The sequence below is a fragment of the Hylobates moloch genome, unplaced genomic scaffold, assembly GCF_009828535.3.
Source record: "Hylobates moloch isolate HMO894 unplaced genomic scaffold, HMol_V3 SCAFFOLD_4, whole genome shotgun sequence".
Lineage (NCBI taxonomy): Eukaryota > Metazoa > Chordata > Mammalia > Primates > Hylobatidae > Hylobates > Hylobates moloch.
This window is the reverse complement of record NW_026652279.1, coordinates 170,169,412-170,241,500: the sequence shown is the minus strand read 5'-3', so window position 1 is coordinate 170,241,500 and position 72,089 is coordinate 170,169,412. Positions and strand designations below refer to the sequence as shown.

General features: G+C 41.4%; 1 protein-coding gene and 1 long non-coding RNA gene across 2 annotated transcripts; both read right to left on the bottom strand.

The window, feature by feature from the left end:
* Positions 1-41,875: 41,875 nt before the first annotated feature.
* LOC131383201 (uncharacterized) lies at positions 41,876-56,613 on the bottom strand. Its single transcript, XR_009213022.1, has 4 exons — positions 56,310-56,613; positions 51,029-51,203; positions 50,746-50,841; positions 41,876-42,382 (listed from the first exon to the last, which is right to left on the bottom strand). It is a non-coding gene; the product is annotated as an uncharacterized LOC131383201 (long non-coding RNA).
* A 3,436-nt stretch (positions 56,614-60,049) lies between these two features.
* On the bottom strand, positions 60,050-70,931 carry LOC131383248 (uncharacterized). The gene is made up of 2 exons (XM_058437505.1): positions 70,715-70,931; positions 60,050-60,935 (listed from the first exon to the last, which is right to left on the bottom strand). The coding sequence occupies exons 1-2, from the start codon at positions 70,833-70,835 to the stop codon at positions 60,646-60,648; spliced, it is 411 nt and encodes a 136-aa protein (XP_058293488.1). The 5' UTR covers positions 70,836-70,931; the 3' UTR covers positions 60,050-60,645.
* Between the last annotated feature and the right edge of the window lie 1,158 nt (positions 70,932-72,089).

The following is a 72,089-nucleotide window of genomic DNA, read 5'->3' as shown; positions in this document are numbered from 1 at the left end:
AGAATAAAACAGAAGGCTAGTCTCTCAAAAACAATGACAATCAAACATGGAAACCATCGAGGGTGGACACCTATGGTCCCAGACCTCAGAAAAGGCCATCGAAGTCCACTTGTTCGAGGTAGATGGCAGCCATGCAGGTTAGATCTAAGCTCGGGTCACAAGATGGGGATGAATTCTGCCTGGCCCTGAGAGCATCTCCAGAGTGAGTCTAGTTCTGAGGGAAAGTTGAGGAAAAGTGGCTGAGAGAGTACCGTGCCAAAGTGTCTTCAGAAGGTTGTCCGTAGTGACAACATGAGGCAGGTGGTGAGGCAAGGAGAAGTTCCACTGGGAGCCCCTGGAATGTGGATCCTGCTTGGATGAAAGGAAATGAGAGTCCAGAAGCTCATCTGCACTCCACAGTCCTGAGTCATTCTGAGAATTCCTAACATCCTGAAGCACACGCTGCCCCAGGTCCCGCATGGACATCCTACATACAGTCAATATGTGGAGAGCTTGTCTTGTTCAAACATGAGAAATATTCGAAAATAATTTAAAAGGAATAAGCAAAATATACAAAGATTGTACAATTCTACAAATGGGAAGAAAGAACAGAGAAATTAATTTCCAGACAAAAACCTGAATTAGAAAAACACTAGCACAAAGAGAGGTTATGATCCAACCTATCTTCACAAATTACCAACAAAATGAAACCATCATCTCTATAAACAAAACACACAACAGAGACACATTAGTTTATGAGTGATATATTGGGACCTTGGAAGAAGGTGCTATGTGAGCTGGTGTAGCTCAGGAAGAAATGTGAAAAATGTAAATGCACAGGAAAAATGAGAGCTACATGGGAAGCAGCACTAAGGAGAAATACTATAAAAATACAGCTCTGCACATAATGGACTGTGCCGAGAAAAACATGCAAAACATAAAGAAAAGGAGCAAAGAGTTGATGGGATTACAGTGAAAAACAGTAGTTATGGAACAAGGCAAGTAAAATCTAGAAAGTGTGATGGATTTACCTAAGTAGGGTGTATTAGTCAGGGTTCTCTAGAAGGCCAGAACTAATAGGATATATAGATACACACACTATAGATATATACACATATATATGTATATATATACTACATATATAGTATAGGATATATATCTATAGTGTGTGTATCTATATATATACACTAATAGGATATACATATATATATATAGCACAGAGTTTATTAAGTATTAACTCACCTGATCACAAGGTCTCACAATAGGCCGTCTACAAGCTGAGGAGCAAGGAAGCCCAGTCTGAGTCCCCAAACTAAAGAACTTGGGATTGCTATGTTCGAGGGCAGGAAGCATCCAGAATGGGAGAGAGATGTAGCCTGGGAGGCTAGGCCAACCTAGCCTTTTCACGTTTTTCTGCCTGCTTAATATCCTGGCCAGGCTGGCAGCTGATTAGATGGTGCCCACCCAAATTAAGGATATAGGTCTGCCTTTTCCAGCCCACTGACTCAAATGTTCATCTCTTTTGGCAACACCCTCACAGACACACCCAGGATCAATACTTTGCATCCTTCAGTCCATTCAAACTGACACTCAGTATTAACCATCACATAGGATATCAAGATAACAAAAGAGTAAAATATTCAATAAACATTATTTTAAAAAACTTCAAAAAACAAATACTTACATTTCCAGTTTGAGAGGGTATCTTATGTCCCGAGGAAAATCCATGTAGAAAAGACAACCATAAGATATGGCTAGTAATTGAACAATGAGCACTCATGGACACGGGAAGGGGAACATCACACTCCAGGGACTGTTGTGGGGTTGGGGGAGGGGGGAGGGACAGCATTAGGAGATATACCTAATGCTAAATGACGAGTTAATGGGTGCAGGAAATCAACGTGGCACATGGATACATATGTAACAAACCTGCACATTGTGCACATGTACCCTAAAACCTAAAGTATTAAAAAAAAAATACATTACCTCAAAAAAAAAAAAAAAAGATATGGCTAGTAAACTTTCTGAACCTTAAAGGACCCTGAGGTTAGAAGATGTATTTGTTTGCCATTGCTACTGTAGAAAAATAGACAAACTTAGTAACTGAAAATACTGCAAATTTATGATCTCACAGTTCTGGAGATCGGCAGTCCAATTAGTCTTCTGGGGCTGAAATCAGGGTGCTAACACACTTGCATTCCTCCTGCAGGCTCAAGAGGGGATCCATCTCTTCACCTTGCCCAGCATCTATACTTCCTTCCTCACGGCTCCTCCCTCCACCTTTAAAGCCAGCCTCTGCAAATCTGTCTGACCTCTGCTTCTGTCCTCACAGCTCTTTTTCTGCCTCTAATGCTCCTGCCTTTTTCTTATCAAGGCCCTTAAACAGACCCAGATAATTCATAATCATCTTCCCACTCCACTATCAGTAAATTAATCCCATCTGTAGAGTCCCTTCTACCACTTTAAGGTAGCATATCCACAGTTTTCAGGGATTAGGTGAAGGACAGCTTGGAGAGAGGGTGGAATTATTCTGCCAACCACAAAAGGCAAATGAAAAGTTCGTCTAGAAGGTAGAAGGAAAGAAAAACTAAACTTCTCTAGATTTTTCCACAGTGGCAGGGAAATAATGGAAAATATTTGTATTCATTATTTGTGCTGCCTAACAAATTACTCAAAAACTTAGTGTCAATAACGCACCAAAAACGACATATTATCCATATCTTTTCTGCAGGTGAAGAATTTGGGAGCAGTTTAAGGGCAGTTCTGGCTCAGGGTGCCTAGTGAGGTTGCCATCAGGATGGCAGCTGGGACTCCAGGCATCTGAGGCTGTCTGGGCCACAGGGTCTGTGTCCAGGGTGCCTTCTCACAGGACGGAAGGCAGTGCCAGCATCAGTGAGGCTGCTTGGGCGTCTTCTACAGTCGCAGTACGGCAATTGGCTTCCTCCAGAATGAGACCCAGGAGAACAAGAGGCAGGCTTTGAAACTCATGTCATCATTTCTGTCCTGCCCTGTTTGTTGGAAGTGAGGCTCAATGGACCTCACACTGCATTTGTATGAAATGCCCACAAGAGGCAAATCTATAGATACAGAAAGTAGATTCGTGGGTAGCTTAAGGCTGGAGAGGGGACTGGCAGGGCTGAGAGATGACAGACGGTGTGGGTTTCTTTGGGGATAATGAAAATGTTCTGAGTGTGGTCATGGTGGTACATTTCTGTAAACATATAAATTTGAAAAACAGTGAATGTGCACTGTAAATTTTATGGTATATATAGTGTATATGAACTCTATCTCAGTAAGGCTGTTACCAAAAATACATACGTATTTGATGAAGTATACTATATAAAGTTACGGGTAAAGTTAGTCTGAAAACTAAAAAAACAAATTCAGATCAACAGAAAAAAATAAATAGAAGGCATGTAGTGAAATATTCTGTAGTGAAAGATTTATAATAGCAAAAAATGCATAAAATGCTAGAACAGAAAGAAAGCTTTCTATGTAAAAGTGATCTATATGTCTGACATCATCTTAACTAGCAAAAGAAAAAGACTCAGTTAGCTTGATTGGGAGAATCATTTCAGGATGTGCACATGTATCAAGTCATCATGTTGTGCACCTTAAATATATACCAGGTTAATTTGTCAATCATGCCCCAATAAAACTGGGAAAAAAAGCAAGAAATCAGCACATATATAAGAGACAAACTGAAAAGTCGTAATTCAGAAATATTTAAGTTAAAATGATGAGAATGGCATACTATGAAAATGCCAAGACGTAAAGGGTCAGAATCTTAATATCAGATAGGGTTGCATTCTGGAAAAAAAAAGCAAAAAACAAACAAACAAAAAAATGAAAAAAAAAAAGACAAAGGCATTTTACATGTTAACTGTTGCTATCCACAGTGAAGACTGAAGGCATGCATAAAATAACATATTATTAACATAGGAAAGCAAATCTAGATAAAAATGAAATCATGAGAATTATAGACAAAAACAAGTATAGAATTCTTTCAGCCTATGATAGGTTTTGGAAATAAGTAATTACATAGAATATCTCCATAGAACAATATTAGAAATTAAATTTCATTTTAGTAAGTGATACATAATTAATAAAAAGCAAAGACATAAATGCTTAAAACCATACTGAGATTCCAGTCTGGCAATGCTCATCACATTTTATAACACAATGTATTAACAAGGGTATCATGAAGCAGATGTTTTCAGGCTTTTCTTGGGGGAGAGTAGATGTGAATAACTTTTAAGGTGAGCAATCTGATCATTTATCAAAATTTAAAATGTATATAATCTTTGATTCAATAATTCCACTTCCAGAAATTTATTCTACTAATATATGTACATGTTGACAAGATGATATGAGAAACAAAATACTTAAAGTGTTGTCAGATTATAACCCAAATTTAAAATACATACCAATTGTTCTCTGCTGATACAAATGACTGACTAAATAAAGAAACAGAGAGAATAGGCAAATCTCCCATGCAGAAGAACTCCAAATGATGTATGCGGATGCTTCACTCTCAAGGAGAGGGAGCATAACTCCCCACTCGCTAAGTGTAGTATGCAAACAGTGACATGCTTCTGATCGTACAGCACCAGAAGAAAGGGGCAACTTTACGGTGGAGAAACCTGACCAAGACTCCCTTCACCAGGTGATCAAGGTCAACGCAGAAAGAAGTAATGTTGACAGTATGCACCCCGGATATAATGCGATAGAAATGACACTTTATCTTTGTGATTTGCATTCTAAAAAGCCATAAGCCCACTCTAATCATGAGCAGTTCCATAGAGAGGCCTTCTCCGAAAGACCTGACCAGTTGTCCTCAAAACTGTCCAGAGTCATCAAAAACAAGGACTGTCTGAGAAACTCCAAAAGCCAAGAGGAGACTAAGGAGACGTGGTGACTAAATGTAACGTGGGATCCTGGATGGGATCCTAGAACAGAAAAATACATGAGGTAAAATAAGAAAATTTGAAGAACTATGGGCATAGTTAATAATGATGAATCAACATTGGATCATCAATTGTAACAAGTTCACCACACGCAATATTATAGGTGTTGATAAGGGAACTTATTGTGTGGTGTATGGCAACTCTCTCTAGTATCTTTTCAATATTCATGTATTTCTAGCACTGTTCCAAAAATAAAATTTACTAAAATTAAGGGGATGGGAAAAAATGAAAATCACAACATACCAAAACCCCTGGGATGCAGCTGAAGCAATGCTTAGAAGGAAATTTTTTAGCTTTAAATGATTACATAAGAAGGGAAGGAAGATTCAAAAGCAGTTATCTAAACTTCCATCCTAAGAAGATAAAAAGAAGATCAAATCAAAACCAAAATAGGAGAAATGGTAGAATAAGGAATTAAGAGAGTATGGAAATTAATAAAATGCAGAATGAACTAACAAAAGATTTTTTCTCATTGTGTATTTTATTTTCATTTATTAAGATTAATATTTTATTTTAATAAAATACAAAATGAGAAATAGTTATTGAAAGAAAAGCTAGCTTTTTGAAAAGATAAAATTTGGCAAACCTCTAGCAAGAGAGAGAAGGAGATCTAAGAGGTCTGTTCATGTCTTTTTCATACTTACCTATAATATTTTGCCTTTGTCTCTGAATTTTAATATATTTTTCTATATTTGAGATAGCCACTTTTCTGAGGTATTTGTTGAGAATATTTTCTCTTAGTTTTCAATTGCCTTTTGATTTTGCTATGAGATTTTGTCATGTAAAATTTGAAGAGGTATATTTTTTATTTAGTAAAATGTATTAATCTTTTGTTTTATTGCCTACAAATTTTGAGTCATAGTTAGAAAGCTTTTCTCTACACCAGTGTTAGGGAGAATTTATACATTTTCTTCTACTAATTGTTTGATTTATTTAATACATTTATTTCTAATCAATTTAGAGTATATTCTTAGATACAAGACATGAATCTAATTTTACGTCTTTTCAAATGGCTATTCATTTGTCCTAGCCAAACTTATTAAAACGCCCACCATTACTTCAGTGATTTGAGATGACATCTTTGTAATATACTAAATTCCCATATGTACTTGGGTCTAATTCTAGACGTTATCGAGTTTTTTTTCCACTTATCTATTTGTCTATTCATGTTTCAGCCTCACACTGTTTTAATGATACAAGACATATTACATGTTTTAATACCTGTAAAAGCAACTCCCCCTTCTTCGATTTTTTGGGTTTTAGTGTTTTTCCAGGTATATTTGCATGCTAGTTTTTCCATATGAATTTTATAATCAAGTTGTCTAATACCATAAAGTAGCTCATTGGCATTTTTATTGGGATTGCATTGATTTTGTAAATCACCCTGGGGGAAGATACATCTTTAAAATGCTGAGTCTTCCTGACCCCAAAACTGGACTGACTTTCCATCTATTTGGTCATGTCTACTTTTCCAATTTTCACAAGTACTTTCAAATTTTCCTCATTAAAGTTTTGCACATTTTCTGTCACATTTATTTCTAAGTAGTATTTCTTATTGCTATTGTAATTGAAAATTTCTCTAACTGCTTATTGTTTTTATATATGAACTGTTGATATTTATGTGTTAGTTTTATATCTTATTACATCACTGCATTCTTTCATTGAATTAATTTTATCATTCATTCTCTGGAGAGTTACAAGTGTACTATCATATTATCTACAAGTAGAGGAACTTTTAAAAATCCATTCTCATGTCTCTAGCTGATTTTTCTTATACAATTGCATTAGCTATTACCTCTGTTAGAATATGCACAGGTTGCACAGATAGAATCTTTGCCTTTTTCCTATCTTACTGGAAATGTCTTTAGTATCTGTAATATTTCTCTATTGAATAACATGGTAAATTTAGGGATATTATATATATGTATGTGTGTATATGCATATATATGTATATGCATATACACATCTATGCATATACACACATAGATAGATAGACACATCTATCTATCTATGTGTGTGGTATGCACATCCTTGCTAAGAAAACAACTCTCAGTTACTATTCCCTTGAGTGGTTTTAATCATGAATGGATGTTGAATTTTGTTAAAGGCTTTTTTAGCATGTATGGAGACTGGAAAGAAAAATGAGTTAAAATTCTAAACAATTTTTTAAACTAAAGGTATTTCACATATTTTAGTTGAAAAAGAATCATTAAGACAATATAACAAATGGTATTTCCTCATTTAAGAAACTTTTTTTTTTCAAAAGTGATCTTCCAGAACTTGTGTTCCAATGGACACACTTTAAGAAACAATGAGCCTGTTGACTCCACTCTTCCTCCTGTATTTTATATGTGAATAGAGGTATTTCTGCAAAGGTTAACACAAATGTTTGTTTGGGTTACAGTCAGAATGAAAGCCTGTACTTCATGGCCCTTGTTCATGGCCAGCTACCTCTCAAAGTCATTTCAGGAATTTTATGATGAGATTCCCTTAACAGAGTTCTCACATAACAAGCCAAGCTCATTACTCAACTGGAGACTTAAAAAAAATGGTAAAGATATCTTCAAGATCGAACTATTTGGAGAAGTCAGTCAATCATTATGGAGATACTGGGCATGAGCAAATGCTCACATGAAAGAAAGATTTGGCAATAAAGAGTACTGAGATTTTGTCAAATTATCTTGTGTGTGTTTTCTTTATTTCTTGCGAATTACCAAGGTTTACAGAAATTAGAATATATTTGACAGATAAACTATATGGTTTGTTTTTCTTTATTTTTCTTTTCTCCATTGGTAAAGGAGTCAGTACGGAGGATGAAAAGTTCCTTTTTATGAATTGAATTCTAATAATAGAATCCCTGCAACTGAAATTGATAAAACGAGAGTGAGCACACATGAAGCAAGTGGCTCATGTTAATACTTTCACCTGGTTCTTAGCCCATGGTAGGCTCATCTTCAAGGCTAACTTTGCACAGGCTTAAATTCAACAGGTGCATTAAACCTGCAAGCACCATGATTTGCTTTTTCCTGCGAGGATTTGATTACATTGCCTTCACTCTTCAAATAGGCATAGACATTTTTATTCATGAAACCGAAACCCAGTTTTTCTCATTGTCTGGTAATACGTCTCAGCTTTTATCAATTGTCTAAGAAAACACCGATAAAAAGTGCCAGACAAGGTATGCAGTAACAGGCAATCCAGAAAGAAGGCAAGGCATCCCAAATGTGATATTTTTGTTTTCTTCCTGTGTCATTGACCTGGTATATTTATGAACATACAAATAAATGTAGTCCAAATTTGATTTTTGTCTTTTCACAATAGCACCAGGATTTTAATAATGATAATGACCAAGTATGCGCAAGACCATGTTTTACACAGGCATAAAGAAAACACATTTACCCTGTTATGGCACAGAAATTGTGCCATAACTGAGTTATTGTGGGCTTTGTTACTTTTTATTTTTTATTCTGGGCTTTGTTTTATATATTTTATGTATTTTATATTGTGGGTTTTGTTACTTTTTATTGCAGAAAAATTAAGCATTTTGTTAAGTGTCTACCTCTGTCTTCAAGGTGCAGCTCCTTACCACCTCTTCCTGGACCCATGGACAACTGCCTGTGGCCACAGAGCATTTTGCAGTTCCCTTAAGGTCCCACATTTCCCCCTGAAGCCTTGGACCTCGAGCTCCAATGCAGTCTCGCAGTCCTGACACACTTCATCTTTTCAGGCTCTTTGGGTTGACTTTGACTCCTCTGTCTGCTGGCAGATTTGTTTTAACCTTTAGGTTTAAATGCATTTTCTCAGAAAAAATAAGCCATAACGTTGCATTAATGAAGCTTATTCATTTAGGTTGTGCAGGGATCTTTTCTTCCTTTGATGTGCGTATTTAGTTCCCATTAATGGTAATAAGAGTGAATTATGTGGACATATTGACATAAGAATAGATCCCTTGGGCTCTGTGTGTAGAGTACATTTTGTTAATTGGGAAGTACTTTAAAAGAAACCAAACAAATATACCCAGCAAATCAGAAAAATAAAATAAAATTACTTTGAAAAAAGAGATGAAAAATATTCTGCTGACTTAGGGAAGGATCTGGTTTGAGATGATGCCAAACTATAGTTCCCGAGTATGATGGAGTGCTTCCCCCAGTGAGAGACATTCGGAAAGAATCCTGTCATTAGCTTTCCTTGCCATAGTCTCGCCATCTAAAGTCGTTCTCTTTGTAGCTGCGCTGCCTGTGATGGAAAGGGGAATGTCATGTACTGGCTATACAGCACCCTCCTAGGGACACAAATGTGACTAGCTATGGTCTCATGTCCACGGAGTCTCTTCAGTCAGAAGACTTCTCTTTGTGGCCTTGAATTGACTCTGGAGACTTTTCCAAGTGTCTTGACTAATTGAAGATGCCCTTCTTCAGTGGTTCCTAAAATGTATTAGATCTCAGCAGATCAAGCCTCCAGGCTTCCTCTGGACAGCTTATTATCCCGCCCTGTTCTGTCTCCTATGATGAACTTGAACTTGTGAATGATAATTTCATAATTTCATATAGCACCATCCACAGAACACAGCATCAGTTTCTGACCAGCATCTACTTGGGCTCATCCCGTTCCTTGTATGGCACATTATGTCACCTTGCACTTCATTTGCATTTCATGAACTCTTAGGTTTGACTAAAACACACGAGCAGCTTCCTTCATAAAGTGCATAAGCACCACGGAAGAACAAGCTTGCTTTCAGAATGTGCTCTTGTCCTGGAGTCTTCCTCAGGATTAGACAACCTGAACAGATGGTGTTGGCAGCTGGGGGAACCAGGTGTGGAGTTGGACCGGTGTCAGCGGAGGTCTACCGTATTGTCCTGCTGCTACACTCCCTCTCCAGAGAGGGGCAGGGGAAGAAGGAGGAATGCAGGAGTGCCAGCCGCGCCTCTGGTCTGCTGGGTTGGCACATCCTGATGTGACCTTCATGTCACCTATACCAAAGACTGGCTCGGTGAGCGTCTCTTCCAGCCACGAGGTGTCACAGGAGCTGTGCAAAGTTAAATGCTCATCAGAAGCGCGTGAAATAGTAAGCAAGCTCTCTCCTCCCCCCTCTCTGCCCCAGATTCAATTAGAGATGTAAATATATTCAAATGTTCTGCCTGATACCACCCTAGGGTGCTGCTGGGATTTTTCTGCCCTAGGCAAGATGGGGAAAAGAAGCCACAAACCCCCGCTGCCCCCTCACAGCTTACAGACCCTCCCATAATAGAGTCACTAAAACATTTTACTGCCCTAGGCAACCACCTGCTCTTTCTGTCTGTAAAATCTGTCCCTGGCACAACTTAATTCATCTCTGCCGGGTGAATCCATATCACAAGTAGACAATCTAAGGTCAGGGCGGAAAAACGGTTCAAATGAATTCTAATATAAAACAGAACATTTTTACCACCCCTCCCTCCCAAACTATACCACCTGTATGTTCTGGTTCAGCCACGGATATTTAGTTCTTTGCATTGCTATCATGTTTTCTGTGGAATTACCAATTGTAGACAACTCATTAGGAAGAAGGGAAGAGGGATGCTTAAATGGGATTTTTTTACCAGGAGCAAATTTTTGTTATTTTTACCTCCATTCTGAATTCTTTCCCGATTTTCTTCTTATTGTGCGTGTCGTGTGTCCCTTCAAAGGTTACCTGGTCAATCACTATAAAAATCGTTTTGAATTTTCAATAAGCAAATTGAAGGGTTGCATATGCAATAGTCTCTTGGTGTTCGTGTGCATCCTATGTTATATACAATGCATGTATTATACGTGTAAAGTCTGCCCCTGACACTTGCAAAGGCTAATTGAACAACACAAATGGAGCCTTCATAATATCTGTAGAAATATTATGAAGTAATAATCCAGCCAGAAAATGGTTAAATATGATATATTCTGTCTACCTACCTTGACACACATATCCAGATACTGATCTAAAAGTCCAGGTCGGAGTTGACAATTCTCAGACTCCTCCAATTTCCAAGCTAGAATGTGGAGAGGCAAGGAGTGTTGACTCTGCTTGCCTGGCCCCTCTTCCCACGCTGGGCCCTGGGTGTGTGCAGGTGTGTCCTGGCCCTTGAGTCTGGTTTCTATTCACTCCCCCACAAACCTCCACCCCTTGGCTACCTAGGACTCCGGAGTCCTCCTCAGGAAGGTAGATGGGGAACGTGTGCCTGCAGGCATCGGATGTAAACTGGAGACTGTTTCCTTGGGACGTCCAGGTTCCGGGCATGCAGCCAGGGGACTGGAAAAGGAAGCATGAGCTCTAGGGGGCAATGTCCCCTTGATCGTTAAAAGTGCAAGGCCAGAGGAGGACCGGAAATGGGGGCCTCTATAGCATACAGCCCAGGACAGGACCCTCCCTGACCTAGGCCAAGGAGTGAGCCCCACATGGCCAGCTCTCTTGTGCGAGGATCGTGTAGCTCTAGGAACAACTCTGGCTGCAAGGTTGCACTCTCGTTACACCCTTCATATTTCTCTTCTCATTTCCTCCTTACAAACCCCGCAAGGTGGGTATCATTCCGAGCAAAGAAAGCGACTTGGAGGAGATAAGCAGCGTGTCCCTGCTGGTGCGGTGAGTGAGTGGCAGAGTGAGGGTTCCCAGCAGCCCCACGTGAGAACAGCCCACTCCCTCCTGCTCTCTGCTACACCGGCAGGTCGGGTGGACTTAGTAAAAATGAAGTAAAGGCGGAAGGGGTGTGACTGAAAGCCTGCTGTTGATTCTGCTAACAGTCTACAAAGGAAGGTACAGCATGGGAGAGTCAGGACTCCCGGAGGGCATCTTCTTAGAACAGTTAAGTCACCTTGGCCAGAATGAAAATGGCGCTCAGGCTTCACTTTTAGGTGCTGTTCTGCAAGACCCCCGAGCTCTCCTCAAAGGGCTGCTGCATCAGCAAAGGGTGGGGGCTCCGCTTCACCAGACCCGTTTGCTGTTTCCAAACTCCTCTGGCCTAGACTATCAAGAGGTTTTGAAAGTAGAGGTCAGACACCTGTTTTTACAAATTATGACTGATATAGAAAATGTTTTTCATGTTTTTCATGGCCTCTGTAATGAGCTGATTTATACAAGAGGTTTCAAGTCCTATCTGGAAACTTAACACCCCGCAGCTCCATGCTTTCTGAAAAGCTGCATGTCTTGTATTGTGATATGTCAGTATAGAGTCATATTCCAAACCCTGAACGTCAGGGGTTGCAAAGAAAACATTTCCCGGTCCACAAGCCTCCTTCCCTACGTTGGTTTGGTTAGCGTTGCTATAGTAACCTCTAGCCTGTTTTATGATATGCCGGTGATTACTGAGCACATGATAGTGAAGAAAATCTCAGGTTACAAGGGCAGATGCCACTGTCAAACATCCTGTGTGACGAACATCCAATTTCCCAGCAGAGAGTGTGGTTTCTGCCACTCGGGAAGGTGGGGTGGAGAAACATCACGTCACAGACAACACCAGTTTGCAAATATTGATCGCAAACATCATCAAACAATTGTGTTGGAATTGTGCTTTTGTCTCCCCGAGGTGTGGAATCAATTCCATATTCTCCACAACTATCATCCTTAATGGTAGATGTCGGAAATAAAAAAAGTACAATCTGTGAAATTATTCTTTTGTATATAAATGGAAAAATAGACATCGTGGCTGAAAACCACTGCCTTCATTTTCCATCTGCTTCTTTGCATGGCAGTTTCTAGCATACAGCCTGAAGCAGCTAAAGTCGCATCAGTTGTCCAGCTGCTGGCATGGCTTGCAATTCCAGGGAGGTGCAGGGAGGAAAAGGCAACCGGAGAAAGGGGTGCTGAGCTTCATCAATGGTCTCCACATGGCACTTTAATGGCCACACTGATATTTAGATCAAAGCAAAAGTTACGCACTACTGCTTTGAAAATTAAATTGACTCAGAAATTAACAGCATTACACTTACGGTTGAGCCATCCAGTACAAAAATAGATCCAGTCTTTTACTCTAAAGGATCATACATATCCTGTCCTTGAAATATAATCTGTATTATTGTTGATTTGTAAGATATAAGGAGGAAAGGATCCTAATTAAATTTAACAAGAAGATGATGACCTGTTGGTCCACTGCTTACATCAATATTACGTCAAAGGTTTTTTCATCTTGCAAGGTGAACCATTTTTCTATGTATATTTTTAAACATCTAAGATCGTTGCGAAAGCAAAGAGATTGTGAATTCAGAGTTGAAGCAATAACAGAGATGCCTGCTTGTGACTCATCCAGGTCAAAAACAGATTATGAATCTTGAAACTATGCATTGATTATTTGATTTTGTGTGATAATGCAGCACATGGGGTTCCACCAATGCCACACAGACAGTTCACTGTGCTTGAGTGCATGCTGACTGGCTTTGGGTTTTGGGCCACTCAGCCTGCCAGGGCCTCCTCGTGCACATCAGTGAAATGATGGGTTTAACATCAGTGATTTTCAACCTCTATTGCACATTAGAACCACCTGGCAAGTATTTTTTTAAAACATGATGCTGGGGTCCCATCTCAGACAAATTGAATTATTAGTTTGGTGCAAAAGTTATGGTGGTTTTTGCCATTAAAAGTAATAGAACTTCTGGGAGTGAGCCCCAAGCATCTGTGCATTTTAATAAATGTGCCAGGGCTGGGTGTGGTGACTCACATCTGTAATCCCAGCACTTTGGGGGGCCAAGGCAAGAGGATGGCTTGGGGCCAGGAGTTCAAGACCAGCCTAGGCAATTTTAAAAAAAAATTACCTGGGCATGGTGGTGTGCCCCTGTAGCCTCAATTACTTTGAAGATTGAGGCAGGAGGATCCCTTGAGCCCATGAGTATGAGGCTGCAGTGAGCTATGATCACACCACTGTGCTCCAGCCTGGGCGACAGAGCACGAGCATGTCTCTAAAAAAGTTTTTAAAATAAAAATAATAAATGCTCCGGATATTTCTAATTGCACCCAGGATTGATAATTACTGCACTGGATGACCTCTTAAGATTTCCTTTAACCCTAAAATAGCGTGTTCTAGGGCAGTGGGTATCACACTTGAGCGTGCATGGGAATCACCTGGAGTACTCGTTAAACCACAGATCGCTCAGCTCCGGCCTTTCAGAGTTTCTGATTCTGTAGGCCTGGGTTGGGACCTGAATACCTGCATTCCTAACAAGTTCTTGAGGTGTACTAATGCTGCTATCCAGGGACTAGACTTTGAGAACCACTTCGCTATGGTATGTTTGTACAAAAATATACATCTTAATGTAAAACACAAATCAATTATATAATTTAATAACATGTGAGAGTTTGGTATTGCAATTTTACAACCCAGTGAATTTCCACTACAGACCCCCAAATCAAATGATTGCATGTCTGTAATTGGCTGATGGTGACACAGTCCAGTTGGTAATAAGGTGTTGTGAGTTCTCTCTGGAGGTATCTGGAGGGTAGCCCTTAAGCCTCACTGTTCTACCTTTAATTTCTGGTCAACTCTGAAACATACTCACTGAGTAGCAATGTTATTCCATCTATGCTTGGAATAGTTTGAGCCATACTGAGATAATTTAGACGCTGTAAATAAACCATTGTTAGCACTGTTTCATTGTTCTGAGTTTTTGTCCCAGGCTGAAATGATGGATTCAGGGCACTGGAATCATTTTCTCTCCTGTAGTGCTATTTAGCTGACAGCATCACCGGAAAGAGGAATTATCCACAATTGCAGAATCTGTGGATCTTTTCTACAATGCCCATGACCTGTCCACTGAGGCCCTGAGTTATTACTGCCCACGTCATAGCAAGAACTGGCAGAGACATTTGGTTTTCTTGCCATGATTCCCACTCTTGTCCCTGGTTCATCTTTTAGCCTACAGCACCAGCTTTGAGGCTAGGAGAAACATTCTAAAGGAAAATGATACAGCCTCATCTGTGCTGTTTGCTGAATCTTCCGATTCTCCCCACATCTGAGTACCTGGAAGGATCACAATTCCTGTTTCCCATCATGGAGCAGTGCTATGCGATCAGCACTAGCCAGTGAGTTATGGCCCACATGTCCTTATCGCATTGAATATTCCACTGATGTTAGGAAACTCCCTCCAGAACACACCTCCGTTCTGCACCTTCATAAGCCACTGTCCTGCTCTCTGTGTTTCCATCATGGATGGGGATGATCTGTGAGTGGAGAGCCCCAGATGGTTGGTGATGCAAGGTCAGTGGAGCCAGAATGAAACCCTGATGCTTTTAAGGCTCAGAGGCTTTGGGGGTGTTTGTTACTGCAGCATAACTGAGTAGACACTGCCTGATGCAGATTCTGTGGTGGTCTTAGACTATATACCAGCCAACTATCGACTATTTCAGTCTTACAAAAGTCTAGTGCATTATCAATGTCTCTGCTCTCATTTCTATTTTTGGTGTGAATTTCTGCCTTTTTTAACTAAGAGTTTGATATATGCTACTCTAAAAAGCTAAATACAAATTGGAGTTTTTTAATTTTAAGAGTACTTGATGCCAACAAAAACAAAACAAAAACAAACAAACAAACAAATAACAAAAAAATATGCAGTCCATGTACTGGTTTCTTAGTTTTCACCAGTAATTTTTCTACAAGAAAGTGTCACATAATAATAAATGCAGAAGAGACCTTAAGATGATTGGTGGTCTTTGATGTTAAAGGTCTGCAAAAGTTTCAGTGGATTTTCAGGTCCCAATTAACCCACTCCGTACAATTCATGCTTCCTGACATGTGGATGTGAATATTCACGTGCTATTCTCTCACCTGCAGCTCCTTTCTATAAGGCTGCATTCCCTACTGCAGCTGCTTCTCTGAGGAACTAGATTGGGAGGAAGAAGTGTTTTTGTCAATGCATCAAGTAGAAAACATGTACATTTTATAATGGGTTTATCCAAATATACTGATATAGGCAGAGTTAACATTCTCCGAGTGTCTGCTATGTGGTGGGCACTGAATGGAGAGCTTCCCATGAGCCATGGAACCCTCATAATAGGCTGTGAGGCAGGAGTCAGTATCGATCTCATTTCACAGATGAGGAAACTGGGCCTCAGTGGGGCCAGCGAGTTGCCCAAGGTTCTACGGCAGGCAAATAGGAGTAGTGGGTTTGGAATCCAGATCCACCTGAACGCAATCAGTTCCTGTTCTAAGGACCCACGTAGGAACCTGACACTTCACAGATGTGGGAAGGGGAGCTCCATCTGGAAGTCCCAACCTTCCCAAGAGTTTCTGTAGTTACCCAGAGTTATTACTAGTATCATTCTCTCCAAGCTTTGTTACCGGGAAATTTAATTCAGCAATAATGGCAGGAGAGGGATGTGACTGAGTGGGAAGGAGAAAGTTTGTTCAATTGCTTTTGTATTCAAAATGGTTTATTATATTAATAGACAATTGGTTACGGGAGTGTGCTGAATAGACCAACTACTCTATGAGGCAGACAGAGTTAGTTCCTTTAAAGCATAGACGCTGAACCAAAACCTATACCATCATACTCTGTTTCTGAATTTGAAGATGTACATGCATAGCTGATATTCAAGCCACATTCTTATTTTTTTCTTTCACCAAGAGTGTTGTGTTTTAGTGTTCCCCATAAATTTACAAATAAATGGAGAATTTTTATTAAATGATAAAATCTAATTTTTGCAAGAGGTTATATATGTGCAAAATATGGTTCTGGGCATAGGAACTTCATGTTCTTTCCAAAAGCTGGAATATTTTAGACTCACCCTACACCATTCTCAAAAATAATAGCCCATATGACTATCCTTGTTAGTGATCATCAGTGGCATATTATTTTCTCTGAAGTCATTCTATCTAATTCACTTTAGGCATCAGTAATGGGCACTTTCAACCTGTAGCCCAAATGGCAGTGGTGTTCCTCTAAGCCAAGCGGTAGCTGGAACAGAACAGAGCAGCCAGCTGAAGCGCAACAGCGATCTCAGCCCATTCCCGATCCAAGGCTAATTTTCAGGGTCATGTGTCTATTTTCATTGTCTCCTGAGATAATCTCATAAGAATAAATTTCTACACTGGAGGAAAATTCTACAGTGGAGGGTGCAGAGGCCTCCAGCCCCCATCAGCTCTTGGCCCAGCTGTACCCTGAGGATTGCTATGGAGTCGAACGCTCCATATCCGGGCTCTGCTCTCCTGAGCCCCCAATTCCTACAAAGGGGAGAATGAAGCCTGAACACTCTCTACCTCACCCCCATGCTAAATAGAGGATGCCCAGCCAATTACCAGTTGCTGTGGGACTAATTCATTAGAGAAACAGAATGAATACTATACTTGTGAAATTTGGGAGGCAGTTTTGTTAGGTCTATGAAGACTTGCTCATCAATATAGTTTATTGAGGGAAGGGATTCATTTTTCAAGCTTGTGCTCCATCTCACAGTCTTCAGTGAGAGAACAACATTCATTTGTGTGCCACCGATGGTGACAATTGGCATTCAGTGCTTTGAAAGAGAGAAAACTGATCGCTTTTCTGAGTCTCTGACTAACCAGAGGTTACGTTGAGGATATACCATATTTTTCTCAGGAAAATATGTTTCAATTGAAAATTACGTTTAGTGATGCAGAAGTGGGAATCAAATCAGTCTGAGCCTGGCGGCTCATAGATGAAGCATGGGGAGCCGAACACACTTCCAGGGGCCACATGTCAGGTTGTCATGCATGGCTATTTCTGCTAAATGCTATATTCTTTCTGACTGACTACCTTACCCAAGCAGAGTGATAGAAACTAAGCATGCCGTGCATCAAGCTCAGCAAGGGAGTTGACGTTTATGAATGATAATTTAGGTCACTTTAGACAGCTAAACAGCTTAGAGCCAGCTTCTACCCAACACAAACTTTTTGCTCTATTTTTCAAAAACGATAATAGTTTCCAAATTTCAGAAAAAGGAGTTCTCTACCTTCTACTAACAGAATATACAATGTAGATGTACCTCAATTTTACCCATTGTGCCCTCCCCTAGGTAAAGTATGTGATGACTAAGTGTATCACAATTTTCCTTTGCTTTCAAATATTTCAAAGTCAGTATTTTTTCCTATCTCGACATAACATAAAGAATAAGATATGCACCTATCAATAACGACCTCTTGCCATTTCCTCATCTCTCACTGGAAAACACATACAGCTATCTCCAGCTTATCAGAATCTGGGTGGGGTAAAGGGGCAGAGTTTAAGAATATTTTAGATGATTTTGACATTCCATCCTCCTCTACCATAGATAATGCCTAATTTCCTAAGAACTGGTTTCTACAAGAATAGCTCCCTGCTACATGAAACATCACCTGATTAAATGTTCAATGTTTCTCCCTGTCTCTCCCTTCATTTTGGTAATGAATGAGGCACTTCTGGGGACCAGGCAGTGCACCAGGTTACTCTGCATGACAGCAAACACGTTTTTGGCATCTCTGTATAGACAAACAATGGTGTTCTGACATAGAATGCACTGGTGTCTTGTGATTTCACCCAAAATTTCACCTTGTTTTCAGAACATTCGCTTCTACCAAATAGAAAAGTTTTGGTGTTTTTAATTGTCTTTATTAGCCATTGTTGTATACCGCAGGGATAATTTTTTCTTATCATCTTGATTACCTCTGTCTGGTCATCCCAGAGGCCTTCCTCAGTTACAGATAGATATGAAAAGCACCTAAGAACACTGGCTGTGTCTACAAAAGCTGGAAACAATGAAATGTGTCTTCACTCTGGTGGCCGCTTGACTCAACGTGACTCTAAACAACTGATGTGATCTATTATTGCCCCACATTTACTAGATTTCTTCCTAAATTAGACAAAAGGTTTTAGTATTCCACAGAGAACCTATTCACTGTATGACCAAGAAATTAATATCCTTAATTAATTAATACTTATTAATTAATATGCTCCCTTGTTACTCAAGAAGCACAGGCAACTTATTAGTCATTGTGAACTTTTAAAATCACGAAATAGCTATTTGACTAACTCTCTGGAAATGACATTAAATTTAGTTGTAGCCTGAATTCAATCTGTTGACAAGATGGCTATTATATTTAAAGGGCCACAGCGTAATATTAAGTAGAATTTATTTAATACGAAGACATTATTTTCCTCTCTTTCTTAGTCAAGGTTTTCCAGAGAAACCAAACCTAAAGAATGTGTGTGTGTGTGTGTGTGTGTGTGTGTGTGTGTGAGTATGTGTGTGTAGACACACATATATATGTGGGGAGAGAGAGAAAAAGAGAGGAGAGATATAAAGAGAGAGGATATTTAGAGGAGGATATATCAGAACCAGCAGGCAGGGAGAGTCCCTGTGCACAGATTGGAGGAGAATTAGCATCGTCTAGAATCCACCAAGCACCTCTGTCTATCCTTCACTTACAGAGCAACATCTGTGGCTTCACTTGTGCCTCCCAATCTTGCAAAGTCCACTTATGGCCAACTCCAGTGCAGGGCCATGCAAGGAAAGGGATACTGAGGGCCAAAGTTCCCAGCTTGACAAAGCTGATGATAAATAACCAGAGAGTGCACGCCTTGTCCACTTGTCCACATCCACCTACGTGAATATTGGGTATTTGTCCAAACAAAGATAATTTAAAAACTGTCAGACTGACATGATACAACTGTGTATCACACAGCCAAAAGCATGCCAGTCTTCTCCCCCAAGTCAGATTCAAAAAGCTTCATTTTTTAATTTAAAATTTTTTGTTGTGTTCATTTCTTTTCTTGCTGTCATACTCCTCTATTGATATTTTATAAAATAAACACTAAGATAATAGCTTAACTTCTAATATCACATCTCATGTTAGATAGTATGGGAATGGGAAAGTGAAAGAAGAAAACTGGTATATTGTTCTAAATATAGATACACACAAATATATTTATATAAAATTAAGGAGAAAATGCTCGCAAGGATGACAATTCTCTTTCTGCATCTAGACACAGAGTCATAGCTTGTATTTATACATTGGTTTTCCCAATACTCAGTTCATATTCCTTTAATCTCAGCAAGAACTTCAGCTCATCATGGTTCCTTGCCTGGTGGGGTAACCTGGACATTCATTTCTAAAGGGCTTGGGACATTAACAGCCCTATGTGTATGAGATGGTTGTAGCTTTCCATTAACTTTCATGACAGGACACAGGAGAATTAAGAGATATCCAGGACACCCTCTTCCCTGCCCTTATTGTGGAGTAAAAGCTCGATTTCTCCTTAATAATCAGAACTGATTGCCCCAGTCAGTAGAGTCACCCCATTCTTTGCCTATTGACCCACTGGTATGAGAAGCAGAGGTGTTCACTCTCACCTTCCCATTTAATAGAACCATTAAATGTGGGCTTGGATGAAAGCATTCCTCCCTTGGGAACAAAAACCTATCAATCAACAGAGTCCAAAATTTCAAGAACAAGAAAATAAAATTGTATCACTAGGGTATTAGTGAGAAGAAGGGAATTAGGGAATGAATTCCACCTGGATTCTCAGGTCTAAAGCTGGGTTAAACGAGAAGCATCACTACATCTTCACTGCCATCTCAGAGAGCATCATAGCCCGTAAGACATGAGCCCAGTACCATAATGTGTTGCCTCCATGGTTGCACTGTAACTATCCGTTCTGTGTATCTGTCTTATCAGGTCAGCTGCTTCAAGGTGATGAGGTACATGCTAAGATGAATACATCCATGAGCAAGAGATAATTGCCGCACTTCATTTATAGCAAAAGGTATTTCCTAATCAGAAGCAATGATGGATGTTATACCACAATAGTGAATGATGCATTTGATAAACTCACAGACAGTGACTTTGGCAAAGCATTTCAGGTAATGAGAACAAAGTGACTTCCTTTCATGAGGGAAGCTTCTTATTTTAATCAGCTTTCCAGAAGGTGGGTGGTGCCATATTGGAGACTTAGGTTTGGAGTGCTGGCAGGGTGGGCACTCAGCAGTGGTTGGAATCAGATTAACATTCTTGTGTGAAAGCTCATGTACTGAGCACGAGCATAGCCTCAACCCCTGCCATAAGTTCTTTAGTGGTAGCTTGTGAGATTTTGGTGCACCCATCACTCAAGCAGTATACACTGCACCCTATTTGTAGTCTTTTATCCCTCGTCCCCCTCTCCTTCTTCCCCCAAGTCCCCAAAGTCCATTGTATCATTCTTATGCATTTGCATCCTCATAGCTAAGCTCCCACATATCACTGAGAACATATGATGTTTGGTTTTTCCATTCCTGAGCTATTTCACTTAGAGTAATAGTCTCCAATCTCATCCAGGTCGCTGCAAATGGAGTTAATTCATTCCTTTTTTTTTTTTTTTCGAGACGGAGTTTCACTCTTGTCACCCAGGATGAAGTGCAATGGTGCGATCTTGGCTCACCACAACCTCCGCCTCTGCGGTTCAAGCAATTCTCCTGCCTCAGCCTCCCGAGTAGCTGGGATTACAGGCATGCATCACCATGCCCGGCTAATTTTGTATTTTTAGAAGAGACAGGGTTTCTCTATGTTAATCAGGCTGGTCTCAAACCCCTCACCTCAGGTGATCCGCCTGCCTCTGCCTCCCAAAGTGCTAGGATTACAGGTGTGAGCCACCTCACCTGGCAATTCATTCCTTTTTATGGCTGAGTAGTATTCTAGTATTCCATATATATCTCACAGTTTCTTTATCCACTTGTTGATTGATGGGCATTTGGGTTGGTTTCACCATTTTGCAATTGCGAATTGTGCTGCTATAAACATGCATGTGCATGTATCTTTTTCATATAATGACTTCTTTTCCTCTGGGTAGAGACCCAGTGGTGGGATTGCTGGATCAAATGGTAGTTCTACTTTTAGTTCTTTAAGGAATCTCCACACTGTTTTCCACGGTAGCTATACTAGTTTCCATTCCCACCAGAAGTGTAGAAGTGTTCCCTGAGAACAACATCCATGCAAACATCTACTATTTCTTGATTTTTTTTATCATGGCCACTCTTGAAGGAGTAAGGTGGTATTGCATTGTGGTTTTGATTTGCATTTACCTGATCATTAGTGATGTTGGGCATTTTTTCACATGTTTGTTGGCCATTTGTGTATCTTCTTTTGAGAATTGTCTGTTCATGTCCTTAGCCCACTTTTTGATGGGATTGTTTGTTTTTTTTCCTACTGATTTGTTTGAGTTTGTTGTAGATTCTGAATATTAGTCCTTTGTCTGATGTATAGATTGTGAAGATTGTCTCCTATCCTGTGGGTTGTCTGTTTACTCTGCTGCTGTTCCTTTTGCTGTGCAAAACTCTTTAGTTTAATTAAGTCTCAACTAGTTATATTTGTTTTTATTGCATTTCCTTTGGGGTTATTGGTCATGAAATCCTTGCCTAAGCCAATGTCTAGAAGGGGTTTTCCAATGTTATCTTCTAGAATTTTTGTAGTTTCACCTCTTAGATTTAAGTCCTTAATCCATCTGGAGTTGATTTTTGTATGAGGGGAGAGACGAGGATTCAGTTTCATTCTCCTACATGTAGCTAGCCAATTATCCCAGTACCATTTGTTGAAAAGGGTGTCCTTTTCCCACTTTATGTTTTTGTTTGCTTTGTTGAAGATCAGTTGGCTGCAAGTATTTGGGTTTATTTCTGGGTTCTCTATTCTGTTCCATTGGTCTATATGCCTTACCATAGTGTATTGATGACTATGGCCTTATAGTATAGTTTGAAATCATGTAGTGTGATGCCTCCAGATTTGTTCATTTTGCTTAGTCTTGCTTTGGCTATGCAGGCTGTTTTTTGGTTCCACATGAATTTTAGAATTTTTTTTTCTAATTCTGTGAAGAATTATGGTGGTATTTTGATGAAGATTGCATTGAGTTTGTAGATTGCTTTTGGCATTATGGTCATTTGCACAATGTTGATTCTACCCATCCGTGAGCATGGGATGTGTTTCCATTTGTTTGTGTTGCCTGGGATTTCTTTCAGCAGTGTTTTGTAGTTTTCTTTGTAGAGGTCTTTTGCCTCCTTGGTTAGGTATATTCCTAAGTAGTTTAATTTATTTACTTATTTATTTATTTTGCAGCTATTATAAAAGGGATGGAGTTCTTGATTTGATTCTCTGCTTGGTTGCTGTTGGTGTCTAGAAGAACTACTGATTTGTGTACATTAATCTTGCATCTGGAAACTTTGCTGAATTATGTCATCAGTTCTAGGAGCTTTCTGGAGAAGTCTTTAGGGTCTTTTAGGTAATCAACCATGTTGTCAGCAAACAGTGACAGTTTGACTTCCTCTTTACCGACCTGGATGCCCTTTATTTCTTTCTCTGGTCTGATTGTTCTGGCTAGGAATTCCAGTACTATGTTGAAGAGGAGTGGAGAGAGTGTGCATCATTGTCTTGTTCCAGTTCTCAGAGAGCATGCTTTCAACTTTTCTGCATTCGGTATTGTGTTGGCTGTGGGTTTGTCATAGATGGCTTTCATTACATTAAAGTATGTCCTTTGTATGCCAATTTTACTAAGAGTTTTAATCATAAAGCAATGCTGGATTTTGTCAAATGCTTTTTCTGCATTGATTAGGATGATAATGCGATTTTTGTTTTTAATTCTGCTTATGTGGTGTATCACATTTATTGACTTGTGTATGTTAAACCATCCCTGCATCCCTGGTATGAAACTCACATGATTATGGTGGATAATCTTTTTGATATGTTGTTGGATTCAGTTAGATAGTATTTTGGTAAGGATTTTAGTATCTATGTTCATCAAGAATATTGGTCTGCAGTTTTCTTTTTTTGTTATGTCCTTTCCTCGTTTTGGTATAAGGGTGATGCTGGCTTCATGGAATGAATTAAGGAGGGTTTCCTCTTTCCCTATCTCGGGGAATAGTATCAAAAAGATTGGTACCAATTCTTCTTTGAATATCTGGTAGAATTCTACTGTAAATCCATCTGGTCCTGAACTTTTTTTGTTGGTAATTTTTAAATTACCATTTCAATCTTGCTGCTTCAGGAAAACCAATTAATCTTAGGTTTGGTTGTTTATATAATCCCAGATTTATTGGAGGGTTTGTTCATATTGTCTTATTCTTTTTTTCTTCGTCTTCGTTGGATTGAGTTATTTCAAAGACCTTGTCTTTGAGCTCTGAATTTCTTTCTTCTACTTGTCAATTATAATTGCTGAGACTTTCCAGATCATTTTGCATTTCTATAAGTGTGTCAAATGTTTCCTGAAGTTTTGATTGTTTATTTTTTCTTTATGATCTCTGTTTCCTTGATTATTTCTCTCTTCACTTCTTGTATCATTTTTTGGATTTCCTTACATTGAGCTTTGCCTTTCTCTGGTGCCTCCCTGATTAGCTTAATAGCTAACCTCCTGAATTCTTTTTCAGGTAAACCAGAGATCTCTTCTTGGTTTGGATCCATTGCTGGTGAGCTAGTGTGACTTTTTGGGGTGTTAAAGAGCCTTGTCTTGTCATATTACCAGAGTTGTTTTTCTGGTTCCTTCTCATTTGGGTAGGCTCTGTCAGAGGGAAAGTCTAGGGCTGAAGGCTTTTATTCAGATTCTTTCGTCCCACAGAGTGTTCCATTGTTATAATACTCTCCCCCTTTTCCTATGGATGTGGCTTCCTGTAAGCTGAGCTCAATGATTGCTATCTATCTTCTGGGTCTAGCCACCCAGCAAGTCTACCCTGCTCTGGGCTGGTACTGGAGGTTATCTGCACAGAGTCCTGTGATGTGAACCATCTGTGGGTCTCTCAGCTATGGATACCAGCACCTGTTCCAGTGGAAGTGGCAGGGTGGTGAAACGGACTCTGTAAGCGTTCTTAGATTTGGTGGTTTAATGTTCTATTTTATGCTGGCTGGCCTCCTGCTGGGAGTTGCCGCTGAGAGGTGGCAACGTGCTAGCAACCCTCGCTCACTCTCAGCACCTCCTCAGCCTCGGCGTCCACTCTGGCCGTGCTTGAGGAGCCCTTCAGCCTGCCCCTGCACTGTGGGAGCCCTTCTCTGGGCTGGCCAAGGCTGGAGCCAGCTCCATCTGCTTGCAGGGAGGTGTGGAAGGAGAGGTGTGGGCGGGAACCAGGGCTGCGCATGGCACTTGTGAGCCAGTGAGAGTGAGTTCACCAGAGGGTGAAGTCAATTAATTTATTTATTTATTTATCTGGCTTTTTTTTTTTTTTTTTTTTTTTTTTTTTTTAGTATCCTTAGCGTTCCAGACACTTCCTAGGCTTTGGGTAGCAACATTTTAAAATATGTAATCAAAAACCACAAGTCAAACTAACTTGAGCAAAAATGGAAATATTCTATTTACATCACTGAAAAGTTCTGTTGGTAAAGTGTTCTAGAACAGGTGAATCCAGACCCTCAACTAAAGGCACCCAGTCTCTGAGTCTCGGGTTTTCAAGTTGGCTTTATTCTTGGTAGACATTCTCAACATAGCAGAAACATGTCCTGGGAATTCTAGAATCACATGACTTTCTTGTTTCTATCTCAGCAAAAGAAGAGATAGTCCCTCTCCCATAGCAGTCGCTGTCTTTAGGGGTGTGCAGTGCTCAAGCATCTGCTTGGACTAGGGCATGCTGATGGGGAAAATAGTCCCTCCCATGATTAAGATTATTGTATCATGTGTCAGGTGGAACAAAAACAACCCTTCATTATTACACTCCGTTGATGTCATTCTCTTCTTTGTTCTTCTTAACATTGACCTTTCCTTTAAAATACATTTCTCCATCTCCTTTTACACAGACAGACAGACAGATAGAGAAATGGATGGATGGATGGATGGATGGATGGATGGATGGATGGATGGATGATGGATGGATGGATGGATGGATGGATGGATGGATGGATGGATGGATGGATTTGCCTAGTTTATTGTACTATGCATATTTTTTAAATGTATATTTGAACCTCTTTTCAAATATGTATTTTATTTTGTTTCCAGTTTTTTTCTGTGTTCCAAAATGTACACTTGAATAACTTATAAAGTGCATATTATCATGTTGGTTTGCTTTTGAGTATAAGCGTCTTCCTCTCCTATGAACCCACAGTAATTCTTGGAAATGTGAGAGCCGGTTGGGGGCTAGTGGTAGGGTCTTAGGCTGTATTTAAGCATATAAAGAACTTGGAAACCCAATGTGTAAAGAAGATGTGAGAATCTCCTATCTGTGGCTGGTGGTCAGTCCCCCTCACTTTTCCCTGCATGCAGATAAATAAACAACAAAAGCCACAATTCCACATTTCTGAGCTGGGGGTTCTTATTTTTACAATTACGGAACAATCACGTGATGCATAGATCTTTACAGAACATGGCCTATATCTATATCTGTCTGCCATCTGTCTGTCTGTCTGTCTGTCTGTCTATATATCTATCTTCATATCTATCTGTCTATCTATCTATCAGCCTATATATCTGCTATCTATCTATCTATATATCTATCTTTCTGTCATTTATCTATCATCTCTCTATTTATATGTCTGTCAGTCTATCTATTTATCATCTGTCAGTTTGTCTATCTGCATATCTATCATCTATCTATGTATCTATGTATCTGTCTGTCTATCTGTCCATCTGTCTATTGTCACCCTGTCAATCTATCTATTTATCAATCAATCATCTATCTGTCTATCTGCATGTCTATCTATTATCTATCTATCTATCTATCTATCTATCTATCTATCTATCTATCTATCATCTGCCTATCTGTCCATCTATATATATCTATCTGTTTATTTGGCCATCCATCTATCTATCTATGATCTATGTAATCTATGGCAATTCTTGAAGGAAAGTCTCCAGGCAGACTTAAAAAGTAACATCTGACTCTCAAAAAGATGCAATCACCTGTCTCCTGGAGTTTCAATTATAATGATGAAAGACAAATAATTCAGGGTAGAAGTATGGTCACAGATGCAGTCAGTGCATGAGAAGGGTGACAGGGGCATGAAATGTCCCAACAGGGGCAGCCTGTCTGATCTGTGGAACATCCCAGGAGACTTCTTGGCGCAGGAGGCATTTGACCCGGTACGTATTATCTCAGGACTTTTATGTTTGTGATTTTTGTGAGAAGTAAAATGTAAGCTATTTGTAAAGGGCAGGACAGGCCTGGCAGACTGTACGTCCTCAAGTAATGGTTGTCATTATTAATTAAATATTCTTTAAACCGTTGGGGACACTTTTGGTACTAAGGTGAAAAATTTCCCTCACTTCATCCTGAATATGATCCAGGGCTTTACTCTAACATGGAATCAGGCCTACTTGTACTTCGTTTGCTCTCAGCAGCCTTGTGTTGTGAGGAGGGGAGGTTTGCTTAATGAGAGGTGTGTGCAGTTTGGGCTAGTGGTTAAACATACTCTGCAGTGGTGCTCATTCCAAAGTTAACAATTATCTTAACACAATATTTACCTTATCAGGGGAAGTTGCGCTGTTTGCCTGTTCCTTCAGTGAGACCTCCTACTGAGCCGAATTCAAAACAGTTAAGATAAACCTTAGCTCTTTAGAGCACACCGCTAGGGCTAAAAAATGATGGGAACCAAGGTCGTCTCGTACAGCGTTTTGGATCTGTACAATGACATCATCTCACCAAGGTCCTTCAGCTGTGAGTCTGATTGATTGTTCTGCATAGCTTGCTAACTACACCTGCACACTTTCTTCCAAATTATGCCAGGCAATATGGCAAAGCCAATTATTTTCTTCTGCTAAGAACAAATTAAATTTTCTGACAATATTACCAAGTAGTGACTGTATTAAGTATTGTTATTGATGATATTGTCCAAGTATTTGCCCAACTGCTGCTTAATTTAGCACAATGTAAACACAGCTCTACAACATGGGGCATGTGGTAGATAATAACACAGATTTGACACTACCAGAAAAAGTGATTGACCAAAACACAGACAGCCACAGTTGTGTTTTTAATGTTGTCCAGATAAGCAGGGTTTTATAGCTGTCATACTAAAGCAACTAGGACCTCTAGCTTTTCACCTAAAACTTATAAATTATTTTAAAATGAAGGAGGCCAATCATCAAATTGCTGCCATCTTTTTCCTAAAATGACGTCTTTTTCTGAAATGAGATACTTTATTTGGATGCAATATGCTAAATCACAGACTGGAAATCTTAGGTAGATCTACAACCCATCAGACTCCTCACTGGCCCCCAGGAAAGAGGGTGCCTCCCTCCCTCATTAGAGGGCCTGGTCATGGAGAACTCAAGAAAAATATGATGGCGTCGTTCTTCTCTAATAGAACTTATAACCTGAACAAGAAGATTTATGGGCAAGAAGTAATTAGAGAATAATACAATTGTAGTCAAGTACTTAACGGAGTATAAATATGACCAGATTTATGAAAGGAGGAGTTTAATGAGTGTTGAATAAAAGAATAGCCTTTTTGAAAAAAAACATAAAAATTGAATTGGATTTGAAATACTTTTATTCTGTATATATATGGGTAGCTCTGCCAAAATTATTTATGTACAAAATGCAACCGAATATAACATGTAAAACAGTACCATGCAAGGTATTCCGTTATGGACACGCATAAACACACACGCACACATGCACACACCACCACCACCACCATGTGCTTCACTGCTAAACTATTTTAGTTTTCAAAAAATGCTCTGTTGCCTCAGAGTTTTGTTATACCGATCCTCAAGCTTGACAACACAGACAAATCACTGAGAGCTTTAACAATTACCAATGTGGACAGGTGCAGTGGCTCACACCTCTAATCCGAGCACTTTGGGAGGCTGAGGTGGGCGGATCATGAGGTCAGGAGATCAAGACCATCCTGGCTAACATGGTGAAACCCCATCTCTACTAAAAATACAAAAAAAAATTAGCCGGGCGTGGTGGCGGGCGCCTGTAGTCCCAGCTACTTGGGAGGCTGAAGGAGGAGAATCACTTGAACCCAGGAGGCAGAGGTTGCAGTGAACTGAGATCACGCCACTGCACTCCAGCTTGGACGACGGAGTGAGACTCCGTCTCAAAGAAAAAACAAATTACCCATGTGTAAAGTAATCAATCTTAGATTTTGGTGGCAGGGCTCAGGATCTACATTTTTAGGCCTTCCCATGTGATTCTAAGGTGCAGTCAGGCTTGAAACCCATCATTTTGGGTAATCACATGCTCTGCTCTGTCCTTGAAATTCTCTCCCCACAATTTTTGTCTTTTATAGCCCCTGTTAATCCTACAAAACCCACCACAGGGTTAACCTTTGCAATAAAGGCTCTGCTCCCCCCGCCTCCCAAGCTGCTGGTGAGGGGGTCACTCTTCCCTCTGCATCTTGAGCTGGAGAAGGCAATACAGCATTCAGCTGCCACACCATTACCTCCCAACCAGAATAGGTGACATCCTGAAGAACTTTCTGTGCGAGACCTGGGAAAACCCAGAGGCATAGTTTGTCCTCCCAAGTCTCCCAAAGGAAGCAACCTTCGGCATCACACCCCTGCCTGCCTGCCTTCCCATCTCTGTCCTGCTCTCTCCCTGCCTCACAAGACCCCATGGAAACATGCCCTTAATAAATCAAGTGCATCCAAATCATAGACTCAGGGTCCACCCTGCAAAATCCTGCCCTGCGACATACAATCATAATAAATACTAGTTATTTCAGGGTATGCTGAAGCCAGCTTTGACCAGCTCACAAAAGCCAATTGTGCACATCATGTCTTAACCCTCTTCAGTGAGGGGGTATCATCTTGGTAGCTGGAAAACGGCCATGATGTGATCAGTTACACCATAGAAATTGGCGACTGCTGCTAATCAGGGCTTCTTTATTTTCCTGGACAGCTGTTTGCCAAACATTTATCAACACACCACTGGTTATTGCTATGAATTTATTACTGAGGAATAACCAAATAAGTAAAGCACATTTGGACTTGGCTTCCCCAATTTTTTCTTGCCCTTTTCTCTTTTTGATAAATAACCATCTTGCTGTACATCAAATTCCTGAAGTGTTCCTGCTTTCCAAGCTTGTTTGTTTCATTTTCCTTGTAGATTCTATTTCTCCATCTCCTGCACATCCATTAACGTCTCTGGGCTCTGGAATCTAGTCTGTGTTCATCCACGTTGCTCCTCAGGAAAGAAAAACAGTATTAGTTTAACACTCCAGAGTATCTAGAACTCAGTTATGCTTTGAGGACGTCTGAGCAGTTGGGGAGCAGTTCAGGCTGTGCAGGAGCTTGCAGGTGTTCCCAGGGCCGCTTGGGCAGTGCCTCCCACACTGCCCATGGGAGTCTGTAGAGCACCAGAGGACAATGAGGGACTCCTGAAAGGCCCCACTCCCCGCCCGCCCAGTGTAAGCATTTCAACCAGCACCACAGCAACCCAGCCCTAAGGAGGCCAGTCAGCTCCTCCTCGGATTTCTACATCTGTGAGCTAATGAGTGGGTCCCTAAGAGGTGAGTGCACTCCTTTGAGTGTAGGATTGTGGTGGACTGTGCGTGACAAAGGGTGGATGAAAATGCTGTGAATGTGTCTGAAAAGTCAGCTGCATTCAGAAAGCAAAGGGTTGAGGGCCTCAGACCTTGGGAAGACCTGACAGGAGGGAGTGGCATATTTGTGTCTGGATGAGAGTCATATGCAGCCTCCTGCTGGTAAAGCTTTCCAGCACCTGCAACACATCCTAGGTTAGAGAGCTTCCAGACGGTGGGTTGTGAATGGTTGTGTGAATGGTGCAGAGAGAGTGAAGGGTTTACAGAAATAATAGGAGAAGTAGCCACGGGAGCAGGTATTTGGTCAACAAATTTTATGAATAATTTTAAGATAATTTAGTATCAGTGAAATAAGGGGTTTGGTCCCACTTCTGGCTATAGAAGCAGAAGTAGAAGTGCTCTTTGAGAACTCAGGAAATTAACTGGTGACCCCACTTTTGAGGTTGAAGGCCTAGCACAGAAGGTCAAGACCAGAGCTGGAGAGAACTTGCATTGCAGGGAGAGAGACTCAGACTTTTCAAGACGCTTAAGGGCTTAGTCAAAGGTGGCAAGTGACCTATTAAGGGTAAAACCCAGTTCATCCCATAGGACCTTCCTATGGCTAATTAGAAGTTCGTTCTTCTCCATCGTCCACTCTCGTTCTCCACGGAATCATTCTTATCACCATCTAAATGTGCAGTTATTTTCTGCATCCCACTGCTCCGACTGCTTGCTCATTTCTCTTCTCCCTCGATGGCAAAGCTTCCTACACTTTCTCTTCTGTTATCTCCCATCCCCCTCCATCCTGTCTCACACTTTCTTCCGCTCTCACTCTCCCTTCTGCTGAAGCCACTCTGGACCGGTGCTGATGGCTTCCATGTTGCTGCTCACAATAAGCAATTCCAAGCCTTCCTCTCTTTGAGTTTTCAGCAGTGCCTCACATATTTAATTTGTAAATCTATGAAAAACAAAAAGACGTTCTCTGTTTTCTTCTGCTTCTCAGTTGCTGCATCTCGGTCTCCTTTGATGATTCCTCCACATCACTACCAACTTCCCAGCACTGGGGCAAGCCAGGATTCTGGGCCTGGTTCCCTTCTTTATCCTCATGAATTCCCCTGGTGACTTCAGGCACTCCTTTAAATAACACCCCTATTCTGAGGACTCCCAAATGCCTATCTTCAGTTCAAAACTCCCCCCAAATCACAGATGCATATTTCCTTCAATATTTAAACTTGAATGTCTAAGAGGTACGTCCAGTGCAGCATGTGCAAAACAGAACCACTGCCTCTTAACATGAGCACACACACACACACACACACACACACGCACAGGCACACACATGCACACATGTCCTTTCCTTGCTTTGGTGTTTTCTATCATCTTTCTAGTTTCTCTAACCATAATTCTTGGAGTCATCTATGACTTTTTTTTTCTCACATTATCTTTCTAATCCACCAGGAAGTTGATTTGGCTCTATCTTCAAAATATATTCAGAATCTGACTTTACCAATTCCATTGGCTGGTCTCAGCCACCATCAGGGCACACAGAGATTATTGCACTCACCTTCTAACTGGCTCCCAGCATTAATTCTCATGTTCCTACGGTACCTTTTCAACACAGTGATCCCTCTAAATACATGTCCGCACACTTTCACCATTTCTTTGCTCAAAACCCTTCAATGAGTCTTCATTCATCTCTGAAACCAAAATTCCTACAAAGGTCTACAAAGCTTTCCTGATCTGAGCTCAGCTACTTCTCTGATATCTTCTGTCTCCTCTTGTCCCCTAAACTTCCTGGCTGCCTTGCAGTGCTTCAAGCCCAGCAGAAGTCTCCCCCTCCTAAATGATTGCACCTGCTTCTCTCTCTGCTTGGAACTCCTGCCTAGCATCACCTTTTCAGTGTGGCCATGCACACTATTTACAGCTGCAGTTCTCCCCTCCCTGCCATGACTATCACTGTCACCCCCGCCACATCGTTTCACTTTTCTCTGTGGCATTTATCACCATCTGAAAACCATCTGAAAAACTGTGAGTTTCTTTCACATCTCAGTTGTATTTGATTCCTGAGTTGGGATACCGAGTTTGAGTAGAAGGCGATAATACATTATCCGAATTTGCTTGGTGCTAGAATTTTGGACAGCAAGTAACAAGAATTTGGATAACAAGAGATTTATTCAAACGTGTACGTGTATGTGTTTAGTTCCCAAGTTTGAACAGCTGGAGATACTTTAAAAACTTTGCTTATTTTTTTTGTTTCTCTCTCCAGATCTGAAAAACACATGCAAGGATGATGCCTCTTTTGCTTCCTGCGATGTCCTTTAGAACAGCCTTGCACAAAGTAATCATTCAATAGGTATTTATTGGTGGACCAAAGGAAGAAAGGGAAAAAATAAGAGAGATAAACTGAACATCGATGGAAGCAGAGGCTGGAGGTGAAGAGGAATCATATTCAGAATAAATAATATCTTCTATCCTTTACAACCCTAAAGTGCTGACATGCAATCATTCCAGCTCTATTATTTCCAAAAGCAAATCGATCAGATTTCTTTTGTTTCCTCTGTGTGGCCCCCAGATCAGGAGAAAGCACCGTCGGTGGCCGCAAGTCATCCTTTGAACAGCACCACACACTCAGATAGACTCTTGTATCACGAATCCTGTCTCCAGAAGGCACACGAGTTCTTCTGCTGCCCCCTTGAAGCCGCGGTGTCTACACATGCCTGCGGTCCTCCATAAGAGATAACTGCTCTTGGTTTTGCAAAACTCAAAGAAAGCATGAAGCCTCTAAAGGGGTCTCTCTTTCTCTGGGTGATGATAGAGGCTGCAGTCCCAGGTACCAGATGTGCTGGCATTGGCAGCTGCTGCAGAAATGGAGTTTCTGTGATGTGGTTCACAGCATCATTGGAAGAAGCTTAGCTGCTATCCTCTTAAGGCAGCCCTAGTGATGATCTCTTGAGCTACCTAATTTTCTTTAATAAAGTTTTTTTTTTTGTATAAAATAGCCAGAGGAGATTTTGATCTTACTTTCCTACTTGCAGCTTAATATCCTATCTTGAAGGGAGAAATTTTGTCCCTGGGTTACTTCTTCTTTCCTCTGGTGGAAAGAAAGAGGGACAGTGTTCCTGGAAGCTAGGTATTTCCATTCTGCTATGAAACTTTCAAAGTTGAAATGCTTTAATTCCTTTGTGAATTACTGAACTGCAAAACAAGTAATCTAAATGAGGCTTTCTCCACCTCAGTGTTATTGACATCTTATGCAAATGATTCCTTGTGGTGGGCTGTGCTGTGCCTAGCAGGTGTTGGGCAGCATCCCTGGACTCTACCTGCTGGATGCGATGAGCACCCTCCCCATCTATGACAACCAAAAATGTCCCCAGAGGCTGGCAAATCCCCCCAGCGGACAACATCACTCTCAGTTGAGAAACACTGATCTAGAGATGGTTGAACGTGTTCTACTGGGCATTTTATTGTCAGGACAGCAACTCAGAATAAAGAGACTGTACCAAGTGCTTTGTTCCTTAAATACGAAATTCCCAAAGCATACTCCAACACATTCTTTTTGCCATATTAAAAGTAAAACAAAATACTTGCTTTGAATCATAAGCATTCTAAATTTTTTCATTGTTTAGTTACCCCTCTGTTAAAAGGGATGCCCCACTTTAAGATTATACATCATTTCTCAAAATGACTTAGTAGGCTGTCTAAAGCTAAAATCAGTAGTAATATATTTGGAAAATAAATAACTGGAATAGGCAGTTATAGTTTAGTTTTCCCACCTTCCCCAAATTAAATTCAATTATGTGGCTTTCTATCAACGTATTCTTACTGGGGCCATAACACTCTGCTATTTTCTTTGTTTTTTTTTTTTTTTGAGACGGAGTCTCGCTCTGTCACCCAGGCTGGAGTGCAGTGGTGCGATCTCGGCTCACTGCAAGCTCCGCCTCCCGGGTTCATGCCATTCTCCTGCCTCAGCCTCTCCGAGTAGCTGGGACTACAGGCGCCCGCCACCACGCCCAGCTAATTTTTTTTTGTATTTTTAGTAGACATGGGGTTTCATCGTGGTCTCGATCTCCTGACCTCGTGATCCACCCGCCTCGGCCTCCCAAAGTGCTGGGATTACAAGTGTGAGCCACCGCGCCTGGCCACACTCTGCTATTTTCAAGTTTATGTTGTGCTTCTTGATATCGGTCCCTCCACATTTCACATTCACTACAAGTTTTACTAAAGCCATTTATCTTTAATAATAAGGTAGATGAGCTATTTATAGCAGTCTTATTTTTGAGAATACAATATACACATATTACAAATATAGTAGACCGTAACTAGAATTTTGATTCATGGAAAACCTGTCATTAACAGAATAGAATTACTAATTTACGACATGGCTGCTGAGACAGGCGATGGCCACCAGCAATTTTTAAAGGTAAAAAACTCAATAAAACTATTGTTAATATTATAAATAATTGATTATCATTTATTACAAAATAATTATCTTTAAGCAATGATCACTGTTAACAAGTGATTGCTTTAGGATTATTGCGTAATTAGTATTAACATAGTACATATGGCATATGATATTCATGGTCTATTATTATTTTTACAAGCACAGATGGCTTAGTACAATCAGGAAGAATAATGGAGAGTAATCTTTTTTTAATGTAATTGCCACATGAATATGTTGAATGACTGTTTTGTTTGTTTTGCTAACATTATAATATTATTTTAATTAAGATGCCAAGGACTGTAATTTTTCCCACCTAACTAGGCCAAAAGGAAAAGAAACAGATATATTCAAGGTGTCTTTAAAGCTTTATTATAAAAATATTTCTGTTTTATAAATATGTGTCACAGTAGTATATCTAACTTTGCTTAAATCTTAGCTCTACAAATGCATTTAAAAACTCTTACTACTCAATGACAGTTCAGTATCTCATAAAACCTTAATGGTTTGTAGCAAAGTGATAAAACTATGTATTGTACATGTGTGTATAGTTTTGGAAGTAATGGTTCTATGAAAGAGGGTAGCTGTGATGACTGACTATGTAGAAGATAATTTAGATTTCTGTAGGTCTTTATTACACTAATATTGATTACTCACAAAAATAACATGATTCCACATTGTCCTTACAAATACAGCACTTATAATGTAGAACTTTTAAGTTTCTACATTTCTATAAATTATAAAAAAAATTTATTTTTTTACAGGAGAATTTCTTTATCGTTGAGAAGATAATTTAGATTTCTGTAAGTCTTTATTAGACTAATACTGAGTACTCACAAAGATAACATGATTTCACATTGTCTTTACAAATACAGCACTTATAAAGTAGAAATACAGTTGTTTTATTTTTTTAGAGGAAAATTTCTTTACCACTGATACCTCCCTTTCATATCCCCTGAAACCCATCTTGGATTTTCAGTGCTAAAGCCCAATATGAGCTTTGTCTAGATCCAAGCAAAAACACATGTGAGCAGACAGTAAACCTGTGCGGGCTTGGAGTCTGGGACTCTTAGGAGAAATCAAGACTCCCAGGAGAGCTGACTCAAAGCCAAGCCCCTGCTGAGGCCAGGGGGACTGAAGGACTTACTTCAACAATCCAGGGTAGATCAGTGCCATCTTTCACTCAAAGTGGCCTGTGCAAAACACAAATGGTCGGCAAACTTCCTGAGGTTGGTAGGAGAGTTCATTTGATCAAAACAGAGTAGCTGGCTGGAAGTCTGGCCCTTGCGTCTGGTCAGAATTATATTGCTTTTGGCCACAGATGGTTGCAAGATGGTGGCACATATGGTGATTTCCGAGTCTAGCACCACGAGTATTGTCATCTCCTAATAGGAGGCTCAGATCGCAAGCAAGCCTTTCCTGGCTCCCAGAGCAGGTTCTGAACAGATGCCAGGAGCTCTCCTGGGGGAGGCAAATGACACCAATCCCAGTCACACAGGACAAGGGCTGCCCAGCAGGAGCCTGCAGCCCCAAGACAGCTGCTGCTGGAACTCAGAGCCTGATTTCCAGCGCACAGTTGCATTCTCTTTTTTTTTTTAATTTTATTATTATTATACTTTAAGTTTTAGGGTACATGTGCACGATGTGCAGGTTTGTTACATGTGTATACATGTGCCATGTTGGTGTGCTGCACCCATTAACTCGTCATTTAGCATTAGGTATATCTCCTAATGCTATCCCTCCCCCTCCCCCCACCCCACAGCAGTCCCCGGAGTGTGATGTTCCCCTTCCTGTGTCCATGAGTTCTCATTGTTCAATTCCCACCTATGAGTGAGAACATGCGGTGTTTGGTTTTTTGTCCTTGCGATAGTTTGCTGAGAATGATGGTTTCCAGTTTCATCCATGTCCCTACAAAGGACATGAACTCTTCATTTTTTATGGCTGCATAGTATTCCATGGTGTATATGTGCCACATTTTCTTAATCCAGTCTATCGTTGTTGGACATTTGGGTCGGTTCCAACTCTTTGCTATTGTGAATAGTGCCGCAATAAACATACATGTGCATGTGTCTTTATAGCAGCATGATTTAGAATCCTTTGGGTATATACCCAGTAATGGGATGGCTGGGTCAAATGGTATTTCTAGTTCTAGATCCCTGAGGAATCGCCACACTGACTTCCGCAATGGTTGAACTAGTTTACAGTCCCACCAACAGTGTAAAAGTGTTCCTATTTCTCCACATCCTCTCCAGCACCTGTTGTTTCCTGACTTTTTAATGATGGCCATTCTAACTGGTGTGAGATGGTATCTCATTGTGGTTTTGATTTGCATTTCTCTGATGGCCAGTGACGATGAGCATTTTTTCATGTGTTTTTTGGCTGCATAAATGTCTTCTTTTGAGAAGTGTCTGTTCATATCCTTCGCCCACTTTTTGATGGGGTTGTTTGTTTTTTTTCTTGTAAATTTGTTTGAGTTCGTTGTAGATTCTGGATATTAGCCCTTTGTCAGATGAGTAGGTTGCGAAAATTTTCTCCCATTTTGTAGGTTGCCTGTTCACTCTGATGGAAGTTTCTTTTGCTGTGCAGAAACCCTTTAGTTTAATTAGATCCCATTTGTCAATTTTGGCTTTTGTTGCCATTGCTTTTGGTGTTTTAGACATGAAGTCCTTGCCCACGCCTATGTCCTGAATGGTATTGCCTAGGTTTTCTTCTAGGGTTTTTATGGTTTTAGGTCTAACATGTAAGTCTTTAATCCATTCTTAACACAGATTTTGGGAGCTTTTTTACCCTAGGTGTGCACATGCCTTACCGAGGCAAAGCCCAGTTGCCAATGACCCATATTCTCTGGAGGAATCTCTCATTCTCTATTAGAGGCAAGTACACCTTCAAAAGTGTCACCTTCAAAAGAGGGGAGAACGCAGGGCTGTGGTGATCTTCATGGCCTGTTACCAGCACATCAACACCTGCACAACTCACTGCCAGTTCCCTGGAGCTAGCCACCAGCTCACCATCAATCCAGCTCCCCAGAGGCGGGGCGCCAGGGATCCAACAAGAATCATGTCTCTCTCACCTGAGCTGAGATGGTCAAGGCTCAGCTTTTAAAACAAGGTGGAGCTCACTTCTTTTCCAATTTATAACTTCTTCTGTCCAAAGATTATTTAAATTATCTCATGATTTTAGTTCAGTTTCTTGACAATAACTATAGACAAGCCACCAGAATTCACCTGCTCCTGTTCCTTCCTCTGCACTACCATGAGAATAAACTTTCAAAAGTACACCTCAAAAGGCATCATGATCTTGCCCACAGTTCTCTAGTGGATCTCTATCCTATTCCACAGTGACTCTCAATCCTGGCTGCACATTCAAATCATCCAGGGGCCTTTGAAAAACTACCTACATGCAGGTCACATGCACATTCTCACATATGTAAGGAGAGGATGACTTTCATTCTGTCCAGCATTAAGCCCTACAACATATTCAGAAGATCCCATTAAATAAATAAAACTTTGTAAATCTGTAACTGTCTAGCAGAGAAATGAAGAAGAACTTGAAAAATAACCCATTTTCTTTTTCTGATTCAAGAAATCAAAAATAAAGAAGGAAGGAGGGAATAAAGAAAGAAAAAGGAAAGAAAGAAAAAGCAAGAGAGAAGGAAAGAAAAAAGCAGGAAAGAAAGAACAAAGAAAAGAAAGAAAAAGAGAGAGAAAGAAGAAAGAACGAAAGAAAGAAGAAAAGGAAGGAAGGAAGGACGGAAAGAAAGAAAAGAAAAAATAAAAAAAAGAAAAGAAAAAAAAAGAAAAAATAAGCCTGCTAATGACTATAGTGTTGTTTAGACTACTCTGCCAGGGTTCATTCATTTCATTTAAGAAACTTTACTATATTCCAAAAGAAAATTATTAATTCTTAATTTCAATAATGCAAAAAGGCCTTCAGATGACTGTTTCTTTTGGTCTTGAGAAAAGATTATTCCCATATATCAGACCTCACCAGGCTTTGACTTTAAAATGAGAGTGTATATTCTTTTCTCTCCAAGTGTTTTTGTTTTGTTTTGTTTTGTTTTGTTTTGTTTTGTTTTGTTTTGTTTTGTTTTGTTTTGTTTTGTTTTGTTTTGTTTTGTTTTGTTTTGTTTTTATGAGATGGAGTCTCACTCTGTGGCCCAGGCTGGAGTGCAGTGGTGCAATCTCAGCTCACTGCAAGCTCCGCCTCCCCGGGTTCATGCCATTCTCCTGCCTCAGCCTCCCAAGTAGCTGGGACTACAGGCACCCGCCACCACACCCGGCTAATTTTTGTATTTTTGGTAGAGATAGGGTTTCACCATGTTAGCCAGGATGGTCTCGATCTCCTGACCTCGTGATCCGCCCACCTCAGCCTCCGAAAGTGCTGGGATTACAGGCTTGAGCCACTGCACCCGGCTTTTTTTTTTTTTTTTTAATTTTAAGATTTGAGGTCTCACTCTATCACCTTCCCAGTCTGGTGTGATTACAGATCACTGCTCACTGCTTGCTCCTGGGCTCAGGTGATCCCCTACCTCAGCCTCCCAAGTAGCTGGGACTGCATGTGGTCACAGCATCTGGCAGTGACATCCAAGTTTTTGTAGTATGCAATATAACCTGTTCACTTGATAGATATTAGCTTGCCTCAAAATGTTTCCCAGGTACTTTTGCAAGTTTTTGAGAAGTTGTCATCCAGAAAGCATTCTGCATGTTCTTCCCTTCCAGGCTTTCCTCTTGTCAGTAGCTGCTGCCTCAATAGCTGGTGACTGTCTGAGATTGCTGGTCTGCTGTGTGTGGCTGCATGGGCTGGGGACCAGTGTTGTCCCGCTGGACCTCATAAAGAGTATACTACTAATTTTGGTGACCAATGTGGATCCTTATTGCCAATATTGATTGCAGCAATACATTTACAACTCAGATGTGTCCAATTAAAGCCAAAAGTCTCCAGATTTTGGGAGCTTTTTTACCCTAGGTGTGCACATGCCTTACCGAGTCAAAACCCAGTTGCCAATGACCCATATTCTCTGGGGGAATCTCTCATTCTCTATTAGAGGCATGTACACCTTCAAAAGTGTCACCTTCAAAAGAGGGGAGAACGCAGGGCTGTGGTGATCTTCATGTTTCTGTCAAAGGCTCTGTAGTAAATATGTTAAGCCCGTTTCTGTGGCAACTACTCAATTCTGCCATTGTGGTGTGAAAGCAGTTATAGACAATGGGTAAATGAATGAGGATAACAGCATTGTTGTCTTGGATATTGGCTGTCGTAGAAGACGCTGAGTTCACAGAACTGCCTTTAGAGGCTGGAGCTAGTGTCAATCACAATGGCACTGGATTTAGCACTTGCTCCTGGTCTGAATCCACAAGTTCAGGACAAAACACTCTCATTGTTGGAATCACTCCATGCTGCTCTATATTGTATGGTCTGGGCCCAAATCATAGGTCCCAATAAGAAGAGGAATTTCCTTTATTCTCATTCAACAGTCTCCCTCATTACCTACCAAAATTTCTAGAGCCATTCAGCCAGATTTATAAACTCCAAACAATTACGGTATATCATTTGTTTGAAAAGCATTAACTTACATGTTTTTCAAAGTGTACTGAGCATTACCAGGTAGACTTTCCTGTGATAATGGGAATATCCAATATCTGTAGTTACAACTAGCTCCAGGTGGCTGTTGAGCACTTGAAATGTGACTACTCTGCTGGAGGACCCTTTTTTATCTTTTTAAATTTTAGTTTATTTGAATTTCAGTAGCCTTGTTGACTACTAACTATTGTATTGACAGCATAGGTCTAAATTATGTATCTTTTACAAAATCAGAACTATCAAATCAACCTATTATCCAAACATGTGCCATAACTATCTTTCTAAGACATGGATCTGATTATCATCCACCCGTCTTAACAGTTGTTCTCAAAGTACTCCCTGGCCCTCATCTGTGAAGTTCAATTTCGTTAGCTACACGTCCAAGTGTCATGGTGGGCCCAACCCCACCTCACCCACCTCACTTCCAAGGATTCATCAAAGCAATGTAATCAGCTTGAGCACAACATGACCCTAACTTAAACTACTTATTAGCTGAATTGACCCTGAAATAACAAAATAAAGTAGTTTTTCACTCACCTGTTTATTAAGAGTAAAATAATATTTATTGCACGATTTCTTCACGCCAGACACTGTATTGGCAATTTTACATATTTTACCTTGTAATTGCCATTGTAACTCTATAAATAACGTACTAATATACCCTACTACTGAAGAAATAGGTTTTCTGAGAAATACTTTTCCTGCAGTTTCCAATATTAGTTGATAGGACTGTTGGAATGTAAGGTCTCTGAGAGTGGAGGGTACTGCCTCGTGCACTCTTTGATCCTCATCACCTAGACTGGTACCTAGCACAGACTGAACATTTACAAAACATTCACTGAACACATAGACCAGGTTTTATATCCGGGTCCATCTACCTCTAGAGAACACACATGTTCTTGGGGACATGGCTGCAAAGTCAAATTTTAAATAATCATTTGGAATCTAGGCAGAAACTTCGGTCTAGGGCAGGGATTGACAAAATGTTTCTGTCAAAGGCGCTGTAGTAAATATGTTAAGCCGGTTTCTGTGGCAAGTACTCAATTCTGCCATTGTGGTGTGAAAGCAGTTATAGACAATAGGTAAATGAATGAGGATAACCGCATTTCAGCAAAAACAGTGGCTAGAAACACCGACTGCAGTTTGCTGAGCCTTTGCCAAAGATCAGTAAGTGTTAAACTTCCAGGGTTTATTCAACATAAAGCTGGTCGCATGCTTTGCAAAATCACATCCAATAACGTCACATGGCAACCTCAGCCTAAACTTTCTCTCCTTTTTGTCATCAAAATGTCAGTATTATTTTGCATTATTTCTTTTTCATTCAGATTGCTAGAATAAGATCTTCTGTTTTCCTGAGCAATTTCCATGCAATCCTGTTAGTCATAAAACCCCCAAAGGCCTGGCTGAAAAGTCACATCCTCTAATAAGGGCAATCATGTCTAATAGGAACTCTGATTCATTTCCCAGATGCAAGCGCACACCACAGTTCTGCTTACTCCAGATCTCAGATGCAAACACTCAATAGCTGAGATGTGCTTTGCCACTGAGAGGAAAAAAACACATCCAGACTTTAGAAATGCAGAGAATCCAAAGATGACTTTAATGTTTGTCGGAAAATGAATAACAACCAAGACTTCACACTGGATACACAAGGAAACCTGTTTATCAGTATCATTCAGTGTTGAGATTCTGTCGGCTGGGCCTAAATACGTAGTGCAGGCATTTCATTTTTTTTTTTTTTTTTTCATTTTCTTCCTGTTTTTGGATTCATTTTGTTGAGGTTAACCTTGAATTGATGAGAACTGAGTTCAGTCTTGAAAATAAATTCCATTGTTTACCTAGTATCGTTTTAGCTCAATGAACTCTATTGAGGCCAGTCTACGTCTCTGAGTATAGGTAGACATTGTCTACACGTGTGAATTGTAAACTCCCAGGAGTTGTAGAATTCCCATTGGAAGGGTCTCAGGTTTGGAGATAATGCTATTCCCGTCACTTATGATGGTAAGCTCCAATGTTCATTCCTGTCACTTATGATGGTAAGCTCCAATGTTCTTGCCAGGGTAGAGAATAGAAATGAAGGATTGAACCTGTTGTTTGATGAACAGCAATGAAAGAATGGTGAGAAACAGCAATGGTCTTAGTGTCTGGAAAAAGGAAGCAGTGGAGTCTGTGAAAAATGGCAGGTCCTTTCTTCAGACAGAGTCAGTTGAGACTCAGCTTTGCCTATCATTGCTCTGAAGAAATGCCAGGGTTTTCAGATCATCTAATGTTCTAGTGTTGTTGTGAACTTTTCCAATTTGTAAATATTAGTAACTTCGACTTGCTTTTTCCTCCGTAAAAAAAGGGCCAGACTTCATACATATGACAGCTGCATCTGGTCTAATGGTCATCTGCTCTGTGTAGCTCTGTGAGGGCTGTGTTTGAGAGCACTTCTTTCAATTATAAAGAAAATAATCTTAGGGGGAAATAAAGACATATCAACAACTACCTTAATGTAAGAGCAAGTTGAAAGGTTCTAGCAGCAAACACTGCAAACAGAGAAGTGGGAATGCTCTGCTTCTAAAAGTCACCATCATCACAGATGGGCTTTGCAGACACAGGGCAAAAGTAGCAGTGAGGGCCCACATATTGTACATTTAATAATTTCAGGTTATGTACCAAAATTTCATTGAGTAAAAAATATTCTATCCCCCATTCCCTCACAAATATATTTTCATAGTCACAAAGTAAACAGCATATGCAAATCTACAATATTAATGATGTCAGCAAGCTACTGAAGACAATGTAATTTCTTTAGCACTGCGAATGTCTGCTTGTTTGATATGCTTTGGCTGTATCCCCATCAAAATGTCATCTTGAATTGTAGCTCTCATGATTCCCATGTGTTGTGTGGAGGACCCAGTGGGAGGTAATTAAATCAAGGGGACAGGTCTTTCCCATACTGTTCTTGTGATAGTGAGTAAGTCTCATGAGATCTGATGGTTTTTTAAGTGGGAGTTCCCCTACACAAGCTATCTTGCCTTCTGCCGTGCAAGACATGCCTTTGCTCCTCCTTTGCCTTCCACCATGATTGTGAGTCCTCCCCAGCCATGTGGAATTGTGAGTCCATTAAACCTCTTTCCTTTATAAATTACCCAGTCTTGGGTGTGTCTTTATTAACAGCATGAGAACAAACTAATACAGTGTTCTCTTCATGGATGGCAATATTTAGATGACTAAAAATTAAAAATGCATAGCATATAAATTGAATAGTAATGTGAATTTTTTTAGTATTGCAAACTATTTTTCCTCTGCAGCTGTCCTCTGCAGCTGCTGGGAAGACTGGGCAAGGGCTTGAGGCCCTTTAGACCCACAAAATGGAGCAGCAGGAAGAAAGACAGTCAGCACTCTTGGAGAAGAAGGCTCCACTATGCAGGTTTGCAGCAACCTTGCAGCAGCCAGGTGTGGCTGGCAAATTTGTCATTTCTCTCATCCAAGGGCCACTTAAATCATGCTGCACATCTAAGCAAGACCCGTGTCTGACATGACAGGGACACAACACAAATTTTTTCTTCATCTGGACATGATCTCTTCTTGTTTAGAGGACATTAGGGAAAGAGATGTGGGCAAGAGTTGAATTTTGTCTGTGCAGCCTTTGTCATGAGAATGAATGTGGAAGGTCACAGGCAGCACTGCCCCGGCACAGAATGTTGGGTTTTCAGGGGCAGGGGTGCTCATGTTCTCAGGTATAACTTCGTTTGTGTGAATGTGTGTGTGTGTGTGTGTAGGGATGTGCCTGTAGGGTTGTGTGTGTGTAGGGTTATGAGGTGGGGGCTGTGCATTTGTGTAGGTGATACAGTTTGGCCGTGTCCCCACCCAAATCTCATCTTGAATTCCCATGTGTTGTGACAGGGACCTGGTGGGAGGCAATTGAATCATGGGGGCAGGTCTTTCCCATGCTATTCTTGTGATAGTGAATAAGTCTCACAAGATTTGATGGTTTTATAAGGGGGAATTTCCCTGCACAAGCCCTCTCTCTTTGCTTGCTGCTAACCATGTAAGACATGATTTGCTCCTCCTGGGGGCAGGTCTTTCCTGTGCTGTTCTCATGATAGTGAATAAGTCTCATGAGAGCTGATGGTTTTATAAAGAGGAGTTTCCCTGCACAAGCTCTCTCTCTGCCTGCTGCCTACTCCTCCTTGCCTTCCACCATGATTGTGAGGCCTCCCCAGCCACATGAAACTGTAAGTTCATTAAACCTCTCTTTCTTTTTTAAATTGCCCAGTCTCAGGTATGTCTTTTTCAGCAGTGTGAAAACAGACTAATACAATAGGTGTGTATATATGTAGACGTGCCTGCATAGGTATGTGTGTGTAGATGTGTATGTGTGTAGATGAGTATGTATGTAGGGGTGTATGTGTGTATGGTTGTGTATTGGGGTGTGTAGAGCTATGTGTGTGTGTAGGTGTGTGTATAGGGTGTGTGTTAGGGGAGTGTGTGTGTTGGTGTGTGTGTAGGGTGTGTGTATAGGGGTGTGTGTGTAGGTGTGTGTATGGGTGTGTGTGTGTAGGGATGTGTGGGCATAGGGTGTGTGTTAGGGGAGTGTGTTGCTGTGTGTGTAGGGTGTGTGTTAGGGTATATGTGTAGAGGATTGTGTGTGTAGGTGTGTGTGTAGGGTTGTGTAGTGTGTGTGTAGGGTGTGTGTGTAAGGGTATGTGTGTGTGTAGGTATGTGCATGGGGTGTGGGTGTGTGTAGGGTATGTGATTAGGGAGTGTGTGTAGGGATGTGTGGGCATAGGGTGTGTGTTAGGGGAGTGTGTTGATGTGTGTGTAAGGGTGTGTGTGTGTAGGTATGTGTATAGGGGTGTGGGTGTGTGCATAGAGGTGTGTGTGTAGGTGTGTGTATAGGAAGTATTTGTGTATGTCTAACCACGGATTAGGATTTGAAAGACATGTAGGCTTGTGTGTTAGGGGAGTGTGTATGTAGGGTATGTGTAGATGTGTGTGTGTAGGGTGTGTGTTAGGGTGTGTGTGTAGGGGTGTGTGTGTGTGTAGGTGTGTGTATAGGGGGGTACATGTGTATGATATGAGTCACTCTACAGTGCAGGACCCCAGACAGGCCACCCCTTGCTTGCCTGAAAGAGGGACGCTGCTGCTGGAGGATTCTAAGGGCATTTCTTGACTCAGTGAACCTTTGTCCTAGGGCCCCTGGAGTGCCTCACCCCATTCCCAGGGATAGGGGAGTGTAAGGACCCCAGCACACCCTGCGTTCTTGGCTTAGGGTATGAAGTTCTTCCAACACAGATGCCAGGAGACGTGGCACCAGCGCTTCACTGCCAATGGGAACTTGCAGGCAGTGTCCACCCTGGGTTGTGTAGGGGTGGGATGACATCTTAACAAGCTCCTTCTAATCATAAACACTGTTAAAGGTGGGTTTACAACAAAATTCTAAATACAGCAGTTCATACTCTCACACAAAATAGTTTAATCTTTAAAACTTTTCTTTTTTCCAAATTAATGTTGATGAGACCACAGGAAATACTAAGGAGAAAACTCTAGAACTACCTTTTCTGAATTAAATTGTTTCACAGGAGTTAATAAATTTTTACTCTGACTTAAAGCCAAAACAGGAAGAAACAGAGTATTTATCATTTGTCATCTGTGTGTTAATGCAAGAAATACTATGACAAGGTCCAGCTAGTGCAACCATCAGTGAAAACTTCAGTGTAAATGAATATACATTTATATGTTTTAATGCATTTGAAGAAAATATTTAAGATATGTACAAATCATTTGTGTAATTATCTGCAGTGATTTTTTTTTTTTCTAAGATGGAATTTCGCTCTCGTTGCCCAAGCTGGAATGCAATGGCAAGATCTCGGCTCACTGCAACCTCTGCCTCCCGGGTTCAAGTTGTTCACCTGCCTCAGCCTCCCGAGTAGCTGGGATTACAGGCGCTACAGGCATGTGCCACCATGCCCGGCTAATTTTTTGTATTTTTAGTAGAAATGGAGTTTTACCATTTTAGCCAGGCTGGTCTCGAACTCCTGACCTCAGGTGATCCACCCACCTTGGCCTCCCAAAGTACTAGGATTACAGGCATGAGCCACCGCCCCTGGTGGACAGCAAGATTTTTATTGATGGCCTTTAATATGCATAGTGAGCATGAAATAGAGAAGGTTTAACTGGTCGGCGTCAGATGTTGAAGGGCATGAACTTCATCTGCCTATAGAAAACCACATTCTTTCCCCGAAGGAGGCTTGGGTGCAACCGGTCTGTGTTTGCCTTTTCACTTTGCTCTAACTATTCTCTACTTCCTTCTCTTTTTACAAGACACATTGTTTCTTTAATAAGCTAATTCCTTCAGTTCAGGTTTGCTTTGGGCAGGGAGACCTTCCATTATCTTAAAGTAATTTTGCCTTAATTCTGCTCTGATCTATGAAGTTTGCTTCTGGATTTACTCTCAAAAGGTAATCTCGACCTCACTCCTGTATTGAATTCTTAGAGATGATACCTCAGCATAACTGTTTTGTGTATCCCAGGTTTCAATGCATGCAGTGACATGTAGCGCATCAGGAAGTCAATGTAAAGATTTTCTCTAGATTGACTTTCCTGTACATTTGACCTCTTTTTCTAGCCATTTTTAAAAATTAATACTACAATCATCTTAATCTTTAAAGTCACTGTTATGTAAGTTTTCATCCCTAACCAGAGATCTTGGAAGACTCAGGGGTCTTGGAAGACTCAGGCACGTCGTGTGATGCTGTAAGTTAAAACAAGAAAATGGAAAGAAAAGAAACAGAACTGGCCAAGCACGGTGGCTCACACCTGTAATCTCAGCACTTTGAGATGCTGAGGTGCACAGATCACCTGAGGTCAGGAGATCAAGACCAGTCTGGCCAACATGGTGAAAGCCCATCTCTACAAAAATACAAAAATTAGCCGGGCATGATGATGGGTGCCTGTAATCCCAGCTACATGGGAGGCTGAGGCAGGAGAATCACTCAAACCCGGGAGGTGGAGTTACAGTGAGCCGAGATCACGTCGCTGCACACCAGCCTGGGTGACAGAGCAAGACTCCATCTCAAAAAAAAAAAAGAAAAGAAAAGAAACAGAACTGCAGCAATGAAACAACTCCCTTGTTCTCATCAAGAGAGTTGTTTCATTGCTGAACACATAAAGAGGTCTCATTGCATGGAAACTCTTCTGTGTTGTCCAGGGCGAATCCGATGCGAAGTCAGAGCCCAGGTGCAAAGCCAATGCTTCCAGTTCGAGTCAGTTTTACTTGGATGAGTTTCATCTGATCTCTGTGAAAGCTGACATTTTGACCTGTAAAACAGAAAAATCAGTTAGGAAATTTCCCTATAGGGTTATTGTACATGTAAAGCATGTAAAGATTTTAGTGTATGAGGGACATGTCACACAGCAAACCATCAATAACTGTGTCCTATTAGCACCGCCATCATTGTTAAGATTCTATTTACTATCACTACTATCAGACTGGGGTGAACAAGTAGTTGCTGTTTTGCCAAAACCGCTAGAGTGCAGTGGCACCATCTTGGCTCACTGCAACCTCCACCTTTTGTGTTCAAGAGATTCTCCTGCTGCAGCCTCCTGAATAGCTGGGATTATAGGCACGTGCCACCACACCTGGGTAATTTTTTTACTTTTGGTAGAGATGAATTTTCACCACGTTGGCCAGGCTGGTCTCAGACTCCTGAACTCAAGTGATCTGCCCGCCTCGGCCTTCCAAAGTTCTAGGATTACAGACCCATGAATTTTAACACTGGATTTTACCTCAGTCTTGTGCTTCTGGGAAAACAGCGCCAGTGAGAACTTCCACCACTTTTGTGTGCCAGGAAATGGCTCACCATATATTCCAAATGTCCCCCTCCTGTACCTCTCCTCAGTGATAGGTCCCTGGTCCACCCTTCCTCCAGATTCCCATAGGACTCACGTCTACCTGCTTGTGTGGGATCTCAGACTCCTTTCTTTCCTTTGAGCTATTTCTGAGTCATTCTCCTGATTTCAATCACCAGAATAAAATCACCACCTTACCCGTGCGGATCATGTGTCTTTCACATCTGTCTATGAATTTCCACATCTGTAGAAGGTACTACTACTAGCACTATGACCTTCTTTATGGGTTTGTTGTGGATTTTAGATGCACTTCAAGTGCTTAGCAAAATTCTTGACACTCAATAAGGACTCGTTGGAGACATCTAGCAGCAACGCATGTACATAGTGATTAATGCTGCATGAGACAATGCTGGAGCTCACTTTAATTTAATCACTGCAACTATTATTCTTGAGACAGGGATTACTTATTCCCATTTTGCAGATTGGAAAACTCAGAAAGACACTCTGGCCTGCTCAAATCACTCATCTAGCCGGGTGAAGCTGAGATCTGAACCTGGACAGTTCTCATCCACGCTGTAGCTTAGAGATAGCTCTGAGCAGCAGTGAGTGTGAGCTTTGGGGAGAAGACAGGATCTGATACTGGTTTCCCATCTTTCCTCTCCCACAGCATTTTAATATGGGTTTGCCCTCCCAGGAGGGGACTGTGGGAGCAGGTCATTCTACCTCTGACAACAGAATAATCTTAAAGTATCACAACAGCTGAGTTGAGGCATCATCTTTCTAGGCCACTGGAACTAGCCCTCCAAGTGTTCTCCTAACTGATACGCCTAGAGTGAATCCGATGGGAACAGGAAGTCGGCCTGCCTGTGCAAAACTGACCCATCCAATCCTGGCATGTTGACGGCCACTTACTCCAGCCTTAGAAATATGCCTGGCATGTAGATTTAGTGACAGAAATAATTAGCTATCAGAGTGGATTCAAAAACTTCTTTTTATGAAACTAATTCATTTAAAGTGCTTATTTATAAGCATGTCTATATTAGCATTCTTTTAAACCATGATATCAATTTTAGTCTATTGTTAACCTAATGAGCATTAAAGAATCTGCTGAATTCAGCAGACATTTACTGACTGTTTTACTCCCTGCCAGGCACTGTGCTAGGTGCTGCATAGAATGACATGATGCATTTTTTTATTTTTATTTTTTAATGGAGTCTCACTCTGTCACCCAGGCTGGAGTACAATGGTGTGGTCTCGGCTCACTGCAACCTCTGCCTCCTGGGTTCAAGCGATTCTCCTGCCTCAGCCTCCCCAGTAGCTGGGACTATAGGCACCCACCACCACACCCGGCTAATTTATATTTTTAGTAGAGATGGGGTTTCGCTATGTTGGCCAGGCTGGTCTCAAACTCCTGACCTCGTGATCTGCCTGCCTCGGCCTCCCGAAGTGTTGGGATTACAGGCGTGAGCCACTGCACCTTGCCAACGTGATGCATTTTCAGAAAGCAAGCAATCTAGTGTGGATGGCAGAGGAAATACAATTGGATAAATACACAAATCCTTTCCTTCTCCCCTTCCTCTTTTCTTCTTTTCCTCCTTCCTCCCTCCCTTCCTCCTTCCTTTCCTTTTTCCTTCAAGTATTGTTTAGTATTTACTCTGTGGCAGATATTGAGTCTATATTGGAGAATATATTAGCCATATTTTCTGTTTTCTAGAATTTATAATCTGATGGAGAAGAAAAACAATAAAAAGTGAGAAACGCTTTAAAGTGCAATTCCAGAGTATTTTACGTAAGGAGAAGACTGAGTGCCCGCAGAACGGTTGCTCTATCCAGAATGCGCTCTGCATGGCCGGAGCGGGAATTCACTTCATGTCTCCTTCACCTTTGTGAAGCGGCCTCATATTCCTTTGCAGGCTGAAGCTTTGGCCAGGCACAAGGGTTCATTGATATGGTTTAGTTGGCACTTACTCTTACACATTCTGTTGCTTCGAACAGAAACACTAGTATCTTTCTCACCCCTTTCAGAGAGAGTTTTTTTTTTCTTTTTCTTTTCATCTAACCTTCCAAAGCATTCTATTCTGTGCAGATGTTGGTGGCAGGATGTTAGAAAATTCCCTGGCAAAAGACTGAGTCTGTCTTTCTGACAAAAATAAACAAACAGCCAAATGTGTAGGAAGGACAGAGTTGAAATAGCTGAAGATATTAAGCTATTTAGTTTTTAAATAGAATTCTGGCCTTTCTGTCAAGGTGGAGTTGTCATTCTCCCATGCTGGGATATAGGTAGAAAGTGGGTTTTCTTTCAGCTGTCATAGATTTGGGGGAAGAACAACTTTTTTTTTTAGAACACCCTGCCTTCAGGGCCTCTCCGTTGCCTATCAGCAGTATGAGACAGAAATGGGCAAAATCTGAGAATAAAAACCATCCTACATTTTAGATTCTACAAGGCTTTTCTTTTGGGACTTTTTTCTCCAAGTGATAGTAACAACCTTACAAAACACAGGAACACAGAAACCAATCCAGAATAGATTTTGCAAACTGTATAAAACAAGTCTGCCAGAAATCAATCACCCCTTTCCAGTTAAACAAGAAAGAGTGACACTAACAGTCTTACCTTCAGAAAATTGTACTGACTAATGAGATTCTAAGTTGTATTGGGAATGATCTGTATCTTAAATTATGTAAGTTGAGGAAACCATCTGTCCGTCACCTTTAATCACACACGAAAAGCACAATAATTATATCTGGTACTCATCAACTACGGTATATTTGTCAATGTTTTCATATATAGTATTTTATAATATGCTTTGAGATAATAGTTTCACATGTCATGTTGGTGATATGTATCAACAATTTGAATTCACATCGTTTAACAAGAAAAGTGGGCTGAATCTTACCAGGCAATAGTTTCATTTTCTTGGGGACAATTTTCTCCCTCCCTCTCTTCCTTTCTCATCCTTCTTTCCTTGCTCTTTCTAACAACGGGATGACCAGCGTGAGTGAAATAATCCTGTTGAACCAGGCAGGGCTTAGGGGCCTGAGGCTGATGCAGCCTCTCTGGACCACATAAAACTGGTAGATAACTTAGTAAAGAGAAAATACAGTGAAGACAGACTTTACACTTTCCCAAATTAAAATAGTTTATTTTATTATAAAAGTGATAATATGACCATTTAAAAAAGCAGACAACACTGTGAACTATAAAGAAGAAAAAAATCACTTAGTAATCTCTTAGAGACCACCACTGCTACATTTTGAAATCTGTTTCCATAATTTACTCCACGTTTGCATATTTGTGTATATAATTCTGAAAAGGACAATCTGTAATTTAAAACAAAAAAAATCTTAACATTAAACAAATTCATACCAATAAATATAGACCTGTTTCATCATTTTTTATTTTATTTTTAAATTTTGTTTATTTATTTAATTTTTGAGATGGAATCTCTGTCACCCAGGTTGGAGTGCAGTGGCACCATCTCGGCTCACTGCAACCTCCACCTCCCAGTTCAAGCGATTCTCCTATCTCAGCCTTCACAGTAGCTGGGACTACAAGCATGTGCCACCACACCTAGCTAATTTTTGTATTTTTAGTAGAGACACGGTTTCACTATGTAGGCCAGGCTGGTCTCGAACCCCTGACCTCAAGAGATCCACCCACCTGGGCCTCCCAAAGTGCTGGGATCACAAGCATATGCCAACCACCATGCCTGGCCTTTTTTCATTGTTTTTAAATGACACATAATGGTCTTTGCATAAATCTACAATAATTTAATAACACCCCTACCAGTGGTTAATTCAGCTTTTGATATCTCTTATTTAGCAGTGACGCTGTGGAAAGTTGAACTCAGAAGTAGAGAGTAGAATGGTGGTTAGGATGGGCTGGGATGGGGTGGGGATTGGGGAGAATTTGGTAGAAGGATATAAAATGTCAGTCAAGCGGCTAAGTACAAGAGATCTATTGTACAACATGGCGACTATAGATAATAACAATGTATTGTATCCTTGTAACTTGCCAAGAGACTAGATTTTCGGTGTTCTCACCACAAAAAAAAGATGTCTGTGGAGTAATGCATGTGTGAATTAGCTCAGTTGCGCCATTTCACAATCTATACATATTTCAAAACCACCTGTTGTACATGATAAATATATACAACTTTAATTTGTTAATTAAAATAAATAAGTAAATAATGTTAAAAAAATAAAAAGCAACGCTCTGAACATTCTTACATACACAATCCTGCACTTGTCTTTTTATTTCTTTAGATCAATTTCTGCCTGTGCAGTTACTGGATCAAAAGTTGTTGACATTTGAATTTTGATTCATTTTGCCAGATGGCCATCTAGAGAGGTTGAAAAAATTGTAGTTCCGTAAAGAAGAGCGTGCTGATGTTAATCCCAGGCAGATGGGAGAAGACAGCATCTAAAATTTTATACATGGTGGGGAGCTTGAGCCTCTGGAGTGTGCTTTGGGTGCACTGACCCTTCTGAGCTCTCAAGAATATCTCTGCCTTTTCCAGAGCTTTCACCCCTGGAGGAAGTACGCAATAAGTGCACCTAACTTTCTCCAGATTTCATCCTCATCAGGAGGAGGAAGCCACGAGGGCAGAAGGCTGGGTGCAGTGTGGCCTGGGAGAAAGGGTAGTTTCGCCACTGGCCAGGTGAGATTTTGTCCTGATTTTGTGTGACATTGCTCGTAACAGCTTAAACATCTTCTTGCACAATCACTGTTTTACTCAGTGCATACTACTTGCTTGTAAAAGTATCGCAAAAATAGTTTGGGAAGATTCATACTAAATAAATAATGATTTTGGAGGGTGACATTGGAGGGGCAAAGGTAATTTTGTGTTTAATTTTTTAAAGTGCTATTGAAGTATTTTAAAGTGTATTTGGGATGTTGTGATTTTTATATATTAAATGAAGTATTTGTTGATTGAATGGACTGGATTTTTGATGGTGGAGTTATTGTAGGTTGACGATAGGGAAACTTCTTGTTGGAAAAAATAGAAATACAAACAAAAAAATCTCTTATTGAAAAATCAGGAATAAAAATTAGTCACACGGGTAGGGATGATCATACTGTATTTATTTTCCCTCATAAACTCCACACTAGACAAATATATAGGCCGGGTGCGGTGGCTCACGCCTGTAGTCCCAGCATGCTGGGAGGTCGAGGTGGGCGGACCACGAGGTCAGGAGATCGAGACCATCCTGGCTAACACGGTGAAAACCCGGCTCTACTAAAAATACAAAAGATTAGCCGGGTGTGGTGGTGGGTGCCTGTCATCCCAGCTACTCGGGATGCTGAGGCAGCAGAATGGCATGAACCTGGGAAGCAGAGCTTGCAGTGAGCCAAGATTGTGCCACTGCACTCCAGCCTGGGCAACAGAGCAAGACTCTGTCTCAAAAAAAAATAAGGATAGGACAGATATCTAAGAACTAGAGATACAGGAGAATAAAATAGATCCAGTTCTTGCATGGTCTATTGAGAAAGATCAGATATTGTTCAATTCATTTCATGTCCCTGAATACTACAAAAGGCAATAATTATAATTAACATTTAGTGAGCAATTGCTGCATGCCAGACATTATTGTTTAAGGCACTTTATGTATAAAATATTTCTTTAATTACCATAACCACCCTGAGATCTGGGTATTACCAGATTGTACAATTTAGTAAGAACTTAGGCAGTGAAAAATTAAGTAATTTGCCTAAGGTTACATGATATAATCAATCAAATCTGAGCTATTATCAACTATAAGATATAGGTACTATTAAAATGCTGCCTATTAGCAATATAAAATGCCACTTATTGAAAGACTAACTTCAGAGATATTAGCATGTAAAAAATGTTCATATTTTGTCCAGTGAAATGTGGTAGTTAGCAAGTATTTACACCTGTAATGTGAACACTATGTCTGTCTCTCCCAACAATACACTTCTGAAACTATGCGGTTACGTTATTGACCATTAATCAACATTGCATGCGTGATGCTTGCTTCTATTGGAGTCCCTAGCTAATGTTATTCTACAGAAACTTAAGGGAAAACTGGGAATGTGGACCAAGTTAGCTAAGCACTCTTACAGAGATTCATCATTAACCTAAAACCTAAAGAGTTAATAAAAGTAAGCCAAGAAGATAAATTAACAGCATTCTCTGTATGCACAAGAATACCGTGTATTAGAAGAAGCAGAAAGAATCCTGACAGACGGATGTTGGGAAGTGGGGTGGAAGAGGGGTGAATATGAGAATGGTGAGGTCGGGGACTCAGGGGGCCCAAGGAAGATATATTTTTTAGTGAGAGAGACTTGGAGATACTTAAATGAAGAGGGAAAGAATCCAGGAGTAAGGAAAATGTTGACTACACAAGACAGAGAACAGACACTCATACTCTATGATGACTGAGCAGGTGAGAAGAACTGGGATGGGAGCACGCAGGAAAGTGGTGGCTTTCAATTCAGTAGAATATTTCTTCTAGGCAACAAGAGCGAAGGAAGAGAGCACGTGAAGTGCTGGGAACAGTCCACATTGACCAACAATAAATTATGAATATTTCTGAGGGTGCACCAGGGCTGGATGGCGTCAATGTTGCCCACACGGTTCTGTACAGGTGGGAGGCTATGCATCATTTTAAGCTTTAGGTGATAAAGGCCTGGACCCAGTGACGATGGCACAGACAGAGAAGAAGAATAGAGTGTTTTTTTAAAAATTAGCTTTATGCCCTAGTTTCTTCAGTTTCATTCCCTCCTAAAAATCAGCCAAAATACAACATTCATTGCTTTGTCTTTTCACTCCGACTTCTGAGCATCAGCCTTGCCCTATTTTTGTAGGACCTGAGTCCTTCCAGTTTCAGCTCAGATGCTATATGCCTTCTCTGTTTCTTCTCTGCTACCCTTGGAAGTAAACATACCCTCCTGTGAGGTCCCTCACATTAGTAAGGATGTTTTATGTTACTTCTTTTGTGTCCTCTTATTTCTTATCTCAGTTGATAATGATTCATGTTCCAGTTATCTCCTTCATGACTTTACAAAACCATGATCTCTGGGGCCATCTTTCTTCATCCATCTTTGCACCTGCCCCATCATAGCTGGATGTGGTACTGCTAGGTTAGCAGTTGTTTAACCAACTGGACACAGGCACTTCAAATATCATGTTGAATGCCTGGTTTGCTTGTGAGAGGAAGAAGGAGGAGATTATCAGTGATGATTCTTAGGTTTTGATTCTTCCTTTGGAAGACCAGAAGGCAGATGATTGTCACTGGCAACAGCAGAAGAATTTGGAATAATGGTTTATGGAGGGAAGGTATACATGTATTTTTGGCTTATGGTTGCATTTGGGAAGACTTTGACACTAAGATGGGAACTGGATTTCTGATACTACATTGGATGACTGCAGGCAAGGGGACCTGTGCCTCGGCAGACAGAGCATCTAGTACAGTCACACAGCTCACCTGCACACCCAGGGGAGGCCAGTCTAATCCCTCTACCTCTCCCAGTCTGTTCTCTCTCACTTTTCCAGTGGAGGTGATGAGGATGTTTAAAAAACAAAAAACAAAACAAAAAAACCCACCTTATCTCAGAAGTAGTAATAAAGAGGAAAGAAGATGAGTTCATAAAAACACCTTTAAAAGCTTTATAAGACTTAATATGTCAATAGTTATTACTATGAAATGTCCAAAAAATGATTTCCCTTGAGGAACAGAGTGAGCTTTGAAGCCAGATACCATGGTAGTCGCTACCTCCAGAAGTAAGTATGTTAGTAAGTGTGAATTCCTCAAGACAGTATCTGGAAGTTGATGAGCACTCAATAAATAAGAATAAAACACTTCCTACTATGCTCATTGTTATTTATATATGGATCTGCAAATTGGATGAGAGTATAGTAGGAGCATCATTGTATAAAGTCTTGCTGATTAAAAGAGACAAGAAACAAGATCTAATTGGGGAAATTTCCTCAATTGGGTTATGTGAGAAGAAGCAGCTCTCACGCACATGGTGTGTTTTCTTAGAGCCAGCTCTAATTAGAGCTCAAAATCACCCACTTTCCTCATATGGCTCGGGGAAATATGGCCCTGTTTTCTCCCTCTGGAGGCTAAGGGAGATGTTTTTCTCAATCTACAGAAGAGACAAATAAACACAACCCGGGTGTGGCAGAAGAACTCCCTGCTTGGGCTTACCTTCCTCGGTCCCCATCCTGGAGAGAACTTGGAGGACAGGGCCTTGCTTTCCGATTTCTGATTCTGTTCTCCAGAGTTGCTTCCTTTTACACTAGGCAGGTTTCTAGGGAACTGGGCAGCAGGTGTAGGTGGATGACTAGAGGGAAGCTGTGGGAAACAGGCAGGCGAAGCCAGCAGTGGGACCGGCCGCCCTTCTCTGACTCTTGACCCAGGGTGGGTGGCATATCACCCATAGGAAGGACCTCCGAGGCCCAGTGAGGTTCCCCAGATGCTGTCAGCATGGAACCTCTTGCCATGAAGCAGTAAACGAAGACCAGCTGGGAGCTTGCTGTCCCCGTGAGCTCTCACCTTCAAACAGGGAAGCTGGCTGACAGTTGTTCTGCTAAATTTAGCCGTAGACTGGGAGTCCAAGCAAGTGCCTGTATGGCCAAATGAGTACACGTTGGCCATACGACTTGTTTTGTCTACAGTGATCTAGAGAGACTTCGAATTCTGCTTGGCTTCAGCAAGCTAAGCCCTTTCAAATTCACTATTTCTCTCACAGCCATTCTGTTGTGAGCAGGAGATAAAACAAATAGTAGTAACCTTCACTTCCTTTCATCCAAGGATCAATGTTTTAAAAAAGGAAAAAAAGCAAAGCAAAACAAAGCATCTCTAGGCAACCGGTTCAAAAAAGAAAAAAGGTTCCCGTTAGCAAGGCATATGCCCAGAGCACTTGTGCTGTTGCAGTATATGTGTTTGCTGTTTTGCTTTATGATTTAACACGTCCTTCTGTGATGAGATTCCCGTGAATATGTTGTTAATTGCTTCAAATTCACCAGATTAGGGAAGCCAGCTGTCTTCCCTAATGTGTTAGTTATTTTTATGTGTCAACTTGGCTAGGCCACAGTACCCAGATAGCTGGTCAAATGATGTTTCTGTGAAGGTATTTTTAAAATTTAAGTTCAATTAAATTACATTTTAATTTTAAAATTTAAATCAGCAGACTTTGAGTAAGGCAGAATACCCTGTGTGGTGTGGGTGGGCCTCATCCAATCAGTAGAAGGCCTGAATAGAAAAAAGCCTGAATGCCATGAGAAGAGGGAATTCTGCCAGCTGACTGCCTTTGACTGTGAGCTGCAACGTCAACAATTCCCTGGTCTTCAGCCTGCTGGTACACCCTGAAAATTTTGGACTTAACAGTCCCCATAATTGCATGAGCCAATCCTTCAAATAAATCTCTCTCTCTCTCTCTCTCTCTCTCCCCCTCTCTTGTTTTTTGTTTTTCTCTCTCTCTGTCTTTCTCTCTCGCTACACACACACACGTGCATGCACACACAATGTATTCATCCTGTTGACTCTGTTGCTCTAAAGAACACACCTGCCACCTTATAATCTGCCATTTCTTGCTTTTCTTTTTAGAGACTCCAGGTACACATCTCGGATAGAGTGGTCATACCAGATTTAGCAAATACAAGTACAGGATGCCGAGTTAAGTTTGAATTTCAGATATACAAGAAATATTTTTAATATAAGTAAATCACATGACATATTTGGGATATACTTATACTGAAAAAAAAAATCATTGTTTATCTGAAATTCAAACTGAACTGAGCATCCTGTATTTTATTTGGCAACCCTAGTGCCAGTATCACTATGGCAGGAGAGGTTAGTTTTGTTCTTCTCTGTGATTCAGGCAATACCTAAACTCAGCTCTTTTCTCCAGTCTTTGGTCTTCTTCTTCTTTAGGTTCCAGCCCTGGCTAGCATGAAGCCATGACCCTTACCGTTGTTACACCTTCAACACCCTGTCCCATGTTCTCTCATCACCTCAGAAGAAAGGCACTCTGAAGCTGTTCATTATCTATTCTATAGATTCTGTCCTTTGTAAGATTAGGACCACTTTGATGTGATTGTGGATGCATTGTCACCATAGCCCTAAATTTGGGGAATCCCCTTCTGCTTTCAATAGCCCTCTGGTGTATCACTTTGCCTTTGTTTCTTTCCTTTTTTTAATATATTTTATTTTGAGATGAAGTCTTGCTCTGTCAGCCAGGCTAGACTGCAATGGCATGATCTCGGCTCAGTGCAACCTCCACCTCCCGGGTTCAAGTGATTCTCCTGTCTCAGCCTCCCAAGTAGCTGGATTACAGGTATATGCCACCATGCCCATCTAATTTTTTTTTTTAAGTAGAGATGGGGTTTCACCATGTTGGCCTGACCTCAAGTGATCCACCCACCTCAGCCTCCCAAAGTGTTGGGATTCCAGGTGTGAGCCACTGTGCCCAGCCCACCTTTTGTTTCTGAATGCCTCAGTCCTGGCCCCTGTGACTGACGGCTCCTTTTCTTAACTCCTAGGGATGTCAATGGTGTTCCCCTGGGTTTCAAAACACTGTAGTATCAAAATCATGATAAAGGAGGAATTAGGATTAAGATCTACCACTGTAGGTCATCCCTTCTCATCCTAGCCACTCAATAACTGTTTGTGGAATAACATACAAATGGCATTATTTAATATTGTAGGTAAAAATCTTCATACAACCTTAGGGTTAAAAAATCCTAGACAGTCTGTATTATGTCCACTTGTCTCATGTTCAGAACTCTCCCTTCCCTCCCATCCAAGTAGGATGTGAGTCGTGGATGATATTTAATAATGATGATAGTTAATGCCTTTTCATGCTTACTGTATTTGAGGCACATAGACTTCAGGAAGGAGATACCAGTGTCATCATCATTGTACAGGTGACGAAACTGAGGTGCACATGACTAAAGGCTTTTTCAAGGTCATTTGGCAAGATAATGGCATTGGGATCCAGGCCCCTTTAAATCCAAGTTACCCTCAGGCTTCTACAGGTCATGCGCCTGAGCACTTCTTGATAAGAGACTTAGATATTAATAGGCATCATTTTTGTTTTTAAAGTTCTTTCTGCAAAGGAATTCCCAAGTGTTCCTTGATGTATGGAGCAGAGATTGAAGAGCTGGTGAAGAGTTTTCTCAGCCGTGTGCACGTAGTCATGTGCACAGATACATGTGGTACTGGCTAGTCCTGGGGCACTGAATTTACTAAGGGTCATGTTACCTGCTTAGATCTGAGATGGGGGTGGGGTTAGAAAGTGCATGTGTGCTTCCATGCCATAAGGAACCTACAGCTGATAGAAAATGATTTTTACTATTCTGACCATTCAAAGGAATTATTGAGTACGCATAGCATCCATCAGCTAAACTCTCGAGCTCTGGACCCAACCCTCTTGCATTTGAGTCTTGGCTCGGCCACATACTAGCAGTGTGCATAAGGGTTTTATACACACCCTCTGTTATTCAGTTCTCTCATCTGTCAGTGGGGTAATAATTATACTTACCTTGGCTAGGCGTGGTGGCTCACGCCTGTAATCCCAGCACTTTGGGATGCCAAGGTGGGTGGATCACCTGAGGTCAGGAGTTCGAGACCAGCCTGCCATCTCTACTAAAAATACAAAAAAATTAGCCAGATGTGGTGGTGCACACCTGTGGTCCCAGCTACTTGGGAGGCTGAGGCAGGAAAATCACTTCAACCAGGGAGGGGAGATTGCAGTGAGCCAAGATCATGCCACTGCACTCCAGCCTGGGGGACAAGAGGGAGACTTTGTCTCAAAAAAAAAAAAAAAAAAAAAAAAAAGGAAAGAAAGAATTACACTCACCTCATCAGATTATTGTGGGGATTAAATTAATAAAATAAAGAAAGCTTTTAGAATGGTGTGCTCCAACATAGGTGCCATGCAAACATTTGTGGTTGATTGTGTTCTTGTTTTCCGTGCAGATATAGACAATGGGGACATACCGTGTTTACAATATAAACAAAGTACAGGCCATCATGGGATATATCTATCACCAGGATCATGGGAAAATTATTAAATAACTATGTAACTTAATTTCAGGTAATGATAAATGCTAGGAAGACAAATTAAGCAAGGTGGAGATAGAAAGGGTGATGGGCAGGGTCTTCTTTAAAAACGGTGATGAGCAAACACAGTGACTTAGCATGAAGCCCTGAAGTCAAAAATACAAATGGCCAAGAAATTCCATGCCGAGGGAGTTCCCTGGGTCATGGCAATGTCAGTGAAGGCCTTTGGGGAAGGATTTCAGTAGGGAGACAGGACGGGTCTGATCCCTCAGGAAATGCAAGCCACTTGCTGGGAGACATTCAGGCAGGTGCGTCAGGGCGTGATCATGGGGAAGACGATGCGCTGCCAAGCCCAAGTGGCCCCAGTGGGTTTGGGGAAATAGTGGGAAATGCTTCCGAATAGGCAGGGCAGAGCTATGCTATGAGAAATCTGGAAAGCCAAGTATGTGCGTTGTAGGTTTGTTGTGGTAGGACGTAGTCAAAGTGTTGGAGGATTTTGCGTGACACGGTGATGCTCTTCTTTAGAGAAGACAAGACTGGGTGGGCTGCAGTTACAGGGCCAGCCAGTGGACACTGCTGGGGAGCCCAGAGCTTCCCATAGAGACACTGGAGCCGAGAGAGGGCAGGGCTCCTTCTGAAGAACAGGCTTGGTACTGCCTTGGGTGTGTGGGAGCTGGCTTCCCTTTCCATTGTGGCTGTGACGATAAATCCCGCACTTAGGATCTTTCCCCAGGTTACTCCCCTTAGACAACCAAGGCTCCTGCAAGGCTGGAAGAGAAAGGCCTCCCTTACTTTAAAGAAAAATGGTTGCCCCTTACCCTGCCCCTAACAACTGGCAGGGTTTGTCAGCCCAACCCACAGAAATTCCAAGACCAGAGAGAAAGCAACCTTAAACCCCAGCTCAGTGTTCTTAATGTCAGAGATAGTAATCTTGAAAAATGAGTCTTTTCCCTCTGGAGGGCACTTAGGTCTAGATACAGAATATCCGTGTTGTGGAGAGCATAGCGTCAGGCCCGCCATCGGCTTTTCCAGACATTAATCCATTTCGAGACCATACTGTGTGTCTTCAAGCCGTGAGAATTAAGTGGAAATAATGGATGCCCACCTAGAAGGTAGCTACTGCCCTGTGACTAGAACTCGACACTTTGATAAGTATTCCAATACTTTGTGCGAGCCAGTGGAATGGGCAGAAAGGGGGCCTAGAGGAGAAAAGACTACGCTTCTCAGCCATGGCAGGTGCCTGGCTGAGACTCACTATATCGGAAGACAGACGCACAAGAAGAAAGCACATACATGTGTTTAATGTAAGTTTTATGTAACATGGGAGCCTTCGGAAATGAAGGTCCAAAGAAACAGGGAATCTCTGGATGTTTAGGTTTGATGAAGACTTGGACAGTCACGCAGAAATATGATTGGACCAAGTGGATGTGACCTAATGGTTATAAAATGAGGGGAAGTTAGCAAGGCCTTTGTTCAGATTCATCTTGGTGTCTTTGTGTCTTCATTCCTTTCCTCCCAATATAGGGAGCAGTCTTCTGTAATGAGAGTCTTATGACTTATTTTAGAGAAAGGCCAGAGAATTCTTTCATGGCAGAATGGTGGAAGAAGGTCAGAGAGACCTTCCTGCTTCTGCTGTCTCCTTAAATGCCAGCATGTCATATTCTAGGGTAGCGTGTTCTGGTCCCTGTTACTCATCTTGTATTGTCCTTCAAGGGGCATCTTCCTGCTTCATTTCTTAGTCCTGCTTTATTTATGGCTTGCTGTTATCTTTCTCCCTCTTTCCTTTCTTCTTTACAAAGCGGATTCTCCTGGCAAGGTAGAATTGCAGTGCTCTTTCAAGGACTGAATGGCTGTTGCAGTATGTATGGCTTTTCATGCCTGTCATCTATATAGAGCCATATTCAAATAGGACGACTGGGGCTGGTTAGAGATGTCAGGATTTTAGTGCACCTTCTGAAATGCACACTCTGGCCTCCACCAAGAGAGGGACATGGAAACAGGCCTAGGGAATGTAGTACTTTTGATCTTTATCCATACTCCTCCCTCCCTCTTACAACTGTCACAAAATTTGCCCTCAAAAGACACCTTTCATAAAGAGTCAAACATCTCACTTCCTTCTATAACTTCCCTGACTGGTTTGTATTCATTTGAGCTTCTCTTGCAAAGCTGAGCCTCGCTTTGAAAACTCTGGGATTTATTTCATTCTATATGCTGTGCACTTCACATGAGTTCCTTCTGTGCAAGCTGGAGACTCCCCTGGGCTCCTTCCCTGAGTGTTATGCTGGCTTCTTCCTAGATTTCTCATTCAGCTCCATGTGTGTGTGTGTGTGCATGTGTGTGTGTGTGCACACATGTGAGCATTCACCCCCTAGCTGCAGGTGTAAGGGATGCAGGGATGGAACTCTTCCATCAGAGGATCACTAAAGGCATACTAATTAACTTGTTCTCTTTTTTTTCTCTGAAATAATTTTTGTCTTGGACATATTGAGAAGTAAAAAATTTCATTTTTCACTGAAAAATAAAATGTTCATGCTACCAACAGCCTGCTTTGGATTTCCAAAAGATATCTGCGAGGCCAGGAAGCACACTCCAGTTAGGCTTAACGCTGAAGGGCCCAATCCTCCTTTGAACAAAGGAGCCCTCGATTTATGCCTCTATGGCCCGTTTTAGCAAGTTCAATCTTTCCATTAACCCCTGGTAACCATAATGACTTCCTAATACCAGTTAATTAACAAATACCGGGGTGCCACCAAATGCATCCCTGAAGTGCCTTTGGTGTGGTCCCCGGCCTGCTGAAACGAAGCGTGGGCCCCGCCTTTGTTCTTCCCCAGGACTTTTCTTGTGGGCTCACAGCCCTTTGAATCTCAAATGAGCTGCCTAATTAATCTCCACAACTATCCTGTGAGACTTGTCCATTATCTTCACTTTGCAGATAGTAACAATTTATAGGACTTGGCTGAGGTCACAGGAAAATTAACATCAGAGCCAGAATAAAATTCTCAGTTCCTAAACCCCTTTCCTCTTATCCTGTTCCCTAGACAACATTATTTCATCCTCTTGGTATAAAATTAGTAAGTGTGGCGGGGCCTTATTGCATAGTAATGAACTACTGTTTGGTACATGTGACCCAGCGGCCAAAGGCTTTTTTTTTTTTTTTTAAATGCACAGTCTGAAAAGGTACCAAAACAATTATTTTTGTAATATGTCTTACAGAATGGCTTTTAGACCCCATGTGCCAATTCATCTCCATGTAAGGAATGTCATTTACACAACCCACTGAACATCTCCATGGCTCAGGTAGTCCTGTGCCGGGACCTAGAGAAGGTGCTGACCCTCAGGTGTTTTTTTCATGGGCATCCGTGTGAAGGGACCACCAAACAGGCTTTGTGTGAGCAACATGGCTGTTTATTTCTCCTGGGTGCAGGCAGGCTGAGTCCGAAAAGAGAGTCAGGGAAGGGAGATAAGGGTGGGGCCATTTTATAGGATTTGGGTGGATAAAGGAAAATTACAGTCAAAGGGGGTTGTTCTCTGGCGGGCAGAGTGGGGGTCACAAGGTGCTCAGTAGAGGAGCTTTTGAGCCAGGATGAGCCAGGAGAAGGAATTTCACAAAACAATGTCATCAGTTAAGGCAGGAACAGGCCATTTTCACTTCTTTTGTGGTGGAATGTCATCAGTTAGGGCAGGAACCAGCCATCTGGATGTGTACGTGCAGGTCACAGGGGATATGATGGCTTAGCTTGGGCTCAGAGGCCTGACATTCCTGTCTTCTTATATGAATAAGAAAAATAAAATGAAATAGTGGTAAAGTGTTGGGACGGTGAAAATTTTGGCGGATGGTAGGGAGAGAGAATGGGCGATGTTTCTCAGGGCTGCTTCGAGTGGGATTAGGGGCGGTGTGGGAACCTAGAGTGGGAGAGATTAAGCTGAAGGAAGATTTTGTGGTAAGGGGTGATATTGTGGGGTTGTTAGAAGGAACATTTGTCATTTAGAATTATTGGTGATGGCCTAGATAGGGTTTTGTATGAATTGAAAAACTAAACGGAATAAGAGAAGGAGAAAAACAGGTATTAAAGGTATAAGAATGGGGAGGACCTAGGACATCTAATTGGAGTGCCTAAGGAAATTCAGCATAGTCCTGTCAGCAAAGATTATTTATTTACTTCAAGAGTTAAGAGTGGCGGTTTGGGGATAGCACCAGGAGATATCAGCTGTGATGGCTTGGAGAAACAGTGTAAACCGGCAGTGTAAACAAGAGCAGGGCATGTATGAGCAGTTGAGAATGGTGAATAGGAGTATGACTAGACAGAAGATAGTAGGGATGGCAAGTTTTTTTGGGGCACAATCTAAGTTGGTCTGGTGTCTGGAATGAGACTGGGGCCTAATAAAAAGGAACATCTATACAGGAGCTCAAATGGGCTGTACCCTGTAGCATTCTGAGGACAGGTCTGACTTCTGAGAAGGGAAAGTGGTAAAAGTATTGTCCAGTCCTTTTTAAGTTGGTGGCTGAGCTTGGTGAGGTGTGTTTTTAAAAGACCTTTAGTCCATTCTACTTTTCCTGAAGACAGAGGACCGTAAGGGATATAAAGGTTTCACTGAATATACTAAGAGCCTGAAAAACTGCTTGGCTGATTTGACTAATAAAGGCTGGTCTGTTATCAGACTGTATAGAGGTGGGAAGGCTAAACTGAGGAATTATGTCTGACAGAAGAGAAGAAATGACTGCGGCGGCCTTCTCAGACCCTGTAGGAAAGGCCTGTACCTATCCAGTGAAAGTGTCTACCTAGACTAAGAGGTATTTTAGTTATCTCACTCGGGGCATGTTGAGTAAAGCTAATTTGCCAGTCCTGGGTTGGGGCAAGTCCTCGAGCTTGAAGTGTAGGGAAGGGAGGGGGCCTGAATAATTCCTGAGGAGTAGTAGAATAGCAGATGGAACACTGAGAAGTTATTTCCTTGAGGATAGATTTCCACGATGGAAAGAAAATGAGAGGTTCTAAGAGGCGGGCTAGTGGCTTGTGCTATAGCATAGCCTGCCTTTGCTGGTGTGTGGCGATTAGGCCTGGTGGAACCGCCATCAATAAATCAAGCATGATCAGGGTGAGGAACAGGAAAGAAGGAAATATGGGGAAATGGGGTGAATGTCAGGTGGATCAGAGAGAGGCAGTCATGAGGGTCAGGTGTGGTATCAGGAATAATGTGGGAGGCGGGATTGAAGTCTGGGCCAGGAACAATGGTAATTGTGGGACTTAACAAAGAGTGAGTACAGCTGAAGGAGCCGGGGAGCAGAAAGTATATGCATCAGGTGTGAGGAAGAAAATAGATTTTGGAAGTTATGAGAAATGTAGAGAGTAAGTTGAGCATAGTTTGTGATTTTGAGGGCCTCTAAAAGTATTAGGGCAGCAGCAGCCGCTGCACAGAGACATGAGGGCTAGGCTAAAACAGTAAGCTCAAGTTGTTAGGACAGAAAGTCTACAGGGTGCGGTCCTAGCTTTTGTGTAAGAATTCTGACCACACTAACCATGCCTAGGAAGGAAAGGAGTTGTTGTTTTGTAAGGGATTGAGGTTTGGGAGATTAATCGGACACGATCAGCAGGGAGAGCACGTGTGTTTTTATGAGAATTATGCTGAGATAGGTAACAGATGAGGATGAAATTTGGGCTTAACTGAAGTAATGGGGGCTGTCTGTGAAGCCTTGCAGCAGTAGAGCCCAGGTAATTTGCTGAGCCTAATGGGTGTCAGGGTCAGTCTAAGTGAAAGCGAAGAGAGGCTGGGATTAAGGGTGTAAAGGAATAGTAAAGAAAGCATGTTTGAGATCCAGAACAGAATAATGGGTAGTAGAGGGAGGTATCGAGGATAGGAGAGTATATGGGTTTGGCACCATGGGGTGGATAGGCAAAACAATTTGGTTGATAAGGCATAGATCCTGAACTAACTTGTAAGCCTTGTCTGGTTTTAGGACAGGTAAAATGGGGGAATGGTAAGGAGAGTTTATAGGCTTTAAAAGGCCATGCTGTAGCAGGCGAGTGATAACAGGCTTTAATCCTTTTAAAGCATGCTGTGGGATGGGATATTGGTGTTGAGCAGGGTAAGGGTGATTAGGTTTTAATGGGATGGTAATGGACATGTGATCAGTTGCCAGGGAAGGAGTAGAGATGTCCTATACTTGTGGGTTAAGGTGGGGGGATACGAGAGGAAGACACGAAGGAGGCTTTGGGTTGGGGAGAAGGGCAGCAATGAGATGTGGCTGTAGTCCAGGAGTAGTCAGGGAAGCAGATAATTTACTTAAAGTGTCTCAGCCTAATAAGGGAACAGGGCAGGTGGAGATAACTAAAAAGAAGTGCTTAAAAGAGTATTGTCCAAGTTGGCACCAGAATGGGGGAGTTTTCAGGGGTTTTGAAGCTTGGCCGTCAATACCCACAACAGTTATCGGGGCGAGGGAAACAGGCCCTTGAAAAGAAGGCCACGTGGAGTGGGTAGCTTCCGTATTGACTAAACAGGGGATGGATTCACCCTCCACTGTGAGAGTTACCCAAAGCTCGGCATCCGTGATGGTCCAGGGGGCTTCTGAGGCAATCAGGCAGCATCAATCTTCAGCTGCTAAGCCGAGAACAAGTCAGTCAGAGAGCCTTGGGCCAGAGTTCCAGGGGCTCCGGGAATGGCTGCCAGGTAAGTTGAACAGTCCGATTTCCAGTGGGGTCCCGCACAGATGGGATGCAGCTTAGGAGGAATCCTGGGCTGCGGGCATTCCTTGGCCTGGTGGTCAGATTTCTGGCACTTGTAGGAAGCTCCTGGGGGAGGAGGTTCTGGAGGAATGCCTGGCCGCTGCGGTTCAGATGTTTGGAAGCTCTTGTGTGCTGGAGATGTGGCTGGGGTTTGTCTCACAGTGGAGGCAAGGAATTGCAACTTTTTTCTATTATTGTACACCTTGAAGGTGAGGTTAATTAAATCGTGTTGTGGGGTTTGAGGGCCGGAATTTAATTTTTGGAGTTTTATTTAATGTCAGGAGCAGATTGGGTAATAAAATGTATTTTGAGAATAAGACGGCCTTTTGACCTTTTAGGATCTAGGGCTGTAAAGTGTCTCAGGGTTGCTGCCGAACGAGCCATGAACTGGGCTGGGTTTTTCATATTTGATGAAAAAGAGCCTAAACGCTCACTGATTTGGGAGAGGTCTGATAAAGAAAAAGGAGCATTAACCTTGACTATGCCTTTAGCTCCAGCCACCTTTTTAAGAGTAAATTGCTGGGCAGGTGGGGGAGGGCTAGTCACGGAACGAAACTGTAAGCCGACCCCGTGTGAGGAGGGGAGGTGATAAAAAGATTATAGGGTGGAGGAGCGGAGGCTGAGGAAGAATTGGGACCTAGCTGGGCCTGGTGAGGAGGGGAGATGTCAGATGGGTCTGTAGAAAAGGAAGATTAGAAAGACTCAGCGACGCTTCGGGTTGGGACTGAGGGGACAGGCGGGAGGGAAAGGAGGAAGATTTGGGATGAGCTGCATTGGACACAGAGACTAGGAAGGGACCGATGTGTAAAAGAATGCCTGGACGTCAGGCACCAAAGACCCAGTCACGGCACCAAATTTCATGCGCGTCCCTGTGAAGAGACCACCAGACAGGCTTTGTGTGAGCAACATGGCTGTTTATTTCTCCTGGGTGCAGGCGGGCTGAGTCCGAAAAGAGAGTCAGTGAAGGGAGATAAGGGTGGGGCCGTTTTATAGGATTTGGGTTCATAAAGGAAAATTACAGTCAAAGGGGGTTGTTCTCTGGTGGGCAGACTGGGTGTCACAAGGTGCTCAGTAGAGGAGCTTTTGAGCCAGGATGAGCCAGGAGAAGGGATTTCACAAGACAATGTCATCAGTTAAGGCAGGAACAGGCCATTTTCACTTCTTTTGTGGTGGAATGTCATCAGTTAAGGCAGGAACCGGCCATCTGGATGTGTACGTGCAGGCCACAGGGGATATGATGGCTTAGCTTGGGCTCAGAGCTCAGAGGCCTGACAGTTTTCTTTTTTGCTAATAAAGTGTAGGTTGAAATGTTTTGGACTTGGTGCATGCTGCAATAATTGCAAATGAATTTTATTGGTGTGATTTTGTCTGATCTTTCTCAGTGTGGTTCTCTAATGGCAAGAGACATCTTCCTCTGCATCAGAGTATGAAACATCTTAAAGGCATTGCATGGCTGAAGTGCAGGTCTGTATATTTTTTAGAAGTAGCTATTTGACAGGAAAGGGTGTAAATCCACGTTGTGTTAATTCGATTCCACAAGCATTCATTGAACACCATCTAATGACAAGCCAGTGCCAGGGGCTGTGAATGGGGCTGGAGGCAGACACATTCCCAGGGTGACTTTAGAGTGGCCTCTCCTGTGTGCTCATTTGGAAAATCAGAAGGAAGATGACGCACGCTTTATTCTGTCTGCCTCAGATGTTCAAGAACATTGTGATCACTTCAGGTAATGTTTATCTTATTTATGATGTTGCACTGACACAGACTGCTAAGGCTAAATTCCTACCCTCTCTGTTAACAAGTAAACAAGTCCTTAAACGGATTATGGGAACTAACTAAGGAGTAATTAGAAGCATTTTGTAAAGTCACTAGAATGGAATCCCAGGGTGGACCCTTTGGGAGAGGGAGAGTTCTTTGATAATGCAAACACATTCTTTAGATTCCAGGTTCCCGGGTGGTTTCTGGGTGGCAAAGTGAGAGGAACTTGCTTTGGAGAAGTGGAGCTGGCCTTAGGAAGGCGTGTTTGACTCTATTGACAGTTATCAATCAGGAGCTAGATCTGGGTAGGCAGTTAGAAACACTGACATAATTCTTACTTTGTTTTTTTGGCTTTAAGAATAAAAATTTTAACATACAGATGATTATTCTATACTTTCAGGCTTCTTATTAACCTGCAGCACTCAAAAGCTTTCAATTATTGTTAATACATTTGAGTTAAATATCAAAGTAATAGGCATTACTTACATTTAGAAAACTGCAACCAATAAGAGGAATTTCATTGATCATGCATTTAACTTTTGAGACATAATGAATAGTTTCCTAAAACTTTTCAAACCTGAATGTTATGGAAGAAACATTCTCACCATAACTTCTAAAAATTGCATACCCTTACAAGTGAATACCATATCAAAATATGAAAATCATTACAGACATTTATTAACTACTTAAAACTGACAAATGGTAAACAGAAATGTCATTTCTTTCATTAGTACAGAGAACGCTCGCTCACTCCTCCCAAATATCTATTGTGATAAATTGGTTGATTATTTCAAACAATGTAGTTGCACAAATAGACATTAATGTGAATGATGATGGCATGTCACTTCTGAGGAATTGCATTTAGGAGGTACGTGTATGACAGCTTATGTGTAGTCTTCAGGCTTGTATTTATGCCACGAGAAAATAGACTTGCTTCCATGATTCACTTCATCACAGGTGGCCTACCTACCTGAAAGATATCTTCATGCCAAAGTTGGCTGACTTTCTCATGCACAACTAACCCATATTCCCGTAGGAATTGAAGGATATGACTAATCAGTTGAAAACAGTTCTTTCATTTGTTTAACATGTCAAAGTCAGGAACAAGCCCCAAGGTTCAAGTTTTACTGAAAGACTTTTACCATAGTGCTTTTTTGACATTGAAAAGAAAAACAGAACAATAAAAAAAAGAAAGTCAACAGTTTTTTCAGTGAAGAGACTCACAGAGACTGAAGGTTCTCCGAAAACATTCAGGCCAATGTATCATATTACGTATGAGAAAACCGAAGTCCAGAGGTGACAAAATTTGTCAAATCTACGTAGCTGAAATGAAACCAAACAGACTCGTAATCCTACTTGGTGCTGGAGGGAGGCTGCAATCTGGGGAACCTGTTATCCAGACATCCCAGCTGGTAGAGCGTGGTACTACGTAGATAAAGTCACTGTGGTTAGTGTCTAGCCTCAGCTTTAAAGTTCTGGAAAATCAAATTTGTCAATATTCCCATGGTTATTTAGATTTAGGGGAACTAATATAAATTCCAAAATATTAATTTATAAAAGAAAATATTGTGACTTTTCATGTTCTCTATGTAGAACATGCCCATAATCATCCATAGTCATCCTTACGACATGCAGCATCCTTACGATGACTGAGAAGTGGTAAATGTGGAAGCTTCTTAGGTGAGTGTCGAGAGGGCTGAGGGATAGAATGGTCTCGGGACATCTAGTCATCCCAGTTTTACAATTGAGCTATAGGATGATAACACCACCGTCTCTGTTCTCTAAATAAGCATGGCAAAATTGTGGTTTTCTGAATGTCCTTCATCAATAATCCAAGCTGACTTTTTCACAGTTGGTGTCTACATAAGGTTCAACAACATACGTGTGGTTTCGCATGGTTGTATTTTATTTACATTCTATTCCCCCCTTTCAGACCAATCACCTTGATTGAAGTTCTGACTGTTGTCTTGCTAAGGATTCTTCTGGAACATGATCCCTTTTGCTTGTCTCTTCAGCTTGCTTGGCAACTTTCTACCCACTTTCCTCAAAATTCCAAGACATCGGACTCACCTCCAGTTCCTCTCCAGTTCATGTGACAGCTGCTGTCCCTGTTGGTGAAGTGGCTGTGCTGTCTGCGGTGTACACCCTGGGGTTCATTGTCACACGCCAAGAATTCAGGACATAGACACATGTGGGTGGGTTAGGGAGTGGAAAGTTCAATAGATAGAAGAAAGGAGAGAGGAGAGCAGCTCTTAGAGAGAGAGAGAGACAGAGACATCTGAAAAGTGGGGAGGCAGTGGACCAAAACAGATATAACGGATAGGTTGGAGAAGGCGGTGTCTGATTTACATAGGGCTCACAGACTGGTTCCATCAGATATGACGTCTACATAGTGTGTGGGGAAGGCTGGTTGCCCCACCCTAATTTTACTATGCAAATAGGCTTTCCAGTTGATCAGAGCCATCTTGTCTGCTCCTTACAATACACTTGGCTGGCAGGGAAGGGAAGATGGAGCCACCAGTTTGAAAATGTCTAGTCCTTAGTTCCTGCTAGCATTCACCTATGCAAGCTCCCAGCTTGCAGGCTGCTCTTTGTTAGAAAATGATTTGGGGCTGCTTTTCATTAAAAAGAAAAGCCTTACCCAGGACTCCCATGCCCTTGCTATCTGCCTAAGCAATTCCTTCTTAACTCCTATATACCTGGGGAGGTGGTAGGAGTGCTGCCCCTGTCTCCTTGCTTGAGAGGGAAACTTGTTCACCACTGCCCCGGGGAACCACCGCCATCTTTCTCTATTGCCTGCATGACTGCAGCATGGTGAGGTTCTAAGTCCCTGTACCCCTTTTGACTAAGGATGCTTTCCTTCTTCCCCATGATTTTGCTGGAGAATGAGAGGCAGAATTAAAATGTGCTGCATTTGTATTCAGATGTAAAGTTTGTGCCTTTGCAGAAAGCGTTGCTTGTGTAGAGAAGGAAAGCATATTGTTTTAGTCTGCAGGGGAGCTAGAAATGTGATCAGTCGTCAGAATAAGGCAGATGTGTGCTAAATATTTCAGTCACTTATTAGCAGATAATTTATTGGCTTATTATCAAATATGGCAAATATTTGTTATGTCTGCTTTGGGTTACTTTTTTAGAGGGAAAGCTTAGGCCAATTTTTGGCAACAGGGATTGAAAACACTTTACTACTTCCCTTATTGAAAAGGCCTTGTTGCCTGGGTGGGTGCCCAAGTTGTTGGTCTCACAGCTGAGGAAATCGAGGATGCAGACACACCAAGGATGACGTCAGAGCAGAAGCAGAAGTTTAATAGGTGAAAGAAAGAGAACAGCTCTCTGTTGCAGACAGGGGTCCCAAAAAGGGTTGCCGTCCCACAGTAAAATGAAAGGGTTTTTATAAGTGACCTAGTGGGGAGGCAGTATTTTACCTACATAGGGTGTGAAAAAACAG

What these genes read in the sequence shown, in the direction of transcription:
- LOC131383248 (XM_058437505.1), bottom strand. Translation starts at nt 70,835, where the DNA reads ATGTGTCTATGTCCTGAATTCTTGGCGTGTGACAATGAACCCCAGGGT. An exon ending in GAACTGGAGAGGAACTGGAG is followed by an intron (nt 60,936 to 70,714) that starts GTGAGTCCGATG and finishes TTTCTCTTCCAG; the next exon opens with CCTTGCAGGAGCCTTGGTTG.